General features: G+C 44.3%; 3 protein-coding genes across 6 annotated transcripts; all 3 read right to left on the reverse strand.

The window, feature by feature from the left end:
* Positions 1 to 1,176: 1,176 nt before the first annotated feature.
* On the reverse strand, positions 1,177 to 18,188 carry mical1 (microtubule associated monooxygenase, calponin and LIM domain containing 1). 4 transcript variants are annotated; one of them, XM_028409071.1, is made up of 24 exons: positions 18,040 to 18,188; positions 15,235 to 15,521; positions 14,382 to 14,589; positions 13,595 to 13,702; positions 13,389 to 13,484; positions 13,058 to 13,213; positions 12,442 to 12,542; positions 12,020 to 12,277; positions 11,396 to 11,511; positions 10,949 to 11,075; positions 9,896 to 9,971; positions 9,644 to 9,791; positions 8,243 to 8,433; positions 7,274 to 7,380; positions 6,945 to 7,007; positions 6,622 to 6,859; positions 6,233 to 6,300; positions 4,885 to 5,656; positions 4,641 to 4,762; positions 4,451 to 4,564; positions 3,071 to 3,164; positions 2,737 to 2,830; positions 2,445 to 2,518; positions 1,177 to 2,287 (listed from the first exon to the last, which is right to left on the reverse strand). In XM_028409071.1, exons 2-24 carry the CDS (start codon positions 15,490 to 15,492, stop codon positions 2,097 to 2,099), a joined length of 3,780 nt encoding a protein of 1,259 aa, XP_028264872.1. In that variant the 5' UTR covers positions 15,493 to 15,521; positions 18,040 to 18,188; the 3' UTR covers positions 1,177 to 2,096. The 4 variants fall into 4 exon arrangements, with proteins under 4 accessions (XP_028264872.1, XP_028264870.1, XP_028264873.1 ...); XM_028409069.1 differs by having other exon boundaries at positions 15,235 to 17,664; positions 18,040 to 18,179; XM_028409072.1 differs by having other exon boundaries at positions 15,235 to 15,565; positions 18,040 to 18,178.
* Positions 18,189 to 22,690: 4,502 nt separating this feature from the next.
* src (v-src avian sarcoma (Schmidt-Ruppin A-2) viral oncogene homolog) lies at positions 22,691 to 48,809 on the reverse strand. The gene is made up of 12 exons (XM_028409355.1): positions 48,489 to 48,809; positions 31,219 to 31,480; positions 31,039 to 31,138; positions 29,256 to 29,354; positions 28,315 to 28,418; positions 26,135 to 26,284; positions 25,902 to 26,057; positions 24,679 to 24,858; positions 24,486 to 24,562; positions 24,256 to 24,409; positions 24,025 to 24,156; positions 22,691 to 23,693 (listed from the first exon to the last, which is right to left on the reverse strand). Exons 2-12 carry the CDS (start codon positions 31,469 to 31,471, stop codon positions 23,485 to 23,487), a joined length of 1,614 nt encoding a protein of 537 aa, XP_028265156.1. The 5' UTR covers positions 31,472 to 31,480; positions 48,489 to 48,809; the 3' UTR covers positions 22,691 to 23,484.
* Positions 48,810 to 50,387: 1,578 nt separating this feature from the next.
* Positions 50,388 to 64,605, reverse strand: kcng1 (potassium voltage-gated channel, subfamily G, member 1). Its single transcript, XM_028410342.1, has 4 exons — positions 64,487 to 64,605; positions 63,604 to 63,754; positions 53,957 to 54,772; positions 50,388 to 51,551 (listed from the first exon to the last, which is right to left on the reverse strand). The coding sequence occupies exons 3-4, from the start codon at positions 54,725 to 54,727 to the stop codon at positions 50,772 to 50,774; spliced, it is 1,551 nt and encodes a 516-aa protein (XP_028266143.1). The 5' UTR covers positions 54,728 to 54,772; positions 63,604 to 63,754; positions 64,487 to 64,605; the 3' UTR covers positions 50,388 to 50,771.
* Between the last annotated feature and the right edge of the window lie 6,900 nt (positions 64,606 to 71,505).

A 71,505-nucleotide genomic window follows, 5' to 3' on the forward strand; every position in this document is an offset into this window, starting at 1 on the left:
GTGGCTGCGTTACAGTGCCACTACCACAATTTCATATTTTTTAGTAATAATGACAGTCACAAAAACACTAATTCGAGATATTTCATTAAATATTATCTTTCTCTGCCTGTAATTATTTTACAGTTTTAACTTGATTTACTCAGATATTGTTCAAGTAGTTCAGCATCAGGTGGTCCTGCACAAACCAAGGTGCCAAGACCAACAGAAAATAAATAAATAAAACCCTCAACCCATTAACCCATTAACACCTTTGGCTCCATAACCCACGAAACTCAGGGGGCCAGGACGCCCCCCCTTATACTTACAGTGGCATTCAAGAACTTCATCTCCAGGTTAGATTAGATTAACTTTATTAATCCCCGTGGGGAAATTGAGTTGTAGTAGCAGCATTTTAAAAGGATAAATACAATAAACACAGCAAAAGCTCTTATACACACACACACACACAGGGGAAGATAGAAGCATAAAAACAGTTAATTGACTGTTTGGGCGTCCAGTTTCCCAGCTGCTCCCCACTCATCAAAAGCGCTTCTTCCTCTTCTTCATTGTAGAGGGACTTGCTGTATATATTACTCATTAATTAATATCCCACAACATTCCCAGCGGAATGTTGTGGGTAGTTTAAATTTAAATGAAAAACGAATTAAAGCTTCTGTCCTGATCATGCAGGGGGACATTCTCCTATCGTGAGACTAATCAGAGAACCATGGTTATAGTCATAACCTCCAGTTTTAGGCAACATAAACTGAGGTGACTGAGGCACTAAATAAACAGAAATGTCATTATAAATAACTGATGATATAAGCTGTGACGCCTGTAATTCAGTGAATTACCTGTGTGTACAAACTTACCCAGGAGAGGTTTACATATAGCAGATTTCTTCTCATGACCTCCTGAAAAAACAATAAATGTTAAAGTTTCAAGTGCAACAAAGGCCCAAAGCGAAGGCCGGCCCACAAACTGCCGCACACACAGAGCATCACTCCAGCTCATGTCGATCTTTTATCACTGAAACAGATGGACGCATGAGCAACAGAACTGAAAGAGCAGAGGAGTCTGGGTCAGATAAATCTCATTTTCTTTTACATCATCAAACACGGTCAGAGACCACGTACACCCCAGTGAAGCAGCATTGAGTTTGTTACACCCACCACACCAAAAAAAGACGCAATGACATCAAAGTGCGTGATCTTTATTTGATATACTGTGAAGTGCTGTCCAGGTGGCACAAACTGGCAACAGGACAATGAATATATAAGGCTCCTTTTCACTAACGACGATGATGGCATTTATTAATAAATGAACCAGCCTGTTTTTCATTCACCCCAAGTCCCCTGTGTTCACCACCAAACAGAGAGGGAGAGAGAGAGCAGCCGGCTGTCAAAGGCCACCGGTGAACACTGTAACTCCGAGGACTGAGCGATCGACCCCTGAGATCCAACGTGCGACCAGGAGAAAAGTGAAGAGCAGGAAGTGCTACAAAATTCAGCAACATTCATAAATAGATTTAAAAAAAGAATTTTTCTAATATTTTAAATTCCTCTAAAGCTCAATTGTGTTTATATTCAGTAACCAAAGACTAAAGATAGAATTAGGACATGTGTTTGTGTACAGTAGCACCCGCTCCCTGTCCGTCTCTACGGCAGCAGGTTTCCTACCGCTGTAATCTTATGCTGCTTTGTCACGTTTCTGACACTAAACCAGGCCAAGTCCCAGGCTGGGCGATGATGATCTGCTGCGCGGTGGATGTTCAATAGAGCAGCAAACGCTACAGATCATTTTTACATGAAGGTCTGCTGCTACGACTGCTCCATCACAGCAGGCTGGGCTGGATGCATCAACATCATTAAAGTCCTCCAGGGCTTACGTCTCCCTTTAGGAGGGGGGGCGGATATTCATTCAGGTTCTGGCCAACAAGTCTCAACTTAATCCCGTTCTCTGAGGGACCACTTGTGGTTGGAGTGCACCTTCCACATCCTCTTTGGCTTTGCAAATTTAAGTTCCAAGTCTGACAGCAGCAGGTCTCACACACAGTAGATGTGAAAGCTTCGCCTGCACCGAGCGCACAGGTTCACGTCGAGGACGATAAAGCTTTTCTACCAATGGACCTGAGATCCTGCCTTGGAGTGCCGTTTGGCCTCCATGATGGAGAAAGCTTCTTGCTCTTCACTTATCTCCTTCTGCCTCTTCTCTTCTAGAAACGATACCAACGAGTCCCTCATCTCCACCACCTCCATCCTCTGTGAGAAGAGGCGCTCTTCCTCTGCCAGCTGCTCTGGAGTCTTGTCTGCGATGGACACAATGTTAGAGCATGCTTACATGTAAGCAATAATGCTACAAGCCATCCAGCATCTGACTGATGGAACAATGAGAGCCGGAGCAGCCCTGCACTGTATAAACGCTCTTTGTTTACGAGTGTTTCTGTGTGCCAGTCAATTACTCACCTTTCAGCTCTAACAGCTTCCGGAGCTCCAGCTCCAACGTGCTCTGCTTGTCTTCCAGTTCCAGCTGTCGAGACCTGCGACAACAACAAACATCAGCTGAGTCCAGTCAGCAGCACGTCGCCTCTAGGGTAGGTCAATGTGAGGGGACACAACAAGCAAAGCACACTGGCTGCTGATCCAGGGGGTGATAACAAACAGTCTGCCATGTCACTGGTACTCAGCACAGAAGCTGTATTGTGCTCCTGGTGAGACCGGACAGGCTGATTATGAAGAATGAGGGACGCAGACTTACGCCACCATGAGGTCAGACTCCTCCGAGACCAAAGCATTCTTCTCATGGACGAGCTGGATCCACTGTTCGATCATATCGGTGGAGCCGCTGTTGTCTGTAAGAGAAGACGTTTTTCTGAGGACATCTGAGGTTCAACGATTTATTTTCCATGTGAGCACCAGAACCCTCAGGCTAACATACATCATCATTAGAAGCTGAACTCAGCTGACTTAGAAATTGATCATTTCACAGTAAAGTCACTTCCTGCATGAAACAACAACACTTTTGTGCATGTGTTAAACAGAAAAAATAAAATGAAACTTGTTGCATGTTAAAAAAAACAGGCGGTTCTTACCAGCCTCTCCTCGCAGAGTTCGCTCCAGACCCCTGCCTTTCTCCTCCAGGTCCTTGAAGTCCACCTCGATCTCCTCCAGTCTCCTCTGGATGGACTGTGAGCCACAAACACAAGTACACTTACACACATTACGTAATACTGATTATAATTAACTGACTATGTGCTACTGGATGCTTGAATTTCTCACAGGATGAATAAAGTATCCATGTAACGGCGTTGCCACAGTAACTTGTGACACTGTGAGAGATGAAGGGTTTCTGGGGTGGAACACTGACTCTATACATAGATGGATAAGATGACATCATCTCCGCAAAAGTGAGGCCACAACATCTGGATCGCCCCCTGGTGGCTGGCTGCAGTAAAGGTCATAAACCCCACCTCCTCCATGTTAGTGGATGAAACAGAGACCCAAATAAAAACTAAACAGCACCCTCTAATAGGGTCCTTTCCCCCAGAGATGGTCAGTTTTTCTTCATGCCGACTTGTGTTCCAACACAGTTTTTTTCTTTTTTCAGAAATGTTTGTATTTAATTAGTTATTGTTGGCTAAAAAAGAGGAACTAACATTGTGGTCAGAAGCCAGTGGAGCAACCAAGCTACACCAATGTTGAGGGAGGGGTGTGCTTAATGTGGAAGTGGCTGGGTGTTTGGGTGGAACAGAAATGATGTGGTTTCACCTCTTGATCTCTACTGTGCATCCTCTATGGTAGCACTGTTAAGAGACAGACACTTTATGGAGCGGAGAGCTCTGCTAGCGGGGGAGAAGGAGGTGGACAGCCTGATGTGAGGCGAGGGTTTGGGACAGAACAAGGCACCATAGGTGAAATCTCCTCCTCTGCAGGTGCAGCAATCTCTGAAAAGCCCCCGTTTTTGTCACCTTTAGTTATTAACAAACAAAACCAGCGTGATGTTGGAGTTCCTGAAATGATGTAGTGTCGGTGCATAACGTGGCGTGTCCCAGTTTTGTGACTCTGGTTGGTTTAAGGTGCCTCGAACAGTCCGTGTGAATGGAGCTACAGTGAGCCGTTGCATGATTAGCTGCAGGCGACAGGCTGGAGCCTCACACTGGCCTTCTGTTGTGTGGAGGACTGCTCTGGCCCCGCGCAGCCTGCGGTGGCTCAAGGGCTTGATGGAAAAAGGCCAGGTTTTGGACTGACTTTGGCTTCTCTGCACACAGTTGTTTTTCACATTTCTGACAGAGTGCAACCAGTCTCCCTGTTACCATGGCAACCATCCAAATCAACCAAGGAACAAACACTACATTTCTACTCTTAAGTGGAATGTGTTGATAACGTTAACAACAATAAATATTAATGTACGTGTTTCATGCATCGGAGAAGCTGCCGGCCTATAAAATATGGATGAGTTTTCTAACGCCGACCTGAGCTTTGCGCAGACGCTGTAATTCGCTCATCTTGGCTTGTCGCTCCAGTGTCCTCATCTTCATCAGCTCCAGCTTCTGAGCCTCAGCGGGATCCAATGGCACCGCTTGAAACTAGAAGAAAAAAGACACGAACATGAGCACAGCATCATGTAAAATTAAAATAATCCCCACGCTTCCATCCTCTTACTTTTTCATCAAATATGTCGATGTCATCTTGTTCAAACATGTCGTTGTCGTCGTCATCGTCATCGTCATCATCTCCATCGGCGCCCTCCTCTGAGGCGCTGTGAATGTGTCTGAATGTGGTTTCTGTGGTAGAAGGAAGGAAGTGTTACCGTGAACCCAGACTGACTCTAAACTTTCACAAACAGCAAGAGCATCTCCCTACAACCATCATCCCAGATCAAAGAGGAGAAAAGTTTTCAGCTTACCCACTCTCCCTGGATGATTAATGAGGACACTGAGCCGGGTGTCTCTGCTGATCCGCGGGGAAGAGAGATTCCAGGGGGAAAACTTGGATCGTACTCTGGTCTGGCCACCCGGCAGCTCTTTCCTCTTGAAGCAGCGTCGATTCCTCTTCTCTCTAAAGTTACTGGCAGTGCTCCCGCTCCAGTAGCCCTCCTCTTCTTGTCCATCCAGACCCTCTGGTTTAGGAGGACCTCCTGCATTTGCAGAGGAAGAGGAGCAGGAGGAGGATCCACCTGGGGTCTCTGAGTCCGAGTCTGCGCTGAAGCTCTGAAGATTCACCAGCTGGTTTTTCTCCTCGTCGCTTAATTGAAGCTTTCGCAGTGTTTGTTTGGGGCGTGAGTCTGGTCCTGCTGTAGAGGCCTCTTTTAAAGCAGCTGGAGTTGAAGGTTTTTCTGGAGTGGATGGGTTAAACAGGTGGAGTGTACGAGGCTTTGCTACGGGGGGAGACATCTGAGGGCTGGGTGTGGTCTGCCGGGACAGGCGAGGCTTCGGGACGGGACAGGGTCTCTCATCTATGAGTTCGGCTATGTCGGTGTTAGGTGAAGGATCTGTGGGAGAGCTTGATGTATGGGGTTCCTGGGGGTCTTCTTTGGATTCGGGTAGATGCTGGTCCGATTCGCTTGATGGTGTCTGAGCAGAGGGGGCACAGTCAGGAGTATACTCCTCGTCTGATAGAGAATAATCATCACTGGAGAGCCCGTTCTCCTTTGTGCCTTTGGGACTTCCTTCGATATCCTAAACACAGAAACAGCAGGGAGGTCCAGAGTCAGAGTATTTCCTGGAAGGGGGTCAGCAGAACACCAGTCCAGAGAAGCTAAGCAGTGAACTGCTTAGAGAAGACCAGGGCTGAACTGTGCCGTTTGTCTGTAGTGCTTTTGTAATTATCAGGTGTTGCTGTTTAAACAGATGGTAGCTAAGCTAAGCTAAGCTTGCTAGCTCCTGCATCTTTGCGTCTCTGTTTTTGTCTTTCGAGCATCACAGAACTAAAACCCGAACACATGCTGAACCAACGTATCGTCTAATATTCTGTCCATCTTGTGAAGTGTATCTTTAAAGGTAGGGTAGGAGATTTTGAAAACTCAGTGAGAGTCAGCCTGATTTGGAAAGTAAACACACACGAACACGTTCGAACAAGACTCCAAAAAGAAGCAGCCCCAAACTCTCCCTCTAAAATAAATCATGATTCCACAGATGGATGTTTTGAAACAAACATTCTACATTCTGCAACCGAGCCACCACAGAAGGATGACGTGCCAGCAGATTGTGTAACGATAACAGCGAGCGGCAGAGCGCTTTACATCTGTGACCCACCTTACGAGGCGTTTCATCCCCGTTAACCAGCAGCAGCTCTTCAGAGTGCAGCTCACAGAAGAATCTCCCTGTGGGGACATGGCAGATAAAAACAAGTTGAAAAGTCAGAGACGTGTGCGTGTTGAAGTGCGAGAGGGGGGAAAAAAAACTTAAATTATATATAACAGTCAGAATGGGGAGCCTATTAAAAAAAGGGCCTCAGCACAAATAATTAATTATACAGACAAATAAAGAAGTGGTAGGAGGAAAGCTGGGAGAGAACACATCATACCACAGGTGTGATAGCTGTTGAAAGCACTTTCATGGAGGACGGCTCCATTAGCACACAAAGGCTGCTAGACAGAAATAAATATATATATATATGTATGTGTATATATGGGCGCTCTCACCTGTGCTCTGGTCAAAGGTGTATCCTCCGAGTCTGAGCGTGATGCCGCACTGATGGCAGGTGAAGCAGCTCCGGTGGAAAAACTTCCCCTCGGCGCTGATGCGCTCCAGCACGTACACCCTTTGGCGGCAGAAGTAACACTCCTCGCTGTTCGCCATTGACAAGGCATCGTCGGGCTCATGAGCAGGACTAGCAGGCGTCAGCAGGGTGAGTTCAGGTGATGCAGGAGGCACCGGTGTCTGACAGAATCATGGCAGAGTAAGCACCAACAAAGCAACACTGGAACACAATTTTCTGATTTGTACTGCTGAGTGTGAAACTCACACTGTCCTCATCTCCCATTGTCGTCTCCGGTTCTTTGGCTCGTTTCTCAGATGCCAGCTTTTCCTGCAGAGAAAATAAAAGAATACATCACAGGATCTGCTTTTTTTTTTTACAAAGAAAACATCGACTACAAATGTAGGAACCCCCGCTTCTCATGTAACCATGACACACAAAGACAAAGCAGACATGTGAGTCACCCGCTGGAGGACGACCCCCCTCCCACCCCTACTTCCTGCCCTGAACTCCAACTCTGTGTGTTTGAAAATACCTTAATCAGACATTTCTCTGTGTGCTGTGTAAACAGTGAACTCCAGCCACTGTGGGCGTACCTTGCGTCTTTGCAGAGAGTTGTGCTTCAGCTTGTTCAGGAAAAAGACAGCTGACTGTGTCTGGGAGAGCGTCAGAGGTTTGGACGATGGCAGGAAGCCTGCAGGTTCTGATGAGAGATGTCAAAGAGAGAGAGATTCAGTAAATCTGCACACACCTGGATGTTACCGATGGCCTACTTGCCGCTTTTCAGTAAAGCAGCTTAAAATATCCTGACTGTACAGCTTTCTAATTCTCTGTCAGAAACATAAACTAGCCTTCTTACTTGAATTTTCTGTATAGAATATATGTTTCAGCCATATAACAACTCTTCAGCTCCAGCCCTTTCATCATCCAGATACCTGAGACTGACAGCTCCCTCCTGCCTGCACATCAGTCAGCGGATCCCACGGCATCACAGACACAGAGAGCACACCCACTTCAGCTCATCCACTGCCACTGATCGCTTCACATTCACATCGCTCACAACCCCCCCCCCCCCACCCCCCTCTGTTAAAAATACCTCTGCTGCAAATGGCCGTGAAGTATATCCTCCTTCTGTGCAGAAATAGCAGAGCCCCCCCCACCCTCTGCTCCGGTCAGACCCCGATAAGCCAGCTCCACACCGTCACTGCTTGCTCTGCTGCTGCTGCTGGCTCAGTGCAGGAGAGCAGCACAACCAGTAGAGGCTGGCTCTGAGCAGAGCACTAGCCACTTAAGCCCAATGAATTGTGGGTAATGTGCTCTTAAAGAGACAGCACTGATTTGATCACTTGGCAGCGCTGAGCTTATATCAGTGGGAGGACACCTGACCCTTTTAAGGTGATGCTAATGCTGTGCAGTGTCTTAGCAACCAAGTTATGCAAGACTGGTGCTGCTGTCACTAATGGCCATGTTCAGGAATATATCAGCCTCATCAAACAGCACCACAAACAACACTTAATAAAAACACATTTACATACGGCCTCATTCATTTTAAGCCAAACCTTTACCTTTTGCAGGTGCAGTGAAAGCCTTCTGGATCTGGGTGAGGTAGAGGACCATGGACAACCTGTCAATCTGACCGCTGTTGGCCAGGTCGCTGGGGGACATGACAGGAGGGATGCCCAGCTCCTTCTCCAGGATGCTGAAGGCCATTTGGTTGTTGTGAACAATATTAGATGGATCCAGGGAGGACATGTCACTGAGGAAGGATGAAGATGATGAGTGAGGGATTTTACAGTAAAATGTGTGCATTACATTCCACACATACCACTTTCTCCCCCTTCCCTGACACCACCCCCCACCCCCTACCCCTACCACCATCCCCTCACCCCTACCACCACCCAAGATAGGAACTCTTTGTACCAGCCACTTTACCAAAGGAACTCTATGCACCAGTCACTTTTTACCCTGTCATGTCACACCAGTCTCATATAAGCTGCTATAACTTAAACTATTCCTGGACTGTTACATTATGCCAACTGCACTGACTTGCACCATTGCATCTTTTGCACTCTCATACCAGTCTCAATAAGCTGTTATAAGTTAAACCATTCCTGTTTACATTATGCCAACTGCACTGACTTGCACTATACATCTTTTGCACTCTTACTGCATTGTGCCTTCATTATGTGCCTTGTATTTTGTGTGTGCCTCATTGTAGGTACATTTTTTTACACTTTATATTTATCTTTAGTTTTTAGTTACATGTTATATGTTGCGGAGTGAAGAGTAACGCAATTTCGATTCTCTGTATGTTCAGCACTATAGCAGAGTTGACAATAAAGCTGACTTGACTTGACATTCAAATAAACACTATCAAACCACTGCACGAGGGCACCAATGTGCCTGCCATTGGGGTCACTTGTGCTCCCTCTAAAAATCTGCTCATCTGATGTAAAACCTTTCATCGGACTCCATACTTTAATGATGGATTTTGTGTACAAAGAGGAATCAAGATACTGCTATAAGGAGGAAGAGGAGGCTGCTACAGCAGAGAGAGTTCCTTCTGGATGAAGATGAACATACATTTGTAGGGCTACAAGGCAGCTTTGAGCCTAACAGGCAATTAAAACAAGCTCTCTCTGCTCTAAAGATGGTCAAAAGTCCCAATTTTAGCTTTGAAATATCACATACATTCTTCTGTCATTCACTGTGATAACAGAGAGAGATGAGAGGCAACAATAAATCTCTGTGCACACCACTACCAGAGTGTAGCTGGGTGCAAACATCACAATTAGCATAGCTGTGATAGCAAGATAAAAGCCGAGGCAGTGACATTGTGCCTACAAATGGAAACTAGTAAGAAGAAACTTCATCAGTCCCTGTGGAGTACATACTACAACATGAACATATTCTCTGAGGTTTGTGAACCACATGATGTCAGATAGAAACCAAGGAAAAGGACTCACATGAGGTGCGGTCTGAAGTGGTGGATCAGAGCACACAAAGCCAGCCCAGACCTCCAGGACTGGGTGAAGTCGTTCACTTTCACATTCTTGCACCCCACGGTGTGTTTCTGACACCATTTCAACAACTCTTCAAAACCGCTGATGGAATCTGAGACAGAAACACAGACATATTAATCAGACAGCTCTACAAGGTGGATTATGAAGGAGGTGACAGAAGCGGACCGTCCACAGAGGAGACAGAGGGCCACAGACCTTGACGCATGGGAGGCCGGTCCTTCTGCTTCTTACTGGATGGATGAGATTTATCAGCGTCGTACAGGTGCTGCACCTGAGTTGAGAGATTAGTGTTACTGGATGTTGTTTACTGTAAGCTATTAAAGGCTGTTAATTATCAGACTAGAGTAGAATCACTCACACAACAAGCACCTTCTGTGCATTGGTCACTCACTGTGGCTCATTGTTCACTGTTATATAAAGACCTGCACCTCCATGTAAACAGCAAAATCAAGGCTACAAGTAGAGAGAACTCACACTATGGGCATGATGATAAGAAAAAAGACTAGAAAAGGGCATTTCCTGAAGAAAATGCAGGTTTGATTGCTGCAGCTGAATCGTTGCTTTGAATGCTGATGTGAAGGATTGCTCTGAACTGCTGGAGAATCAGAGCAGTTCAGAGCTTTGTATGCCTCTGTGTGTCAGCCTGTCACCATGGTAACAGCAGAGGAGACCTCAAACCCCACTCCAACTTTGAGAGCCTGACATGCGGAAACGATTCGGAATAAAAAAATTCTGAATACAACTTTGATAGAGCAGCATCTGATGAGCGTTTTAGGACTAAATGGAGTCTGTAGCTTGAAATATGTAGGAGGAGATACATTTGGCAGATGACCCTCGTTGAAAACGAGGGTCATTTAACCATGTTAAAAATGACGCCGAAATTGCTTAATATTTAAAAAACTATAATTTTTTGAAAAAAAACTTGAAGCTGATCTGGAATGTCCTCTGTGAGATGAACATTTTGATAGTTGAATGGCTGAAATCGATGTATGCTGGAGATACGCTGTGGCAAAAAAAGGTACGGAAGAATAAAAAAGACGAAGAAAGAGGGTGAAGAACAACTTGATTGCCTAGCAACGGCAATCTAACTAATTATAAGGACCTTGGAAGTATTCAGGTACAGCAGTGAAACCTGTCAGGAAGTAGCGCCTGCACGGCTGTTATCTGCGCTGCTGAATAACCTTCATGACGATTACAAGGCTTCTGATTTAAGTCTCTGCTGGGAAAATAAAGGATAAGGGCGCTGACCTGGTTGGGCTGGATGGAGGAGACGTTGACGCTCTGGTACCGTGTTTTGGGGTTGATGCTGTAACCAGCATAGTTCTTGCTGGTGTTTTCTGGTGTGGTCTGGGACAGGAGCTGGTAGATGCTTTCTCTGCACAGTTCGGAGAACAATAAAATAAGATCAATCAATATTATTCATTATTTATTTATCAATATTATTCACAAATTTATTCATTTTTTTTGCATAATCACAACATCCATCCATCACGCTAATTATATCTCCGGATGCATATATCTCCGAGCATGCCGATGAGCTCTAGCTCCTAAACAATAAGATGTTCTGCTTGGTGTAGGAGCTGCAGTTTTAACTGAACCAGCCTCTTAATAAACAGTCTGCACAGGTGGGAATGAATCAGGCAGGAAATGAGACACCTCATCAGAATAAATATGAAATGTGTGAAATGTACTCACCGCTCAGCCAGCACCTTTAGATGTGGGACCCCCATCCCCCAGCTCCTCACCATCCACGCTGTGTCGAAGGCAGCCAGGAAGCCGCGGGCAATGCCAGTACCCAGGGGCCAGAAAGGCTGCGGAGAGGAGAGCACAAGGAGTCACTGCGACACATCAGCAGTAAGCAGGAGCAGCAGTCAGTCTCTGGAGATGTCAGAAGAAATGGATGCCTGGCTTGTTTATTTATTTTTTTGGAAAGTAGAGTTCAGTAAAATTAAAAATTAAACAGACATGATCTCAAGTGAAAGTCTACAGACATGCTAGTGGCTCTGAAAGCTGCTTTGAGATGAAGGTTGGTTCAGGCTGCAGGAGTTTTATCCCCTGATTTACCCCCTCAGACAATCAGAGGAGAATTCTAGTCTCAGCAGGTTCATGAGGCGTTTGCAGATTCAGATTTAAAGGCTTTAAATTGTTAGTGAGAGCATCAGAATCAAATGAAACGTTTTGTTCCATGTGTTTCCGGAGCTCTCTCAGCTTCTGTAGTCTAAGATCAGGTGGAAGATGATGTGTGAAGTTTGTCCCTCACCACTTGATTTAACCACAGACCACAAAGTGAGGGACAATGACCACATTCCGCCCCCGTACCTCCACCAGGCAGTCTCCAACAAGCGCCACCAACAGCTTCTTTCCCCTCCTCTCCCGGACCAGCGAGGCGTTCTCAGCCCGGTGCATGCAGGTGAAGTCGAACATGGCCACGTCCGGCTGTCCGGCGTGATTCTGAGCAAACTGGAGGTCGGGCAGTTTTGCTCCTGTGGAGAAGAAGGCGGCGTCGTGGGCGTAGCGGCACAGAGCCTGGTGGTCCACGTTTGCAGGAGCCAGCAGCTGTTCTGCATCAGCGTAGTCCTGCAGGGCACAGAGCAGGGCACAGTGTGACAGGTCTTCACTTGGTTTTAACAGAGACAGAGGGGACGACTGGCAGCTTGTTTCTCATGCACCTGCTGCAAGCCTGTTTCTTTGCTGGCCAGTGTTGGCAGCTCATCCTCTTGTAATGGATGTGTTGTTCTCACCTGTTTAATGACCCCCTTCTTCAGCAAGCTCTTCTTCTTGGCAGTCATGACAAAGTAGTGGGTGTCGTCTTTGTAGTAAACAATATTCTCTAAATCAATACCTGGAAAGGAAAACAAAAAAAGAGAGAGGAGAGGCAGACAGTGAGCCTCCAGCATGTTTTCCTTAGCTTGGTTTAACTGGTTTTAAGATGGGAGCTCATCCTGGACTGGAGTAGATTAGAAAGCCGCTGTGATCTGGGTAAACACAATTACAAAGGTCACTGTAAAGTTTCACAGCGATACGGGTGGGGGAGGAAAGGGTGTGTGTTTCATAATGTGTCACAGGAAATTAGAAAGAAATTGGAACACAGATGAGCGGCGGTGCTGCTCACACTTCTGACGCCCGACAGTGTGAAGTTCATTTTGTGCCTTCAGGGCTGCGTTCTGAATAAAAGTACTCATGTTGTTATTAGAAATGTCACAGGCCACTGAGTCTCCTTTATAATTCATGTTCTCACTCACAGTGCAAGCTGGGGAAGGAAATCTGCTGCATCCTTTTTTTCTTGTTTAAATTTTTTAAACATTACACTAACACACAGTCGTCAGTCTTCCATCCAGCTGAGCTGTGGATCCTTACCCGTCTCAGTGAGCAGATCCTGAAAGAACTTCTGGTTATAGATGCGGGCGACGCCGCTGATCTCCGCCACGTGGGCCTCAGCAGCTGTGTTTCTGTTGATGAAGTTGGCCGTGATGCCGATGGCCAGTTTCCCTCTCAGCTCCTTGTGCTTAAAGCCTGAGAGTTTGGGAAAGAAAAAGAAAAAGAGGGAACTAAGCGGCGCTGGTGACAATTCACTTGAAAAAGAAGCTGAGGGCCGTTTGCAACAGCAACACCTTGCAAAACAAGTTCGCAGCTCCATATTGCAACAGCAGGAACGGACGATTCAAGTATGTACGAGTGTTTGTCTCACCATCGGGGACAAACCTGCCTCCTCCAGCAGAGATGAAGACGTCAAACTGGAAGGCAGCAGCGGGGTGAGAGCGAGGCTGCAGTTTGGCCGTCCAACCTGCAGGACAGGCGTCCAGCTTTTACATTTCACACAGATACACACGCATAAACAAAAATAATAACAACACGTCTGACAGCGCGGCTGCTGCTGCTGCTGGTTGTGAGTACCATTTTCTCCCGAGGGCTCCATCAGGCCCTGGAACTCCACTCCGGTGTGCACCTCCACCCCGAGGAGAAGTGACACTTTCAATAGCACCAGCTGCAGCTGACGGATGCCTAAGGACACACACACACGCATATTTTAATGGCAATATCTGTGTGTGAGAGATTAAATACCACACATGCAAATGGAGGAAGGGCTACAAGTAAAGATTATTTTCCTATTTCATTAATCCGTCATCATTATTTTAAGTTTTTTTTAAAAAAGCACTCCTCACCGAAGTGCTTGTTGTGTTATATAAGCTGCTGCTTATGATCATGTCATCATGAGTGCATACAGCAGTTAAACATCAGCATCATCAGTAATGGTTCATCGTATTTTTTACACAACAGGGAGGACACATCGTACAGATCCTGAATGAACACAGCTTGTGAGCTTTATGAGATTTTGCAGAACATATGAGACGTCCTACAACAATAACCTTGGTGTTTCGAAACCCATCTCTGCATGCAAGTCACTCGTGTGCAGCTGACTCATCCATGTGCATGCAACCATGCAACGACCAGGGGGACACTTGTGCACAGGCAAGCAGCCCCTACGTGCCCAATCACCTCTGATTTGTACATTTCTATATTTTTAAAAAACAAATGGTGCAAACAGTGTTTTCCCCAAAGCCTCCTTTCTTTTTCCAGACTCATACAGACATAGAAACGACCATAATCAAACGCCTTCAAAGGTCTTCTCAGCTGCATTGTGTTGTGTTCTCTGTGTAAAACAGTCGTCTCAGATACTCACTGATGTGATCCAGGGAGCCGCAGCAGAATTTGCCGTAGAACTTCTTGGCTCCTAGCCCGCGGAGGTCGCAGATGGTGAAGGGCCACAGGTGGAGAACATTGTTCCTGGAAAAGGACTCTCTCTTCTCCAACACCACCACCTGAGCCCCCAGCAGGGACAGCTCGATGGCCGTTCTCAGCCCACATGGTCCGGCACCCAACACCAGACACTACGAGAGAGGAGAACAGAAGCTGGCATGAGGAGACCTGTGCAGAACCACATGACCATTCCCGCTTTATTCCAATCTAAACACATGTGCTGCATGACAGGGACGACCTTCACAACTACATTTAATCCGACTGGAGTTTCTCTCCATTTAAACCGAAGCTCGAGCATCGACTGTGTTTACATGCACATCAGTATCCAGTTTGCATGTCTCAACCTGGATTGCTGGTATTTTTCATGGAACAGAATCCAGGTGAACATCTGTCAACAGCTGGTTGTTTTGCAATAGAAAACAAGCAGAAACCTGAAGGAGGCGTTTCCATGGTTACCCAGGTTACTCACATGCACATAAACACGCTCATTTACTGGAACATAATTTTAATGATCAGATTATTATCCTTATTATTTAATTCATTATCCCGCACGTGCCACAAAAAAAATGTCATCATACTGCTGGTAGGAGGTGGCCCAGGCACGTCTGGAGGTGTTTCCGTTTCAGTTTCCTCAACACCAATAATTAATGAATAAACAGGAGAGATTTGAGAATGAAAGATGTAAAATAATTTAGCAAAAAAAATCAACCATCCAGGGGACAAAGTCGTCACAAATGTTTGAAAAGACTCACAGTTACAGCAGACTCCCTGCTCACCTTGTTTTTGCTGCAGGCCTTTCCTTGCTGATAATCTGCGTGAGAAGCTCTTTTGTCCAGCTTGGTCCACAAAGCTTTGGCCTTCCAGTAGTTCAGTCTCTCCTTTAACTTGCTGTAGAAGCTCCTGAATTCTTTGGGATCGATGTCCAGCTGCCGGCACAGCTCTGCAAAGTGATGCTTCACATCCTTACAGGTCTGAGCCTGGATGAAGTGGTCGAACGTATCGTGCGAAGGGTTGACGGGATCCTGGCTCGCCATGATCGAGTAGAAGGTCCGGTCCGGTCACTCTGGTGGAGAGCGGAGGTTATATCACAGCTTCAGCTCCTTCTACCTGGAATTAAGTGAGCTGCTGGTACAGGTTTACTGTAAACCCTCAAAGGGAGGGTTACAGAGTACTTGTTGTCTTTGTTGTTAACATTTATAGAGGTGGTCCTGTCTGCCATCTCCACGGGAACTCCCCTCCACATGGCCTCCTAATTACAGTGCATACATGTAAACACTGTGGACTAGCTGTCACCTGGTTGGCTGAGTCACTACTGACTTCCTCCTTGTGGTTTTGTGGCTCTTTCTGTCGTTTCTTTTTCCTCTCCGCCCACAGATGATGTGTCATTTTCACACACCGCCTCAGGCCGCTTCATTAGTTTCGGCAGACACACAGCTCAATGGAAATATGTGGCTCAAACACACAATGAGAATATGAGCTCAGTATCATCTTAGACCAAAGGTCTGTGCTAAAACCTAAGATCAAAAAAAAATCTCACGTTCACTGATAACTCGCTGCGTCATATCAATATGACACAACCTCAAAAGAAACTGATGAATCACCTGTAAAAGTTTGATTACACTCCTGTGGGGAATCTCCACACAGCAGTCATGCTACACTGTTCGTACGCTGAGTTTCTCTGTGTGTTCAGACGACAGCTGGACCGTGAATGGATGAGGAAAATTATTGATGATGTGCTTTAAGCTTAGAGCTAAAACTCATTTAACGCTAATAATGTATTGATTATATATCAGAACCGACTCGTTCTTATGGGTGAGATAATTTTGCACATATCATTCAAGCATTTTGCTAATGGATGCTGATTGGTTAGTCCAGATAAGGACTGACGGCGACAGGAGTTTTAGGCCATGCTAGTTCTTTTTCTGATTTAAAGATTTCATCTGATATCTGTAGATTTGAGTTGGAGTGGAGCAGTGTTGTAGGCGTGCCTGTGAACGACACCGGCATTGTTTCAGATTGACGGTTATGATCAGTGCGATAAGGTTTGTGCAGAGTGAAACTACAGAGTGTGCAGAGAGGCAGCTCCACACCTCAGATATATATCCCTCTGAGGGCCACAGTTCATAAAACTCCAGTAAAACCTCATCAGTGAGCATTAGGCTCTCAGATGTTGCTGTAAATATTTGCTTAAGTAGACACAAATCCAAATCTTTGAGACACTTTGAAGCCGTGTGTAGAGTCAACATCCTCCTCACACACGGTTTAAAGCAGCATCACTGTGGCACCCATTTGCCGCATTTCGACACTCTTCTTGTGGCATCATGGCAGACACACACACACACACACTACAGTAGCTGCGCAGTGTATCAGCTGTGGCTGTCGTTTCCTGTCATGTCTCAGTTTCTGCTGTAACGTTTACCCCGAGACAAACGCCCCGCTCTGCTGCACATTCTGCAGCTTCTGCCCTCCACCTGGGACACCGCAGGCTATAATTACATTCATGGACCACAGCAGCATGTGTGTGCACGACTCTGCCTGCGTGTAGCTGCACCGCACACTCACTATTACCTCCAGTGTTCCTGGTATATTGTTTTTTTAACCCGTGATAATAGCTGAAACGACAGGGAAACAAACATGACAAGAGGCCAAAACTCCTCCGTGCTTCTCTTCTTTCTGTTTGGCTTCAACTTCAAAGGGCTCAGATAAGGTGAAAAAGAAGCCCTCTGCTGTGTTGGCAGAGCTACCTTTGCTCTGAAATAATCTGTATTCATGCCAAATCTGGGTAAAAGTCTTTTATCGTGCTACAGAGGAAGAAAAAAAACGGTGCAGACCAATGTGACACAACTAAAAATAACTCCTCTTTTGTCCAATTCTCAAGAAGCCTGCTGTATTTATACACTTTAAAGCGTGTGCTACGGTAAATATAGTCCTGTGACAGTGATACACACACACACACACAGTCAGAGTCATCCTCACCATCTGACTTTTGTTAAGCAATTCAGAGAAAGAGATGGGTTTCAGCAGGAATTCAGTGGACAGGATCAGACAGAAACTACCGGGCTTTAAAGGTGAGTTGACCTGGTTTTCCTCGCAGCTCTGGACTGGACTGAAGTGGATTACAGTGGATTGACCCGCCTTATTACACGTGTAAGCTGCTGGCAGCGCCCTGAGTTATCAGGATGTTGGATCAAACACTGATCTGCAGGCTGGCAGGGACAGAAAGACAGGAAGGAAAACAGAGGCACACACACACAGAGACACAGAGATAGAGACACACAGAGACACACACACACAAACAGACAGACACAGAGACACACACACACAGAAACACACACACACACTCACACACAGAGACACACACACACACACACACAGAGACACACTCACACACACACAGACACACAGACACACACTGAGGCATTTCAACTTTCACTCTCTCCAAATAATTAGAGGAAGGTGCAGCCCTGAGGGAGCTCCGTGTTGCCAGGAGCAGCTGAGGAGGCACCGACAGCTCTTTAAATCTCACAACACACACTCGGAGAACACAAACAAACAAACACACCGACAGTAAGTTGCTTTACCCGCTCCGGAGTCCCGCTGCTCCTGGGGGTCGGGGTGTCGGTTCTCGCCCCCCCCACACACACCGCGTCCACCTCTTTTGTTTACAGGTAAAGAGCGCGAGCTAGCTCACCTGCGCCTCGCGCTCACGCTGCATTGGAGTGCTGGAGACTCTTCCGGGACTTTCTGATTTTACGTGAGCGCCCCACTGCACGTGACGTGAAGGTGCGCATCATTGTGTGTGTGTGTGTGTGTGTGTGTGTGTGTGTGTGTGTGTTCCATCAGTTACAATGAATGATCACATATCTGTATACTACTAATACTATTAATAACAGAAAACAAACATTCGATATAATCAATAGTGGCTCCATTACATGTAAAAAAACCAACACCCTCCATAATGAGGCCTCACAAAGCCACACACACACACACACACACACACACACACATAATTAAAAATAAGATTCACCGCAGCTGACAGCATGGCTGCCCACACTGTGCCCCTCATCTGTGAATACATCTGCTCTTATTTTGAAAAGTAAAACCAGCTTCCTGCTTTAAATCAGATGGACAGGTTGGAGCAGGGTCAATAAAATGTCAGACAGTGTTTTTCCATCCGGATTAATTTTTGGTGTGTGTGTGTGTGTGTGTGTGTCTGTGTGTGTGTGTGTGGCCCTCCCTTCTTGATAGAGGCTGTTATGTATTAACGAGGATCCTGCTTTGTGTTTTTACTCACATCGTGTAAACTGGAAACTCCAGAGTTACTCAGCGTTTACTGGCATCACGGAAGAAGACACTCAACAGACTCATTAGTGTTAGTTTCACTTTACTTCCTGATCTTATTTTAATTGGGTCAGTCCTAATTGTAATGGTGTTTTTTTCTAGTGTGTCTAACTTCTGTCTTTATTTGGTTCTATTTTTTTACAAAGTATCTCAAATAAAACAAATTCTTCTTCATGTATTTGATCTCTTCTCAAACTGTTTTTCGCTGTGTTTCTATTTCCTTACATTACATTACATTCAGTCTCTTGACTGTATGCGGGGTTAAATGATGCTGCAGCCATGTGTGGGAAACATCGCCTAAACCTTCACACCCTTGCTGAGTTTTATTCTTTTGACCGAAATAGAAACTAAAACATGAATTATCACCTACGTCGCAGGTTTACTGGGACTCAGAGCACCAACTACTTCTGTTAAGATGGAGCAAGAGCAAATATGTTGAGCAATATACAAATTTTATTCAAATTTGAGCAATATTCAGTAGGACTTAACAGAGTTATTTGTGTGAAAATTCCCATTGAGTACAGTAGAAAAGATTATATATATATATATTTATATTTATATTTAGGAATATCACCCATGTAAAAATATCTGCATAGCCAGAAAGGAGGACCCAGAGAACCCCCCCCCCTTACAGAAAAGGCTGCGTATATGAATGTTCGCATGCACTTCTTCTTGCTTATTAACATCCAATGAGGCAGCAGGAACAGAGGAGGAGGGCAGCAGACAGCAGGTCACTGTGGCATCATCCTTTATGAAGAGGACGGCGGGGTGAGAACAGAAAGGTTTCTCAGCCTCTGGAGCAGCACTGAGTCGTTTGGAGGATCATCACAGACGTAAACATGAATGAAGAAGTGGTGACACAGCTGCAGGAAACCTGACTCGGTGCCATGTCTGTCCGTCCGTCATATTAATAATGTACAACCAAAGTTTCACAGAAAAGAACGTGCACAAAAAACATATTTGTCAAGAAAAGAAGTGTTTCTGTAAAATATATATATTCATTTCATATCATCACTGTTAACCCATAAAAGTACCATGAACAAGTTTGGACACTGATGCTGAACGCAACATAAACAACTGGGTTATTTTAAAAGGAATAAATTATAAAGATGATTATATATATATATATATACACAAAATATTAGAATTAAGGATATTTACAGTTAAGATGCCAATTTTTTTTGCTCTACAGGCTGCTCATGTAATGATGGAAGAGCCATTTTTAGTCTGCCCCCTACAGGCCAAAAGGAGGCAAAGCACAGTGTAGCTGTTCACAGAGAACAGAGTATCTCCAGTGTATGTTTGAGCTCACAGACTGAGCACCAACTACACTCAACAAAAATATAAACGCAACACTTTTGTTTTTGCTCCCATGTTTCATGAGATGGACTTGAAGATCTAAACTTCATTCCAGATACACAATATTACCATTCCTCTCAAACATTGTTCACAAATCTGTCTAAATGTGTGATAGTGAGCACTTCTGCTTTGCTGAGATAATCCATCCCACCTCACAGGTGTGCCACATCAAGATGCTGATCTGACATCATGATTAGTGCACAGGTGTACCTCAAACTGCCCACAATAAAAGGCCACCCTGAAATGTGCATTTTGTTTCTGCTTTATTGGCGGTCTGGGGACTCAGAACCAGTCAGTATCTGGTGTGACCACCATTTGCCTCATGCAGTGCAATACATCTTCTTCGCATAGAGTTTATCAGATTGTCTATTGTGGCCTGTGGAATGTTGGTCCACTCCTCTTCAATGGCTGTGCGAAGTTGCTGGATATTAGTGGGAACTGGTGCACGCTGTCGTATACGCCGGTCAAGCACATCCCAAACATGTTCAATGGGTGACATGTCCGGTGAGTATGCTGGCCATGCAAGAACTGGGACATTTTCAGCTTCCAAGAATTGTGTACAGATCCTTGCAACATGGGGCCGTGCATTATCTTGCTGAAACATGAGGTGATGTTCATGGATGTATGGCACAACAATGGGCCTCAGGATCTCATCACGGTATCTCTGTGCATTCAAAATGCCATCAATAAAATGCACCTGTGTTCTTCGTCCATAACAGATGCCTGCCCATACCATGACCCCACCACCACCATGGGCCACTCGATCCACAACATTGACATCAGCAAAGCGCTCACCCACACAACGCCACACACGCTGTCTGCCATCTGCCCTGAACAATGTAAACCGAGATTCATCCGTGAAGAGAACACCTCTCCAACGTGCTAGACGCCATCGAATGTGAGCATTTGCCCACTCAAGTCTGTTACGGCGACGATCTGGAGTCAGGTTAAGACCCCGATGAGGACGACGAGCATGCAGTTGAGCTTCCCTGAGACGGTTTCTGACAGTTTGTGCAGAAATTGTTTGGTTATGCAAACCAATTGTTTCAGCAGCTGTCTGAGTGGCTGGTCTCAGACGATCTCGGAGGTGAACCTGCTGGATGTGGAGGTCCTGGGCTGGTGTGGTTACTCGTGGTCTGCGGTTGTGAGGCCGGTTGGATGTACTGCCATATTCTCTGAAACGCCTTTGGAGACGGCTTATGGTGGAGAAATGAACATTCAATGCACGAGCAACAGATCTGGTTGACATTCCTGCTGTCAGCATGCCAATTGCACGCTCCCTCAATGCTTGTGGCATCTGTGGCATTTTGCTGTGAGACAAAACTGCACATTTCAGGGTGGCCTTTTATTGTGGGCAGTTTGAGGTACACCTGTGCACTAATCATGATGTCAGATCAGCATCTTGATGTGGCACACCTGTGAGGTGGGATGGATTATCTCAGCAAAGCAGAAGTGCTCACTATCACACATTTAGACAGATTTGTGAACAATGTTTGAGAGGAATGGTAATATTGTGTATCTGGAATGAAGTTTAGATCTTCAAGTCCATCTCATGAAACATGGGAGCAAAAACAAAAGTGTTGCGTTTATATTTTTGTTGAGTGTAGTTAAAGACCAGCTGATTAAAAAACATTAAAGTAAGTCAGAAATGAAAGATACAGAAGAATATTAGAATGCCTGTATAATAAAATAACAGACGTGTGACTGTTGGATGCCTGACCTGAATTTTCACGTTTTGAATCAGAATGCTGATCATTCTATTCTCAGTTTGCCGACATATACTTTTTTTCACAATGAAACCTTATTCCCTGCTCAAAATCATGACTTCTCCTCCCCGGGATATTTTGTTTTTCAGATTTCTGGCCTTTGATTATAGCCATTAAAAGTTTCATAACTATGACTATAATCCTGGGGAGGTGACCCAGGGGGAGTCTCTCTCTCTGCTGGCCTGGGAATGCCTCGGGATTCCCCCGGAAGAGCTGGAAGAAGTGTCCTGTGAGAGGGAAGTCTGGGGGTCTCTGCTTGGACTGCTGCCCCCGCAACCCGGCTCCAGATAAGCAGTTAAAAAATAGATGGATGGATGGACGATAATCAAAGGTCAGAAATCTGAGAAAGCCCACAGTTTGAAACTGTTTTCCTTGGATGTCAGACTTTGTTTGTTGACTGAATCTTGACTGAGGGAGAAAAAAGTCAGATTAAAGTGTGAAATCTGAAAAAACAACATTTTGAGTTAGGGTTAGGTACTAAGAACTGTTTTAACAGATTTCTGAAGTCAGAATTTAACCTTTTTCTTTCTGATCATTTCAGCTTTTATACATTCCTGTAAATTCTGAGAAAAGTCAGAATTGTGAAAACCCTCACAGCCCCAATACATTTGTTTTTCCTCCGAAAAGGAAAATGAACCTCACTTGATTTGAATTAGCTCATTAAATCTGTGCTGGTTGTGTACACAGGTGCTGGAGCTCCGAACAGAGACCGTCCTTTCAGAAGCCTCATCGTAAGAAAAGTATTAAAAACACTTTTACACAGTAGGAGAGTACAAAAGAGATTCATTGGCACAAAAAATCCATACAGCAGAATTGGTGTCTTCTCCATCCTGAGATGATCAGTAGCATTTTGTTTTCTAAAGAGAAAAGTCCCAACTAGAAAATAAAGACGGTCTCTGCCTGCTCTCCTCTTTGTGTTTAGCTGTATGTAGGTCACAGCGATCAGTAATTGGTAAAAGAGACAACAACACACTCTGAAGGGAGGGGATGGTCTCATAGAAAACTCTTACAGCAGTCAGAAAATCAGCCTCACGGCTGCACGGGGGTGCATGGGTACAAAACAGAAAACATTCCCATTCAAAAGTTTTCCAGCTCATCCAGGTCTGAATAACAAAATAAAGAAAATATGCAGACAAATGTCTGTAGGTTGCTTCTTATGTGAAGAAATGGAAGACCAAGTGTAAAAATAGACGTCCTGCGGTGTAGAGGTGTTCTCAGCAGGACATGCTTGTAGTTATTGGTTACTCTCTGGACTCTCTGTGGGGGCTGATGGTCTGCTGACACTCATGTTGGTTCTGGCATGAGGGCAGTCAGGTGACAGGAAGAATGCATGGAGAATGTAGCTTAGGTAGCATCGACGTAACACAGGGAAGGTGGAGAAACCTGTTTAGGTCTAACAAGTTGTACAATAATCAGCCGTCCGTCAGAACGAGGCTCAGAGAGACTTTGGAAGGACTGGATTTTGCTGATTGGTTTGACGTCCCAGTGATTGTCCCCAGATTCATGTCAAACATAACCCTCGCGCACACAAGTCCAGTCTGTGCATGTACACAGCAGCCGTTACAGGTTCTCTCCCGGCTGGTACTGAGGCTCTGTGGAGGTGAAGTAGTCCTCCAGGAAGCCCTGCAGGTACTCAAAGGTGGGCCTCTCCTCAGGCTCTTTTCTCCAGCAGGTCAGCATCAGCTCGTGAAGGGAGTCGGGGCACTCAGCCGGACACGGCATCCGATAGCCACGCTCCACCTGGTCTAACACCTCCCGGTTCACCATACCTGGGAGGAGGCAAAAGACAGATACACAACGTGACCAAAAGTAAATGGACGCCATGTGCAGTTTTAGCAGGTCTATAAAGGTGGTAATGTTGATGCTGCAGTCTACTATATGATTGGACTGATTGTCTATGATTAATAAATCAATGTATTTGGACAATTTACAGACAAGCCAGTGAAAAATACTTAAAGAAAAGATGATTTGCCACATTTCCATCAGACTTTACAAATGAAAACCAGAAAAATAGAGGCAAGCAAACATGTGCTGGCTTCCTGTCCGCATACTTTTGTCCATATACGGATGCACAGATAAGATAAGATAAAATCAACCTGCCTGGATAGGGCACCCGGCCTTTAGTGGCCAGTTCCGTCAGCAGGATCCCAAACGACCAGACATCAGATTTAATGGTGAAGCGGCCGTACAGGGCGGCCTCAGGAGCCGTCCACTTAATGGGGAACTTGGCTCCTGTAAAAAGATGAGTTTCCCGTTTAGTTAAAGTTAGATCTGCTGCTCAGGCTGAGACAAAGACAGCCAGCTGCATACATTCACTTTTTCCTTTCTTACCTTGCCTGGCAGTATATTCATTATCCTCAATGAGGCGAGCTAGACCAAAATCAGCCACTTTGCAGACCAGGTTATCTCCCACCAGGATGTTTGCAGCTCTCAGGTCTCTGTGCACATAGTTCATCCTCTCAACGTAAGCCATGCCCGAGGCAATCTGAGAGAGAGGGCTGACGTTAGTTTCACTGAAGAAAAGCAGCAAAGAGTGAAGCAAGCTGGTAATCAGTGCTGACCTGTGAGGCCATGTCCACCAGCTGAGGGAGGCGGAGCATCTTTCCCATGTCCCCTTTCAGGAAGTCCAGTAAGCTGCCTGTTAGCATGGACGCACAATGCAGGTTGTTTCTTAACTGTCAGCACAATTCTGATTATTTTAAGAAATTCAGGCAGTATAAATGTTTGAGTAGAAGGTGAGAACTTCTGCCCGACCTTGCCCCATGTATTCAGTGACGATGTAGATGGGCTCCTCAGACACCACAGCGTACAGCTGAACCAGCTTCTCATGTCTCAGCTTCTTCATGACCTGAGCCTCCTGCAGGAAGGCCTCCGGGGACATGGTGCCGGGCTTCAGCGTCTTGATCGCCACCCGTGTCGTCCCGTTCCATGTTCCTGAGGAAAGGCAGACTCAGTATCACATCAGAAACATCTTATCATACACACTTTAACATGTTTCATTGTCTTCAGACACTGAATCACTCAGGACCAGTGTTAATTTTGTTGACGAATCATTTTCGTCATAGTTTTCGTTAACGACCTTTTTTTGCTGATAAAAATGAGACGATAACTAAATAAAAACGCACGGTGCCAAAAACGAAGACGAAATGGATTGACACTTTCATCAACGAATAAAAACGAGACGAAATTATTGATGGAGACGAGATCCAATCAGAGCAGATTTTGTTTGTGGAAGGGAGGGACGAATCAGGAGACGGCGGCAGAGAGCCAATCAGAAGTGCTCTCTCTGCGTGAGGACGTTACCCCGCGATGCTGGAAGAAGGCGTCCTCATGCATGGTAACACAACACAGGAGAAGAACAGACACACGGACACGTTTAATTTCAAGACAATCAAGACGGTTTACAAACCGTGCGGAGCGACTATCAGCGGTAAAAACACAACAAACGTGAAGCGACATTTGCAGACGAGTCATCTTAACTTCCGCTCAAAGATACACGTGACAAAATCTATAAATGAAGACCCCGCTGCTGATGGTTTTACAGCATGTGACTGTTTCTAAGTTGTCACTGAAGTGTTCTGCTGTAGTTATGGAGGATTCATGAGGAAGGTCATGACTGAACAGTGTGTTCAGGGAGAGCAGCTCACTGTTCACTGGTTTTTATGAAAATATCATAGCAATAAAATAAAGAGGTGTTTGTTTCAAATTACACAAGTTAAAGCTGAGCCTGTTTTTATTGCACAATCAAACCTTAAATATTTCATGAAAAATATATATCATAGAATTTTAGTCGACTAAATCCACGGCAGATTTAGTCGACTAAAATTATTTGATATTTAGTCGACTAAAACTAGACTAAAACTTTAAAAATGTTGATGACTAAAACGTGACTAAAATCAAATGACATTTTAGTCACAAGACTAAAATAAAAACTAAATCCGAAATTGCTGCCAAAATGAACACTGCTCAGGACTTACCCATCCAGACCTCACCGAAGCAGCCCTGCCCGAGCTTGAGGTCAAGACGGAGGGACTCTCTCGGGATCTCCCAGGCATCCTTGGATAAGCCCTGAGTCTGAGGCTTCAGTACGGGACAGACGTCTGATAGACTGTGACACAGTCCATCAGCGTGCTCTGAGGAGGGGGAGACAGCGGTCAGTAGATCACACAAGAGGGACAAAGAATTATAAAGTGAGTCTGCATTTTCTCACTGCGGTAGTGATTGACGAGCTGCTGCAGGGTGCTGAACTGGGTGCGTGATGTGATGTAGAAGCCTCCGCTGTCCAGCTTCCTGATCTTGTAGTGCTTCACATTCAGCCCTTTGGTGTTGTCATAGTCCAGAACAGACAGACAGTAGGCACCTGGGAGAAATCAGCACAACACAGCTGAAGTAGATTCATGCATTTTACCTTTAATTCAACAAAAGTAAGAAAAAAATTAAGTGACAACACCAATATCCTCCTCCTGTCCTCAACCTCACCACAGCCTTCCACTTCATCAAAAACAACATCCTGGCTGCTGCATAGCAATAAAATCCTGGATACAAACCAACTTCCTGTTGACGATCGGTCTCAAATCACTCACAAAACTCCACCTCCACCCTGTCGCCGTCACCACATATCCAAAACCCGACGGCGTCATCTGACCTTTGAGCAGCACATCGGCCTCTTCACCGACACCACTTTTATTCACCTAAAGAACGTCGCCCGTCTCTGCCCTTCACTCATCATCACTGCAGCTGAAACTCATCCACGCTTCCATCACTGCACGAATTGATTACTGCAACAGCATCATCATCCAAAGTCCGCAATAAACCCGGCTGCCTGCCTCGGCACCCACTCCTGCACCCATGACCACATCTCCCTAATGATCCAAAACCTCTACTGGCTTCCTGTTGCCCAACACATACAGTTCATCTCCTCACTCACAAAGCACTCTAATAATCAGGCTTCCTCTTACCTCACAGACCTGCAAGACCGGCCACTGAACCCTGAGAGCACTCTGCATTGCTGCTCACACCTCCTGGAACTCTATCCAAACACAACTGTGACTGTAAAGACTTGGACTCTTTAAAAATAATGCTTTTTACCTCTAGTTGGCGTCATTTTTTTTATTTTTAATCTACAAACAGAGTGTTTCAAAGTGTCTTTTTATTATGAAGTGACAGGACGATGAGCTCATCGCACCACCAGAGGGCGGTGTCAGTCAACTGACAGAAGCAGTGTGAATCATAGACGCCCCAGGCGACGCCTCCCCCCCCTATCTCTTTATGTTTGAACTGGGCGATACGGCCTGGGGTTGTAGAGCCCTCAGCCTCAGCCCCGCACTGACCTAATTCTGTCCTGTTCACCCACTCAGTACTTCCTCACTGATTCTGCTCACCAGTCCTCTCACTTTCTGCTCATCCCACTGCACCTTGACCCCCTTTTTTTTAATATCTATTCAGGTCTTATAGACGTATCCTAAAATATAAATCTGAGCCTGCCGGGACTGTAATGATGCAGCTGCCTATCAGAAGCATCTGCAGGCTGAATCCCACAGGCGGCACATCCAGCCTTTTCCTATGCGGCTGTTCTGTTTCTCCTCTGTACCCACGCTGCCACACGACTGGCACGGCACAGCGGGCGTTCAGCGAACAGCAGGAAAACATGTCTGACTGCTACAGAGAATTTGCTTTCTTCTCCTCGGTGCCTTTTCTGTGACGTATCACAGAACTCAGGCTGAGTTTAATAATAAGATGAACCATCCTGGAAAATTCTACAAAAGCATAAGATCACAGAAACGAACGTGGGGTAACATTTCCAGGGATAAAATTAAAATATCAAACTTGAAAAACATAATTTTTCTCTGTCACTTTAAGTGTCATTGGGCTGCTGTTTGCCAAAAGTCACACCGCTCCCTTTAGACATACTTCTTATATTTGATCAGGCTGGTTATCATATGAAATTTGACCTGAAACATTTGAGTTTGAGGAATATTGACACGCTTTCTCAACACAGGCTACAGTAAACGCCCAATTAAACAATGAGAAAGCTATTGTGTACTGAGAGACACAAAAACAAACAATGCTAGCTATCTTTCCAAAACAGATCACCATCAGTGTGGCTGCTTCTTTGTTAAAAAAGAAGAAGGGTGACTGCAGACAGAGAAGTTACCTCACTGCTCTTAGACAGTAGGTCATGTAGATATTATATTTACACTGCCGAAATGATAGATTATTATGGTTGAACTGTATTTTTGTAACTATTTCTAGACGAAAACCTGAAGCTAGTCAGTTTGTCCACAGGTTTCGTTTTATTTAAATCGCAGACTGGTCTTGGACTTTTTCTCCAGATGTCCTGCTCATGAGTGTAGCTATCATATGGACCAGGAGTCCAAAGTGAATCATTACCTTTGGTGGTCTCACTCTCTCTCACCAGAAAAGTCCCCCTCCTGTTCTCCAGGTTTAGCAGCAGCCTCTCTGAATCGCGGCGTGTGATTTTTCCAAAGTACCACCTGCAGAGGTCAAGAGAAAAACCAGCACAGAGGAGAAGATTGGTGAGAAGCAGGAGACGTACTGTACGCCTGTGTGGAGAAAAGGGCGTGGTTTTCTTTATTCATGCCTACAGAGCAGCAGCAGCGGCTTACCTGGACTCCAGAGTCAGTATGAGATGACTGGAGGAGCAGGAGGCAAAGGTGAGAAATGGAGTTGTAACACAACGTTAGTTTGTGAGCTTTGTTGTGAGCAAGCAGGTTAGAATGTGAGCAGGAATGCACTGTCGTCACTGAAAGGACCAGGATGTAGAACGCAGCAGATACTTGTGACTTTTAATTGATTTTGTCCTTAAATACCTTATAAATGCTGCAGTGAGCAGGGCCTCCTCTGAGCTTTTGTGTTGGCTGCAATCTGCAACCTCACCATTAGATGTCACTCAAGCCCACATACTGGTCCTTTAAAACAAACGTTTGACAATCTGACTTTTTTTTTGCTTTTTGCTAAGAGATGATACCACTCATAGGTGTCTGAGAGGATCAGTTAGCTTAGCTTAAAGGCTGGAAACTCAGGTGATCAGCTGATCACCACCAGGTGTGTTGCCATTGTTGGGTGACGGTGGACAACTGCGACCTCATCATGTCATTAAGATGTTTTTGCAAGCAGAAACTCTAGTAGGAAAACAACTTTCAACACCTCTCAGCATGAAGCAAATTTGCCAAAATGTCAAACTAGCTGTTTGAAAAGTAATTTTAAATTCATATAAAGTAAAAAGATTGAAAAGTGAATGCTTCTGTGCACTTGGTGAAAGGCAGATAAAAGAGACACACAGCAAGAGGAAGAAAAAAAATGGGCTTTACTCTTCTGCCTGGATGGAGTCAGATGGAGCCACATAATTGCTGGGGATGTAACCGCTCTCTCCGGTGGTCAGGGAGCGCGCCAGCCACCAGTCGCCCTCTCTGCACAGATGAAACGACAACACACAGCGTTAACCACGGCTCATCACACATTCACAACACAGAATGTAACTCCCCGGGCTGTTTATCAAGTGTCTCAGAGTAGAAATCCATTTTTGGTAACCACAACAATTTGAGTCATTCCTGCAGAGATTGAGCTCTTGGCTCACGGAGAAGCTTGATAAATATGAGCTGGATTTCTCTACTGTTAAAAGATATTTAGAAGTTACGTAATTATACAAACATGCATAAATGTGGGTCAGATGGGAGCTGAGGATGCTACACTTAATGTGGGGGCTGCTGCAGCTTCGCAGCACCGTATTCACAGGCAGAACTTAGAGCCAAGGGATGCTTTGTTTACAATCATTGCCTCCGTTTGACCCCACATGATTGCAGTGCTGTGAAGCTGTGAACCAGCTCCTCCTGACTACTGAAGGATTTTGGGGGCAAGGGCCGAGTTATGTGGTTGTTGCCGTTCTACTGAAGTGGTTTTACAGGGATTCACAGTTTACGCTCCAGGTGATACCAAACTCACACAGGCAGACAAACAATGCATTCATATACAATCCAGAGAAGCTTCACAAACCTGCAGTTCACCTTCCTCCTGTAAAAATGTGATGGTTTATGATGGGAAAGAGAGAGATGTGGAGGGGAAAGGGTTAAAAAGATACAGAGAGCACACTGTGAGCAGCACAGCAGAGTACACAGACAGCATCACAGTGCAAATGATGAATCTTTTTAACAGACTACAAAAATTAGCTAGAAATTGTAATGGAAATCAAACTTTTTGATTGTCTTTGAATGCATCATGTGTGACATCTGGCTTTGTTGAATAATATAACCAAATATAAGCTGAAATTTGATCTGAACGAAAACAAAAATAAACCGATTTGACAATAAGATTCTGTTAAAAAAACAAAAAATTCTGCATGTCTCCCTGCAGTTAGGAAGAATTCATTTGAATTAGTCATGTCCAACAGTCACATGACAAAAATTCAGTGAGTTTTTGGCTGATCTGCAGCCTTTATAGCACTGATTTCAATGTATTTAAATGTTTGTGTAGTGAAAAAAAATAATCAACTTTATCTTCTTTCATTTGTTGCTTTTACGATTAAACAAAATTATCATAACAAAAAGAGTGGGGAGGTAACTGACACTAACAGAGAACACGCCTGTCTGACACCTACTTCGACTCTGATAATCTACACAGAGAGTCGGGTTGATGGACTCTGGGTGTACTTGACCCAGCAATGATCCAGGTCTTTGGCTTAAGGGGCCAGATGCAGCGATAATCCACTATTGTTCTGAACCCACGCGTTCTAGGTCAGCGGTTTGTTGGTGGGTCGGCAGCACTGGGGGTGCAGCACCACTGTATATGGTTCACTGCACCTCTATTGATTCATAGAGCAGGCCCATACTTTGAAAACAAGCATGATGACTCCTCCGCCCTCCTCCACCCTCCTCCTCCTCAAACAGGTTAGGAGTGCATTAACTAAGTGTAGAAAATGGGTCTGACTCTGAGTCGACTTCTCATTCTGATGATCAGCTTTGTGAGTGGAGCAAAAGTTGTGTGAAAAAATGTGTCACATGACTATAATTCAAGCTCTACTGAAGGAAAGCCTGTTTCTATGGTTACAGAAGTTTGACATGCATTTTGGAGTGAAAAGAGTGTGAGTGTTATCCTTACGTATTGTTTACTATCTGAAGGCGTTCGCCCTTCCTGAAAGACAGATCTGAGGCCGTTCGAGACTCGTAGTCGTACAACGCCACGAAAGTTGTAACGCCTCCTGTTAGAACACAAAGATTTAATAATCAAACAACCGAACACACAGCTACACAACATGATCTCATAGAAGGAGTGTCTCACCTGCTAGTGTGATTCTGTTTGGAGAGAGGACACTGTTGTTGTCCACGCCTCCAAACAGGGCCAGTTCTGCATTATTGGCCATTGGCTGATTGCCGCTGAGACCTCCATCCATGGTGGGGCTGCGGTTGGGTGTTAGGGACTGCTGAGTGGAGTTGTGGTGGTGACCGCCGGCTCCTCCCCCAGAGCTGAGGTTGCCATCGAGGCTGCGAGTTCGCTGGCCGGCATCCTTGGGCTTACTCTTGGATCCCCCCATAGCCGAAGCCTGTGATGCATTCAAGGACAGAAACATGTGTGAGACGCAGATTTCAAGGCACAGCATCACGGTACACCGAACCAATCATTTGGCATCAAATGGAATTTCTTAGGTAATTTTCTTAGAATAAATTCTCTGGAAAAATTCCTCTGTCTGCCATGAGGCTGGATACAGAAACCCGAGACGGCCTGGAGAGCACCGTTAAACCCACAGAGACACAGTGTCATGCAGGCCACATGAAGCAAAACTTCCCCACGGACAGCGGAGCAGCTGCCACTCTTTGGTTTCAACACAAATATGAGATCCACTTCACTTCAGTCCACTGCCACCAGCAGAAACACACACACACACACACACACACACACACACACACACACACACACACACACACAGAGCACATGTCAGACATGCACATGTATCAGATGCTACACAACCAGACATGCTGCAGCACTTTGTTGTATTGCAAACTCTCTTTTCACACACAGTACACATACTTAAACATTTTTCCAAATGTTCATATATAATGTGGTAGAAGAGTTGACTAAAAATATTGTGGTGTGACTGAAAGTTAAATTAGCATCTACCTTGTTGATAACGATGTATAATAATAATATGGCCCCATTAAATAATAAATATTAGTATTATTATGTATTATATTTATAAATATAATAAATAAATATAATAAATATATTTATTAATAAATATTCAACACCTGCTCAGTTGTCATAAAATTATCAATAAAGACCAAAACATTAGACTCACTTTTGGAGGCAGCCTCTAGAGGCCACAGGAGGAACTGCAGGTTTCGACACAGTAAAGGCTGCAGGAAGTTTGAACTTCTTATTTTTCAGTATTTCCAATAAGGTCAGATAAGCAGTGCAGTAGGTGATGAGTCAAAAGGTGTTGCAAGAAAAAACAGACTGAAGGTTAAGAGGGCATCTTTGGATTACTTTTAAATAATTACCCAAGCTTCCCCCGCCCACTCAACGTACAGAGTAGCTCTAATTACTGCTTAGTGCAGTGAAATCATTACACTAAGCCCAGTATAATTCAGGGACTAAATCTGCTGCTATCACAGATAGATATAGCCACGGGGGGTCAGCTAGGAAATGCTAATTTACAGCAAACACTTAGGAGCCCTCCTAATAAACAGATGAGGGTTAAGAGTGCACGTATGTCAAACTAGTCAGACCTCTGCTGGCATCCTCTGCATGTTATTTAGCAGCATACCCAACACATATATGAAGTCTGATCATCTGAGGCAGAGTGATGAATGAATGAAGTGACATATGGTGGAAAATGTCGGGTTAAAACAGGACCTCCGTTCACAAAGCAGGCAAATTAGAGAAGCTGTCACTGGTTCATGTCGGTCATTTTAAAGGCTTCCTCTGCCAGGAGAAGGGATGCAGAGGAGAATCCTATAGATGTGCTGTAGGTGCACATGCGAGCTCATCCAGAGAAGCAGTGATGCATATAAATATTAAAAGAGACAGAAAATGACAGCAGGAGGAATGAACAGAGCAGAGACGGAGGGGAGGGGGAGCTACAGTAACGTGGGGGGTTGATTTTTTGGTTGGGGGAGGAGGAAATGATAAAGGGGGTCAATGGTGCCGGCCGCTCAATATATATGTCCGTCTCCCTCTGGGTATGTCTGAATAAAGGGGGTCGCATCCCAGCAAGTGTATAAGTGTGTAGGGTGTGCAGGTTAACACACACATAAGAGAGCAGACACAAAGATGACGGGTGGCTCTGGGAGCTGCTCTTTGTGTGTTTTGTGCTCTCCCCGAGCGGACTGGCTGCATGGTTAATAAGCCGTTTGAAGGCCGCCCTTACAGACAACGCTTTAATGAGCTCACTCAGATGGCGCTTAAATAACACATTCTGTGGACAGATCATTGGTAAATAGTATGAATAATGATAAAAAAATGCTTTTAGGATTCAAAAGCAGCTGCGCTCATCATGATGCCGACCCCTAAAAAAACTCCCTGGGAAGGAGGTCTGAACCGAGTAAACATCAAACACAACATTAAAGGCTCTCAGGTCTGTCTGTGCCGCACAAAGACATCTTTTGTCAGCTCACAGCGGGCGTCTGGAAGGAGACACAGACTGCTGCCACATCCTTCCTCACAGCCACGCAGGAAATCAAGAAAGTCATGAAGTTAAACAAGAAGTGTAACCACATCGCTGTGTGTGTGTATTATTATCTGCAGCAGTTAATGGTAACAAGAGTCTCAATCGTGGCCTAATAGAGATGAGGAACCATAATGAGCACCAACAGTCTGAGCTGCATGAAAAACCCTCCGGCGAGACAGCGGGGGGTGTGGCCGTGTGGGAGGGGGATTTTGCTTAATTATGCATAAGATCTGGCAATGAATCCCAAATCCTCCAGGTCTCCTGAGCCGTCGGTAAATGGGAATAGTCTTTTAATATTGCTGCTGGGGTTGCCCCGCCCCTCCTCTCACACACACAGGATGCTGCCTATTCCTGTTTTGCTTTCTTTTCATTTCATGTGAAACAATTACAACATCTGAGTGGTATTCTTTCAGCGCAATAATGGAAAGGTTGTGGTGTCATTCACACATTAACAGGCTTCACCGAGCGAGTCTTTGTCAGGATTATGACCCGCGCAGCCTTTGTAATGAACTCTATAATGTTTTGGATTTTTTTTTTAAAAGCTGCTTTCATCTTTTGGAAAGGATCAAACAGTCACGAGCATCAAAATTGAAGAAGCTTTGCTTCAGATGTTCTGTACGCAGCCTTAATGAGAGTTTTCCCAGCGCGAAGCTGAAGCAAACTCAAAGTAATACTGAGAGGGAGACGACCAAACTCTGCTGTGTGAAGTAGCAAGTCAGGGCTTGCATGTTGCCAGCCAGCTGTATGCAGCTACAGTAGACCCCTTCACCGCTGCCTGACAGCGCCGGAGGCTCGAACACAGGCATGCTTTGACTGAAGACAAGTGTTTGACGCCTCAGTGAAGAAGCTAAAGGTCAGAGTTGAGCTGCTGTCCCTCTCCACTGTGTATCTGTAACTAGCATCAGCTGGAGAGGGCTCTGTGCTGAGTACTGACATGAGAGCAGCATTTTGTTTACAGCTAGTTTCATGCATTGATGGCCATGTGATTTCATTATCATGCCTGAGGTTAAAGAACTTGACTAGATCATGAACTCATTTGCAATAGACCTCAAAATTTCATTCGATGCATACAAGCTATTCGGGTTTTTGTGCTGGAGTTTGCTTTTTTTATGCAATAACCAAACACTGTGACGTTACCCTCACGTTTCCTGAAGAGTATTTTTGATGCTCCAACATCTGTGGCTGAAAAATAAAGCAAAAGTACGTAAAAACAAAGCTGCAGTTCTTTAAGTGGCCACTTGAGGCTGTCAAGGCCTATAAAACTCCATGTGTAAGTGTCTGACAGATTTTTGCATTAAGAAAAACTACATTTTTGCTCACAAATGGGAAAAAATTCTTCAAATAAATTTACTATTAAAGGTAGGGCAGGAGATTATGAAAACTTATGAAGTGAGAGTCAGCCAGATTTAAAGTAAACACACGCCCCTTTCTCTCGGAGCTCACCCTGAAGCCACGCCTCCAATCACATGGACATCACCTGAAGACGAGCTGCGGTCTGTGGCTTCGGCCATCATGCACGTACCTCTCTGGTGCACAGAGCAGGAAGAGAGTGACAACCAGCCAATACTCCTACAGGGTCCACCCGGAGGATTGATGATGTTTTTATGTTTTATAGCTTCAGATGATTCATATTCTTCGTTTTAATGAGAAACTGCCGAACTAATCGGTTGATATCGGACTGTAAAGAGAAGTTACACTGATTTAACAAAAAGTGCATCAGAGTGAAATCTCCTACCCGATCTTTAAGGTGCAATAGCGCCACCTACCATATCTGGCACATTTACTAGACACCCTGGTTTAACCCTCCCAAAACGGAACTGTTGCCGGCGACAGAAACTGACATGCGCGCTGTTCAAACTACCGTAGCTCTAGTTATGTTCTCACTATTGAAAAAATCTCAACATATTCTAAAAGATGAGAAAAGGCTCTGTGAAGCGCTATTACAGTAATTACGGTAATGACCTACATGCATGTGTGCCAGGGGCAGGAGTTTTGTGGAGCGTAGGAGAGTTGATTGAAACAGTTTTGAGTTTAAGTTTTGTAACCTCAAAAGTCTTGTTGCTGCACATTAATAGTTGTTTATTTGTTTATTGTTATTGTTTGTTGTTTATTATAGTTTGAAAATTTTAAAACAAAATAAAATATTTTTATTTATGCAACCGATTTAAAGGTAAAAACCAAACATTTAATATTTATAAATCTCCTTTCTACTCCCTGATTTGTGTGCTTCAGTGAAGACGAGTGTCAAAGATTAATTTCTGATAAGACAAGAAAACAAAGTGAAAATACACGACCTTGAACGCTGCCGCCGTACCGGACACATCCCCGCCCCACACACAGAATTAACATTGAGTCTCCACAGGCCTCCTCTGTAAGTCCTCTTAAGCGATCTGAGTGAACACCAGCTGCCAAACTGCAGTAAAGATATCATCCATTTTGTTGCATTTGCATAAGCAGACATCAAACATTTAACATGTGCATGCATGTGCGCTGCGTTCACGTGTGCTGCGGAGAGCATGAACTCAAGTGGACGGGCTGTACAAAATCAGAGCAGTGCAAACAAACTCACACTTGACCACAGAGGTGTTCCACTGTAACAGCTGGTAAACGTCAGTTGTGTTATTTGAATAGAAAGTGAACGGCAAGCGTCCACAGGGACAGGAAGTACGCAAGCGTATGTGATCCCGGTGTTGGCCGAGCTGCATGTATTCCTTCATCTTAATGCTCGCTATGTAATCACGACAGCAGTCGTGTGTGTGTGTGTGTGGGGGGGGGGGGGGCACTCCTGCGTCAGCAGCCGCCAATTCGAGCATAATCCAACCCTGCTTGTTCTGTCCAGATTATCAACATCTAACATCCTAATCTTATTCACCAAACGCTGATGGATGACATTCCATCTGGGGCCTGCAACCACGGCAGGGCAGGACAGACCAGTCAAACCACTGCTGCTCCTGCTGCTCTCCTGTTCTGTCTCAACAGATCCATGTGCTGTGGGAAAACACCCCACAGAGCACAGAGAACCGGTGGATTATCTCAGGAACAGGTGGGCTGGTTCCTGGTTCTGAACAAACGCTGTCATATCTCGTCTTTCTCTTCCCCTTCAACAAACATGAACAGAGGAAATGGCTCCTCGTTTGTACACCCACTGCACAGGTTTGTCCACACTTCCTGTTTTGTAACCCATTAAGGGTCCATCATTACCAAGAGAGAAAAACAAAACACAGACAGAGACGTCCCGCCTGGTCTGGAAAGCTGCTTCAACCTGAAGGTAAACACACGCCTCCGACGGCAGGACTTTGCTGAGTCCTGGATAAAATGTGTACCGACCCCCACACTGTGCTCCTGTCACGGACAGACACAGGGATGGGGAGGTGGTGAAGTCAATATTTACCACTCCATACACACACACACACACAGCCCAGCTGTTGCCATGGAGGCGATTCCAAGCATTCCACAAACCAACAAACTGCACAGATGTAGGATAGTTGCACCCAGATTTTTCTGGGCCAAAACACTCAGAGAGGGAACGCTGCATGCCTATCTGATGAAGAAAAAGACGAGATTAGCTCCGGCTCTCTAAATTATGTGGGATAAGTGTCGCTTCCTGAACGCTTTTGGGAGAGCGAGATAGAGCAAGCGTGAGACAGTGACACAGAGAAAGAGAAAGAATGAAAGAGAGAGAGAGAGACAGAGAGAAGGTGAGATCACCTGAAGACATTCTTTCCATTGTGGTGTTTGCAGTTCTACCACAGGATGATTCCCATAAAAACACCATGTTTACCCATTTTCTCAGCCTCTCGGGAGCCTGCAGTGCTTTGGCTTCTATAATAGGATCAGAGGCTGTGAGCCCTTATCCCCTTTCACTGTATGAAAGTGTGTGTGTTTGTGTGTTCAGATCACCTTTTGTTTGCCAAACGCCTCGGCTAACCTGGCCTTAAAATCACATGACATCTCTAGGCTGGTGGAGCCGAGCAGCTGGCCGCTCTCTCTTAAACCCCGTGCTTACTGAGGAATTTTTTTTGTCCACTTCCAAACAACAAACACTGCTGGCAGCCGCTGCAGGTTCGTGGATTTTCTGTTATCCCCTGTTCCTAATCTGAGTATGACATATATCAAATTATTTTGGGATTGGAGCTCAATAAGAAAATATCTGGGCCATTTTAGATGCAGAGCAGAGAGCGAGGAGACCTACTTGCTACAGTATATGAACAGTTTCAGAAATGTGTTAACTTAAGATGAGCTTCACTTTACTGTCTGTTCTGCTATTAGCTTAGCATGAAGACTCACACAGCTAACGAGGGCAGACGCAAAGGCAGCAAAATCTGCTTAAAGCTACAGTGCAGAGTGTTGATCTCCCCCTACTGGTGGTGAAGGTCAAAAAATGAACACTGTGGAGGTGTGTATGCAGGTTCACTCATAACACTGTCTGCTGCTCAGCGTATGAGCTAAGCTAATTTAGCTTTGGCCAACTAGAGTGATGCTAAAACCAGGCTGGCTTTATGCTTGCCTGGTGCTACCTCTAATTTGAGTATAATGTGTGGCCACAGTGTGTGACACAGTCACACCTCTGGTCCACTATGCTCCACCTTGTTGTCCATATTGGGAGCTACGTGCTGCTAAGGTCCTCCGCTGCTCATCAGAAAACCCCCAGAGAACCTCCGTCATGGAATATTCCTCCATCTTCACAGGCCACATCCCAGAGGTGGTTGCCTGAGAAGCAGTTTGGCTTTTCTACGTTGGAGGGTTCAGAGTAAGGAGAAGTGACACATTGATGCTGCTTCCTTTCAGTTTGTAAAATATTTAAAGGAAGTAGGCTATGTGTAAATAATTATCTTGGATTATTGTTGAAATTTCTGAAGCATCACATACTTTTTTTATTTTATTTTTCACGGTATGAAACTGCTGCAGCTGATTTGATGTCACCACAGACACCAACATTAGAGCTCTGACTGCAAAATATACCTACCGCTGATAGGCTTGATTGACATTATACACACTCTTCTGGCTTTTGGAATTAAGAAAGTCCACACTGCAGGTTTAACAATTAACACATTTTGTGGGCTCAATCTACGTAGAAATTAAGGTTTTCTCAGAAAATGACATGATGCACTGACTGATAAATGATTGTCTTTGTGTTTGTACTCAAATGGACAGTGCTAAGCTAACAGAAAGTACTTTGTGACTGCTGGTCCACAGAACACACAGGAAACAGTCCTCTCCTGATATGAGCTTCATTATGTTGAAGCCCTCAGATTCACCTCTGTGAGGCCAGCAGCACTGTGATTAAAACTGAAGAAGAAGAAGACACACCACTGTAGGACTCATCTAAACTTGTTAAAAAATTCCCCTTCCACTGTGACACACAGAGCTCTGACCAGCCAAGTCATACAGAGAGTCAGAGCCTCAAACGTCATCAGCGTCTGCTCACCTGATTGAAGTGAAACTAGACTGGGTGTGACGGGCACCAGCTCAGACAGAGGACTTTACTGCAGTTAGCTCATCGGCTTAGTTGCAAAACAAGCCGAAACATTTCCAGCATGTTGACCAACACATTAGTCAGTTTACAGCTTTAACACAATCACAAAGGAGCGACCCTCCTGCTCTGCTGTCCAGCCTCGGGTCGCTCAGCTGTTCCTGTGTCACAGCTCCTGAACAACCATGAGGCATTCATGGCATGCTCAGTATAACGTGTCTGCTGTGGAGAGACTGGAGGTTTTATTACTGTATTGGTGAAACCACTAAGGATGTGTTGCTCGTGGGATGCAGCCCAGCCTCAGCTATGTATCGTTTTCCCCTCTCTCTCTGCTGCTTCTGCTCTCATCTAAATATGGTCATTGTGTGAAGTGAAACTGATGAGCTGTGGTCATGTGATCAAACATGAAGCGGAGGAGAGAGGGAGAGCGAGAGAGAGAGAGAGAGAGAGAGAGAGAGGAGAAGAAAAAAGATAATCCTCATGGGTTTTGACCCCCACCAACCAACCCCCCATCTTAACTCTCTTCCCCCTGTTCTTTCAGCAATCCGCCTCTCTGTGAGGAAATAAAGGGTTTCTAGTTCCTCTGATGTGTCAGCCACGTGTCGTGTGAGGTGGGGAGAGAGACACTGTGCCCCCCCTCCCTAAAAAAAAGACGTAAAGATGCAGGATCAAAAAGCACTTCAGATCTTCTGCAGCATCACACGGGCCTGCGGTTCAGATACAGCTATATGTCGCCTACAGTGAACTCTGGCACACTGATAGCAAACCCTTAAACTCAGCCCTTCTCATCACATTTCAAAGAGGCTGCATTTGCTCTGCTCCGTTCCACAGAGACTCCCATGTGCCTCATGCTTCAGTAAGCTGGGGCTTTTCTTGGGCTTCTACCGTTTAACTTCTCAACTGCACAGCCAGCCAGTAAAGCCTGCTGCTCTGAAATCTCTGGCCTAATCCCTCCTCAGGGAATATACGTATAAAATAGAAATACATCTGCACTCATATATGAATATCTCAACACTAAACATAGCTGTGTAAACATGCTATGAGAGAGCGAGCCAGGTGTGTGCTGTGTGGCATTCCCAGGTCTGTTGCAGTGCAGCAGTGTGACTGAGCTCAGTCATGGCTGAGGAATGCGGCATTGAGAACAAGGCGAGTTTGAACTGCTCTCCTCACTCACACAGCCCAAAGCAGGAATGTATGGGGAGCAGGTAGAGACAGTGTTCGCCCGGGATCCTCGCATCAGAAGCACTGGCTGCCCCCGAGCCACACATGCCACACAACCCTGAAAACATTCCCTCTGTTTCACCAAGAACGCACTTGTTGTTCACCTGTTATCAACACAGAATCAGATGCATACCTAGAGTTTCCTTTCTGGGGTTTTATATCTTTAAAAAAGTCTCTTATTCTATGTTTCTATAGCAGCTGAGGCTGAACTCACCACACAAAGATCACAGCACTGGAGACCTGCTTCCTTAGAGATAGACAAATAAAACAAGACCCAGAAACATTAAAATATTAAAATGTACCCATGTCACGCTTCATCATCAAAACATAACTGCTCCCTGCCATGACATTTCCATAACAGATTGGAAGGCGAGGCCCCCAACACTAAAGTGATTTCCTCCAACCCTTTTAAACCACTCCTTTGTTCCCAAGGCCCTGATTTCAATATTCAAATGTAACTCAGTGGGGTGGTGAGCAAAACACTGGCGGCGAGGCAATCAGTAGAGAGCAGAGAGTCTGAGGCGTGGTCGCAGATTACAGACGATACAGACCCGTCAGTTCCCTGAACCGGCCCCCTTGCTGAGAAAGAGGAAGATGACCCCGGTCTGTATCTCATCCAGACTCACGTCAGGGCAGACAGGGGTGAAAGCCGAGGTCATGACCCAGGAAAAACAGATCCTGCACTTCCTGTAGCCTATGTCAGTGACTGCCAGCACTGACAGGTTACTGGCAAAGGTCTGCTGGAGTCTTAGACCCTGTTCACACTGGGGAAATCAATCCAGCTAGAGCGGGATTTGGGCCATATCTGGATATATATTCTGATAGTTTTGTTCTGAGTGTGAACACTGCGAATCCGGCTATATCCAGCTTGATTTCAATCCACCTCATGGAGGTGGATCTAGCCGGATTGGCTCAAATGTGGCTCAGGTCTGAACGCAAATGCAGATAGCAAATCCGTCTAGCAACATGCTACTTCCGGTTAGTGATGCGCTACGTCCGGTTCATGACGCATGCGCACACGCTGTCCTACCGCGGCCTGAACGGACTCTAAGGTTTAAACATCAACAACTGTTGACCAAGTCGAATGGTTTTAAGCTCATTTTTAAATGAAGACAAGAAGAATAAAGTGATTTTTAATAAAAATATCCCAACTTTGATTAAATTTTCCTGATGTCAGGCAGGGTTTTGGTGTTCACAGGGTTAAAATTACACTTGTCAGTCCAGATCTTTAAAATGTTTAGCTTTGTTTAGTCTTTACAAAGGGGAAGTTGGTAGGCCCTTGACACAGTCCTGCTATGAGGGGGAGCATGGAATCAGAAGGTCATGTTGAGTATCCACATCCCTCTAAGGTAAGTTTTACTCAGGGAACTCCACACGAATATGTTCCTGTTCTCTGGTATCTTCGGATTATAAGATTTGCCTGAATCTGACAGTACATGATCTTCATTAAAAACTCCCATGTCAACACACACAGACGGCAGTGATTCTCAGAGGATGGAGAGCCTCACGTTTTAAGGCGGGAGGGGAGAGAGCAGCATGTGCTCTTCCCAGCATCTCATCATCCTGACCATGCCCGCACAGCTGCGCCTACACAAAGCCACACACACAGAGGCATCTCTCTAAATGCCAAAGACGCTTTTCCTGTCACAAGAAGTGTGCAGGGAGCGATGGGAATGCGTGTGTGAGAGTGATCGCTTTTCCACAGAGGCTAACAGTGGGTGGATTGAGTGGGGATGCGTGGCCTGTGTCACCCTGGCCTATTCCCAGAGCAGAGGGACAGGAAGTGGCCAGGGATCCTGGGAGGATACAAGCCCTCCTCTGTTGAGGCTGTATCAAACCACTATCTGATACTTCATTCAAATGGCCAGCAAGCACAGGCCCTTCTGACCGAGAGCTCGGGGAGACATGTTGGTCCTGCATCCTTATCTTGTCCTTATCCTTATCTTATCAGTGTGTGTGTATATGAGGGGTGACTGATAAGTGTCGGGATAACAGAAATCTTCAGGTCCGAGAAAATAGACATCAGCCTTTGTGCCTCTGTGTCATGCTCTTATCATCCAGAAGGGGCATGGTGTTGTCACTACTGGAGGGAGCAGAGAGGAGGGCTGGGAAGATGACCCCCTGTCCTGAGAGGCTGGTCACTGTCACCACAAAAGAGACGACTGACAAGACACATGGCAGGATCTGGCAGTACAGTGGCACAGAGCTGGGTTTTCCCCTTCAGGTTCCAAGTGACAAAGCTGTCAGCTCACTGGGCCTCCAACTCTTTAGAGTTGAAGTCAACAGATGTCAGCAGACAATTTCCGAGGTGGATCCTGACAGATTTCTGCAGTAGTTTCTAACCAGGGATGAGACTTAGGTCCACAAAAAAACAACCAAAATCCTAGGTTTGCATCCCGGTGATGGTCTGTGTGCTGCTGGTGGAAATGGGTCACACTCACTGCACTGATCTATGAGACAGCTACAGGAGGAAATCAACAAGATTCCGACTACACTGAAAAAATTTTTTTTTGGCCCTGTAATTATTACTTCAATTATATATTTAATTCTACAAAGAAATAAGAATTTATTGCTTTTACTTTAAAATAGCAGTTTTTGATGTGATTTACTTGGTGATTGTTTGTAATTATGTGTACTCAGTTTTGTATGTAAATTTAATTCTTCAATCCAAGTAATATTCACTAAAGAACTTAAATGGTTTAGTTGCTAGATGTTTCTAAGTAAAGTGTAATGGGGTGAACTGAGTGAACCTGGCAACCTTCCCTGCACTTGGAGCATGACGTCAGAGCCCCTCCCCACATTTGAATCTTCCCGTCAAACAGTCCAGAGAAGCTACAGTTGAAAGAGGGCGGCGGACTTCATTGAATACATTTGGTAAGTTCATGGATATGGAATCATAGAGGTAAGTTTTAAGCAAAACTTCTGTACTTTCTGTGGCTCATTGTTTCTGCACTGAGAGCAGCGGCGCTAGCTAATAGCATGTATTTTCCTGCTAGCTAACTTTGCCAGCAGAGGCACGTCCTTTTGTGCTGAGAGGCCCGGTTAACATGAGGTTGTTGTTTTTATCAGCGCTGGATATGTTCATGAGGCTGCTGGCTAGAAGGAGTGACTTGCATATGGTATATAATGTGACATGATAAGCGTTTTAGAGAAAAGCTGTGTGCCTTGCACCGCTGCCTCCTCTCCTCCACCCTTCATGGGCCACACCTGTCAAGTCCAAGTCACTCTAATGCTGCGTTGCCTTGAGTCGCGCACTTCACATAACAGAATACAGTTGTAGACTTCCCCATATAGCGTTCTGTTTACATGTGTATGTACTGTTTTGTGTTGTTGTCTGCAATAAATGTTCTTCTTGTGTTTAACAGCATCAGGTTGAAGGCAGAAGGGAAATAAATATCTGTTGCTTGGTGGAGAATCTTGGACAGAGTGGAGAGGAGCTGAAGGCTATCAGGCATGTGATGGTCACCATGACCATATGGAGATGATCTTCTGGCAACTAGTAATTGTCTTGTGCTAATATAAAATAAAAATCTAATTGTGGATTATGTGTTTTCACAGGATGTCAGCCAAGAAGCAGTGACAGAGGACTGCAGGAATCACATCATGAAGATCACTGTCATCCATCCATCATGGCACAGAAAACCAACAATACAGGTGTTATTATTGGACAGATGATTTGGTGTTTTTACTGTTCATAAATTTAGAATTAAGTCAGATGACTACGTTTTTATGTTTGTGGTTATAATAATATGTACATATTTTAAATATATAGGTGTCAAATAAAAACATGTATTTCAAACATCCCCTTGCAGCAAATGTTTTGGTAAATATTAAATTATTAAATTCATATTAGGTAGTGTATTATATAATATTAAATATTAAGTTTTCTTAAGTAAATGTCACTCCAAATTTATTTCAGTGTACAAGTCCACCATCATCCAGCAACTATCCACCTGGCCTGACCTCTTCTCTATGATAAAGGGGGTCAGAGGGTTAGAGTTAGGGTTACCCTAACCCTTTGAAGTGAGTTACTTTGGTCCACTTCAACAATAAAGGGGTCAGTATGTTCAGTGACTGCTGGACTAGGTGTGCAGGTCATAAACTTCTTAATCGATCATCCACAAAGGTAGGGTAGGAGATTTTGAAAACTCAGTGAGAGTCAGCCAGATTTCAAAAGTAAACACACGCCCCTTTCTCTCGGAGCTCACCCTGAAGCCACGCCTCCAATCACATGGACGGCATCACCTGAAGACGAGCTGCGGTCTGTGACTTCGGCCATCATGCACGTACCTCTCTGGTGCACAGAGCAGGAAGAGAGTGACAACCAGCCAATACTCCTACAGGGTCCACCTGGAGGATTGGCTGATGTTTTTATGTTTTATAGCTTCAGATGATTCATATTCTTCGTTTTAAAGAGAAACTGCCGAACTAATCGGTTGCTATCGGATTGTAAAGAGAAGTTACACTAATTTAACAAAAAGAGCATCAGAATGAAATCTCCTACCCGACCTTTAAGCATGGGCTACAAAGGAGAATTTACACAGAAGCTTCTGGGTCATGGCCAATCCACTGTAAAGACAGTCAACGCTGACGTAAAACTAGGCCACTGATGCACGGAGCTGAAGCAGGATGTGAGTGAGAGAACAGGTGGCACGGGCATTCCCATACTGTATGCCCTTGAATGTATCTGGGCACTAATTAGCACCAAATGTGGGCCAGAGCAACAGAAGTTTAGTATCTGCAACATGAAAAATCCAAAAGCTTTTGTCAGCGGGATACCGTCACAAATCTCATGCCCTGCTTTCTCATACACAATCCTTTCCTCTCTCTCTCCCTTCACAGTGAATCACACGCTGGCACACTGTAGATGGGTTGTAGCTGGCATCAGAGAAGTGTTTTGTTTGTTAAGTACTCCAAAGCCAAAGGGGAGTAGTGTCTTTCAACAAAGCAGAGACACTTCCACTACAACCACCACTACTACTCCAGGCCCAGCTGATTTACATTCATGCTCTGCCCTACAATTTCCTTTTTTACTTCTCTTCCTCTGGCCAAGAGGCTTCTTCGTCTTTGTATAATATCATAAACAATTAAAATTATGTCCTCAGAGCTCAATGCCAATTAATCCTCATCTGACCTAAAGGAAAGTGGGACACTCGCTAGATCAAATGATGAACTCAGCAAACCGCCAGCTAGAGTGGAGTCTGTTTAATACCACTGCTCGGCTCGCTTCAGTGCAGTTAAAGGCAGAGGCAAATACACACATCAGCATCAAAATGCCTGCCTGAGAAACAGTCTCCCTCTGTGGACCACCCTAAAACCCTTCCATCGCTCTGAATAGGTGCACAAAGGCCATTTTCTCTGAAAGTGGAAGCGACTTGTCTTAAAGCAGCCGATTCTGCCGAGGAGGAAACAAGCGGCTCATTGATGCCAGGCTCAGTGTATCACCCTGACAGACAGACCGCTCCACTATGAGAGGGAACAAAGGGGCCAGTCCGCAGACACGTTGCCAATTAGGAGGAATTTTCGGCCTCAGGAGCCACTTTTCCAGCACTCTCATTGCAGCTGACATAAACATCCACGGCTTTCACTAGAAGGCATTCATGGGATTCCAAGGAGCATTAGGTCCCCTCTGCAGGGCCTGAAATCTGTCAGGAAACACAATGCCCCAACTCGCACCACTCTGAGAGAAACTTCCTACTCACTGCTGGGAAAATATCGATACACTTGCAATATTTTGTACAGACATCCCTGTAATCAGAACTGATGAAGCTGCTTGGATGAGCAGCGAAACGTCTTCAAGAAAACTCCAGTCCAGACGCATTGCTTCAATCTGCTCTACATATGATGACCTGGATGACTGAGAATCTTCATCAACATCCCTGTAATCATTTATTTTTTGGCCCTTATCACAGGATGACCATAACTTTACTCATTCGGGCTGTTTCCTCTAACAGATTGATGTGCGTTCTGACATAATTATGACTTTATGAAGATGAAGAGATGGGAGTGGTGAACTTTAACATGATATTGTCACATCTAGATGAGCAGCAAACAAAGCTTTGAGATACTGGCTGTTTACAGACTGTCACTTAAAAACAGTTTTGGTGAAGATTTAAGTTGTTATCATGACAAATCTTAGAGAGATTAAAGATTAGAATTAAACGGTTTCAAGAAAAGGGCGCCGTAAAATTACATTAACAATTCACACAGACTACTGCATAGGAATGCAGATAGTGGCGCCACAAGCATCATTAGCATGATGCAATGTGATCACATTTGTTGTTGCATATATAAACCATAATTATGTGTAACACTACAGTTAAAATGGCAAGCTTAAGGCCTGTCACAACAGGGTGCTAAGCTGCTACACGCTAATGCTAAGCTAAGTTTACTGGCTAGTGGGCTTGGTTTGCAGGTGGTGGCTAACATTAAAGGTCGGGTAGGAGATTCTGAAAACTCAGTGAGAGTCAGCCAGATTTCAAAGTAAACACACGCCCCTTTCTCTCGGAGCTCACCCTGAAGCCACGCCTCCAATCACATGGACGCGCATCACCTGAAGACGAGCTGCGGTCTGTGACTTCGGCCATCATGCACGTACCTCTCTGGTGCACAGAGCAGGAAGAGAGTGACAACCAGCCAATACTCCTACAGGGTCCACCCGGAGGATTGATGATGTTTTTATGTTTTATAGCTTCAGATGATTCATATTCTTCGTTTTAAAGAGAAACTGCCAAACTAATCGGTTGCTATCGGATTGTAAAGAGAAGTTACACTAATTTAACAAAAAGTGCATCAGAATGAAATCTCCTACCCGACCTTTTAATCAACTACACTTTTAAAGCAATACTCAGCACGAGTCCCCATTCACCTTTACTGAAGTGGACTCACAACAAGCTGCTGAGTTAACATCTATGTTTGAGGAACATATGCACATCAAAGTCACTGCTGTCACTGTCTGTCATGCTACCTGCTTCAGATGCAGCTAGCATGACAGACAGAAGTGTTGACGTTTGGCTCGGCCTGCAGCAGATAAAGGTGTTCACAAACCGACAGGCAGGGCTTCATCCCCAGCATCATGTTTGCACGTCACTGATTCAGCACTATTAGATCCATTGGATATAATGTTTTCTCCCATGTGCTGCCAAACAGCCTAATTCCTTCAGGACAAATACAAAAAAAATAAAAAATCCCACAGGCAAAATCTGTGGAGGATTAGTGTAATGCAGCACCGATCATCAAAAGTAATAGCAACTCTATTCCGTAGAGTTAGAACAATACTGGTGTCTGAGGGGAATACAAAGGATTACAGTGCGAGCGAATAAACAAGCAGAGAGTTTCTGTACAATATTTAGGTTGATCATAAAGCACACACACACACACATAGGAGCAGCAGGTTTAAGTGTGAGTGTGTGTGTGTGTGTGTGTGTGTGTGTGTCAGAGCTCAACTGTCATGACAGTAAACAAATATCTCTCCCACTCACACACACAGACCGTGACGTCCTCCGAGACACCGATGTTTAAGTGTCTGACAGAAAATCTCGTCTAGACGAAGGTTTAATTTTCTACATGTGACCTGTGTGTGCACTGTATACAGTCACCGTGTTAAGACACAAACAAGTGCATGCATATGTTTGAAGGGCACGGCTCTCCTCATTACTTTTCTTTTTTCTATTATTAGTTGCCACCACATTAGTGAGTGGAGCCATGTTAAGTGGGAGAGACTAATCCTCAGCATGTGACGGGCGTGTTGCTGAGGTGTGGGGGAATTCAATGCTGACACCAAGGTTTTTGGGGGGCACCAGGTTATGATACTGATTTAATCAGCCGATATTCTTCATAATATACAAACATGGGGCTAATAGCTACCTGGATAAAGCATGAACCACGAGTAACAAGTTGGATAATTATCTACTTTTTCACAACATAGTTAACAACCCAGGCCAGAGTCTCAGTCTGAATCCAGCCTGCACGTCATGGATGGTGGTGATGAACATGGAGGTCCACATGTCAAAGGCTCCCTGAACATAAAAAACAATCAATGCCCTGTTTCCCAAACAACAACACTGAAGTCTCACATGCCAGCAGTGATGCCCCCCCTCATTCATGTTTCATGAGCCTCTGTCTGGCCGTCTGTCTGTCTGTCATGACTCAATTTCCACACACTGAAAGGAACAAGTTGAGGCCACTCACCCTGACGCGCAGGCTGCTGGATACTTGGCGTCGTCTCTCTTCTGTCGACCGGACAGGCTGCTCAGCATCGAACCATGAATAAACTGATCAGAGACACTGAAAGCGCGCAGATCCTGAAACTGGGGCTTGGAGAGGAGTCAGCAGCAGCAGCAGCAGCTGGGAGCGTCGGTGCCAAAATGTGCGACAGAGACGCGGAGAGGAATCCCATTCAGCTGGACCTGCGGCCCGATGAGGTCAACATGTTTCACGACGTTTCACCCACACATGAAATCAAGACCTGGACGTGTGCACGCAGACCCTGCTGGTACCCTACTGTACGCAGGAACAGTAAATCCGGACCAAAACACTGGGATGTGCTGTGAGGCAGGCAGGGGGCGGAGACTCCGGGGCTTCTCCAGCACCAGGATTGGTTGGATTGTTTTACGCATATTGAGCTCTGATTTGGTTGAATGGCGTGTCACACCAGAAGCCACTCCTCACCTGAGGGCGCAGGACGAGCCTCTGATTCATGGAAGTTTTATTATGTATTTAAAATTCAAATGAAAGAGTAGAGTGACCTCCAGCTGCATAAAGAAAGAAGAAAACATAAATAAATAAAACTCCCTAATGTTATTGATCCGAGGACGTTATTATAATAACGACTTTATTTAATGGTTAAAAAAAAAATCAAACATCAGTAACCTCATTCTCTTTATTGTCACGATGCTGCCACCTGCTGTTCAAACGAGGTAGCACATTTTGAATACACAAAGTGAAAAAGCACTTATTTGTAGCCAAAATGTCTGGATGTTTCTAAAAACATTTTAAATCCATGTTATAAAACTATATTTACTGTTCTTTGCTGCCCTTACACGCTCACTGAGATCTTTTTTTTAAGAGGCATCAGCACATCTGAAATATACAGGATGCCTCCATGCCTCCTGGCCTGGATGAACTCTTGTACCTTTCTTGTATATTTCATATGTATAAATCAATATGCAAAGTACATGTTAGACAGGAGTTGGATAAAAGTGGTGCAGAAAGTTTTAAAGTTTGTTCTGAAATGGATTAAACCCCAGATACATTAGTTAAAATACCTACAGAGATGTAGAGTACAGTACAGGGAGCGGTACAGGTCTTACTCTTGGTCTCAGCTGGCCCGGGAACAATCTGAGAGTCCACCAGTGGGAGGTGAAGACAGGGAGGCCTGGGTGTCTCTCTGCCCCCCATGCTGATACCACAACCCCGAACCAGCAGATAGAAGCCACCATGTTATAGCATCTGCTACAACTACTGTTGCTGCTAGTGCACCTGTGCAGTCTGTATGTTTTGCATGTGAAATATTAATATGCAAAGTACAAACTGTACAAACTGTAGTTGTGGTGTTAGAACCCCAACCCCAACCCCACCCACTCAAAGGTCATGACCACAATCATTTAAAACACAATTTTCTAATAGAGCTTCTGGAAGCATTCAATTATTATTATTATTATTATTATTATTATTATTATTATTATTATTATTATTATTATTATTATTATTATTATTAATAATAATAATAATAATAATAATAAAGAAGCTGAACTTACTCCTACAAACTTCTTCCTCTTATTTTTATAATTATGTGAAAAGTTGAGTCCGAACAAGTGACAGCAGAACAACAACATGCACAAAAACCCATTAAATCCACTTTAAAGAGAGAAATCATTTATAAACAGCTATGCACAGCAACTGCAGGCATTACAAGCACATTAATGCCTAAACGTATTTCAAAAATTGCATATGGAACCTAGAAGAAGGGCAATTACCACACCATAATTAGTATGTATAATACTGGCTGAGCCAGAGGAAGCCAACGTCATTCAATCATCCAGAACAATATTTTTTTTTTTTTTTAGCTTGGAAAGACATTTCATCTCCACTTTGGGAATGAAACAAAAGCAAACAGCATCTTCTATTTAGTGACACTGGGGGGACTCAGAGGGGCACACAGGCGACAACAAATCCATTAAAATGACAAAAAGACAAAACAGAATTTTATCATTGTTTAAAAAAAGATATGTGTCGTTTCAACACTTCAGGATTGTTTTTGACATTTTAATCTCTTGTGTTGAAATTGTTTTCCCTCCTTTCTGTGTATCTTTGATTACACTGCTACACAGCAAGCTGCTTTTCTGGGAGGAAAATAAAGCCCCTCTCTCCTTCTCTTCTTTAACACCCAGGGTGGACCCTGACACTGATACTGCCTCTGTCTTTGACTATATACACATCCTGTTTGAGTGTCTCGTGCCGCTCTTGTCAGTCTCAGTCGTCCATGTCCCTGGTGTCAGATGAGCCTATGGGGAAGAGCATGTCGCTCTCTAAGGAGAGGTTGCTGCCCAGGCCAGCCATGCGGCTCCGCAGCAGAAAGTGAGTCCTCCTCTGCAGGAGCCTCTGCTGCTCCTGCTTCAGCTCCACGTAGGACCGCGAGAAGGTGTGGAAGATGGACGTGACGGGGAAGGCCATCAGAAGGATCCCGCTGAGGATGCTGCTCAGAGCCACCACCTGACCCGGGATGCTCCTCGGCACCATGTCCCCATATCCCACGGTTGTCATGGTGATGACAGCCCACCAATAAGTAGCAGGGATGCTGGTGAACTCCTGCGTAGTGGCCATTTCATTCTCAATCAAGTACAGCAAAGGGGAGTACAGTGCGATGGCCACACAGAGGAAAAGGAGAAGCAGTCCGAACTCCCGCGTGCAGCGGCGTGCCGTCAGGCCCAGAGTCTGCAGGCCCAGAGAGTGGCGAGCTAATCGCATCACGTAGAGTATGCGCAGGGCTCTCAGGATGCGCAGCACCAGCCCCACTTTGTCCAAGTAGGTGCTGCCGGAGCCCAGGCGCTTCTCCCCTTTGGAGGTGCTGTCCACCAGCAGGGTGATGTAGTACGGCAGGATGGCCACCACGTCGATCAGGTTCAGGGGCTGTCTGAGGAAGGTCAGCTTGCTGCGGTCCTGGATGAAGCGCAGGGTGAACTCCAGGGAGAACCAGGCGACACACACAGTCTCCACGATGAAGATGTTGTAGCACATCTGGGAACATGTGCCCTGTTAAAAAAAGAACGCAAAGTGTTGGTATTGGCACGTCACTAGAGGGCGCCACTGCAGTGTGCTATCTGCTGCTGAACCATCACTGCACCCAGCAAAAGAAGAACAGAATGGCATTTGAGGAATGCATTTATAACAAGTGCTATTAATACATCTGATCTTATACAATGCTCATTATTCATAAGATGTTTTGGTGTATCCCTGACGCAGAAAGGATGCTGATTCAGTGCGCGCCTGCTTTTATATTTTACAGCAGACACTGTGTTAGCGGAGCACTTTGAACACAGGTAATAATATCATTATGAAACACACTCCCACAGTGGAGGACATGTTTTGAGTAAACCAACTGTAAACCAGCAGTGAACCTGTCAGACAGGAACACCTTTAATGCGACACTTCAGGCTGCTGGAATGAGCACTTTTAATTAAACAGCTTAATACTGAGAACACTGAAAAGTGTGAACACACAGCAAGAGTGTCAGCACAAATACAGCATGGAACAGTCATTATTATTTGTATTGTCTTCACCAGAGATCAGTGTGAGTATGCAAAAAGTATTGGTATTGTTTAACCATTTGAAAATCTAAAATCAATTACCTCATTTAAAAATTCATTAAAAATGAACCATTTTTATTAAAAATATTCTGTACAAAACAAATAATTCTGGAGTCCTTGATGCAACCAGGAAGCCATGACTGACTCACTGGTCATGTGACAAAAATCCATTGATCTGCCAGCTTTCTACAGTGAAAGACTGCTTTGTGGGAGTTGTAAAAATGCAATTAATTGAATATTTATAACATGTGGAGCTCCTATTTTATTTTCCCAAGACTGGAAACAGCTGTGGGCACTGCTGTTCATTTCCAATTCATTTGTTAATAATCCTTTGTCCTTTATGTATTTATTAGTGCATTAGTTTTATTGGAAGATGACATAACAAAAGCCTGAGCTGTTTCTACAGCAGTTGTTGCACTGTCGTGTATTTGATGCAGTGTAAGGCATTTTCTGAAATCAGATTGAGTTCTTTCCCCGCCACTTTGCAGCTCAAAGCTTTGTATGACTGAGTGAAAAACTTACTCAATCTGAAACTTCTGTAAGCTGCATAAAAACAATAAAAACCTGTTTGGTTTTAAACACCCCACCCACCCACCACACTTACAGTAAAAACTATTTCAAGCAAAGCTGCTTTCTGTTACTTTCAATTTCTCTGAAAAGAAGAATCATGATTTGATTGTGTGTGTGTGTGTGTGTGTGTCACATATTGCATTTTCCTTTGATTTCACTGAAGAGGCCAGGGTGCTAATTATGGTTGTGATTGAAGTCAGACATTATAATGGAAGCCGCTCATGAAAAGCACACACGGAGACGTCTTCCAATATTTTTTCTTCTAATCTGGAAAAACAACTGGTGCACAGTGAGGCCGTCTCAGCAGCCTCCACTCTCCGACTGTGAGGAGGTTTTAACTGACGGCAGAGACGTGCCATTATTAGCCCGGCTGCTTTTTAAATGAACACGTACAACGTACCTTTTTATTTGAATATAGCTTAATGAAAACATGCCCTAAGGTAGGCATTGTTTTGCCTTCATTAAAAGTGGCATCCAATGACGTGCAGGCAGCCTTATGCATCTACCTGAGATCAAATCTACTGCTTTAATGCAGTACAGCTCAATCCTCAGCTAATTCAGCTAAATCATATAATAAAAAGAACTAATTTGCAAACATCAATGAAGTAGATCAAAGCCCTGTCACTCAGGAGGTGTGTTGCTACATTAGCCAGTCATTTATTCACATTAACAGGCACACTAATATTAGCTAGTGTTGCTCACTGAGGCTGCTTCCTGTCACCTAAGATCAATGTCATATGATATCATATGATAAGGAGTGTGTAGGTTGTGTGATCATGGCCTACTTTGATTCTGTTTTTGCATAGCCAGCAGCAGCTTTATGACAAAAATGAGTTAGCTTAGACAATTCTACAGGCTACAGGTTTCAATGTTCATTGCCTCCTACAGATTTAGTGTTTGAGGTTATTGACAAATTATTTTAATATTTAGTTTGGTGATTATGACAGAATTGTGCCTTCATTCTTTTTATCTTAGTCTGGCCCTCCTCACAAGGTGAGTAGAGGAGGTGAGGAAGACACTCAGGGACAGAGAGGAGCTGATGAAACAGCTGTCAGCCCCTTTCAGCTCTTTACAAAAACATCTCAATCCTCCTCAGTTTTAGAAATCGAGACATCTTTCTATATGCTGTGCTGAGACTGGTTAATGGGTCTGAGGAGGGAGGATGGAGTACTGAGCAGAACCTAAGGACCTGCCTCTGGCCTCCTGAAAGTGTGGGGCATCAAAAACAGGAAATGAAGTGTCTTTATACATATGGAACCTGAAGTGAACCCCTCTACTCACTGCCTCCTCCTCTTCCCTCATGGCAGGCATGGTGCTGATGGACAGGTTGATGGCAGTGATGGTGACAAACAGCACTGACAAACAGGCGAAGATCTTCCCTGGAAGGCCTGAGTGAGGCCTCTCCACCATGTCTCTCAGCTTGCCCATACAGCGACTCAGCCTGGACTCTGCTGTGTGCTCCCTCTGCCCGCTGTCTGAATCCAGCAGATCCTCCAGAAACTCCTCCTCCTCTTCCTCTGCTCTCTCCATCGCTTCAAACTCCTCCATGCGCTGCAGCAGACGTCGGCGACAGCACCACTCCAGGTTCTCCTCAGGAACCCCCCAGTACAGCAGCTCCTCCCTGAAGGACAGGGCGCACATCTCCCGGAGGGACCGCAGCTTACCTGCCCGCAGGAAGGTCAGGATGGTACGGAAAGCACAGGGGCTGCGGTCAAAGAAGAACTCATTGTGCGTCACATCATAGTCATCACAGATCCGCATGATCTCGTCAAAGCTGCTGCAGAGGTGCAGCTGGCCCAGGCGGGACAGGGGGAAGTCCTCTAAGGTGGTCCAAGGCAGCTGGTAACGCAGGCCGCCCACATTGATGATGGCGTGGAGTTTCCGGGCACTGGACAGGGGTGCGCTGAGCTCAGGGGCAGCCTGCGCCCTCTTGTAGAAGGCCCCCTTGCGAGCCTCCTCCTCTTGTTGGGGCAGAGGGTTGAAGGAGTTGTCAGAGGCACAGCTCAGGGCGCTGTAGTCATAGTCGGAGCCATCACCCGCCAGCAGGGTCATCTTTACTGGTCCGCTCACATCCTCTGCTCAACCTCCCATCAGCACCTTCAGAGGGAAAACACAGAGCAGACTCTGAGCCGGGTGATATTTCACAAACTCAGACAATTTTTGCCCTTGAATTAATTTTTTATAAAGGTTTGAGCCTCAGACGCAGCTTTCATTAACTATGAACTGCCTGAGGAGTTTATGAGACACAACTAATCTAAAACATCATGTTGTATGAATATTTTCTCAGTTTTATTAGTTAATCCACTGTTGTATTGGTGCACTTTTTGTCTATAAGCATGAAAAAATGCCTTGCAGTCACAGTATCGGAGCAAAGATTAAAATAGACTCTAGGTTAAAGCTGCATTAAGCAAATTGAGGCCACTAGGGGGCAGGGTTTAACCAAAACAAACCCAAAGAAACACAGCTTTGATGAAGAGACCACTTGTAGCTTCGTTTAATTCGATCAAATAATTGTAATTGTAATATACTGAGCTGCTTAGCTAGGGGGACACCTAGGCCAGGGGTCGGCAACCTGCGGCTCCGGAGCCGCATGAGGTTCTTTCATCCCTCTGTTGTGGCTCCCAGGCCCAAATGGCTCTTTTTTTTTTGTAACTTTTTCTTTATTAGTGTTTTGCATATATAGACAATGAACAATGAGAACACCATGGGTCATATTTACAGTCAAGAGATTCTGTTACACATACATCCTGGCCTTACATCATGTTACTTGTGGCACATACACGGTCCATTTTTCCCAGCGTTCAGTACACTTCTCCAACTCAAGTCGTAAGACAAAGGTAAGTCTTTCCATACAATAAATGTCACTAATGATCCTGTGCCACTGATCCAATGTTGGAGGGTCTAATTATAACCATTTTCTAGTTATGGCTTTTCTGCTACTTGCCAAAAGTATCTTCAAAAGATATATTGTTGAATGAGTTTTAGAGGATTGCATAACGCAATATATCCTTGAGATCAGATTGTTATTATCTTTATTTTGGTATGCATCCTGTAATATAGAGATCAGATTATATTCGTTCCCTTCACTGGTTTGTAATTTTTTATTATAATAGTCTCTGGCTTGCAGGTACCTATGGAAATCCTGCTTCTCCAGTCCAAATGTGTCTGAGATTAACCCATAGCTCTGGAATTTGCCATTCGAGATGAGGGAACAAAAGGATGTGATTCCTTTCCTGGCCCATCGTTTAAAACCTTTGTTCAAACTAGCAGGTTCAAATTCCGGGTCACATGGCACCCAATTCAAGACCCTAGCTTGTTTCTCTAGCTGTAACTTCCTCAAAACCTTGAACCATATTTTTAAAGTGAATAATGTCCATTGGTTTAAACTGTTGTAATATCTTTCAGCTTGGCCTTTATTGCCTATTAAAGTCTGTATTGGGATGTTTATCTGTGTGATTTCTAGAGATTTCCATTTGGATTCATAGTTTGGAGCACACCAACATACTAAAGGTTTCAATTGTGCTGCATAATAATAATCCTGTAGACATGGTACAGCTCTGCCTCCCTTTCTCCCTCCCTTGCCTCCCTTCTCTCTGTTCTGGAGTGTCCTGAACTGGACCCTGGGTCTTCTGTTGTTCCAAATAAACCTTGAAATCCAGACGTTCCACTCATCAAATTGTTTTTGAGGGACCTCCAAGGGCAGTGATTGAAAGAGATAAAGAAGCCGTGGCAACAAGTTCATTTTAATTATTTCTATTCTATTACTCATATCTAGTGGGAGGAGGGTCCATCTAGAAATGTCAGATTTGATTTCTTTATTAATAAGGCCATAATTATTTTCAAAAAGTTTTGACATATCTTTACATAAATTTATTCCTAAATATTTTAGTTTGGACGAGTCCCATTTAAAATTATATTTCTCCTTTATATCCGGGTGAGGTGTATAATTAAATATGAGGGTTTGTGTTTTTTGGATATTTAACTTGTATCCAGAGTATGAGTTATATTCTCCCAGTAGGGACATCAATTTAGGAATACTAGAGTCAGGATTTGTGATCATCCACAAACATACAAGACTTATGTTCCTCTCCTCTAATCATAATCCCCTTTATTTTGGATTCCTCCCTAATTGCTTGGGCCAGGGGTTCAATAAATAACGCAAATAAAGATGGACTCAGGGGACATCCCTGGCGTGTCCCTCTTTCTAAATGAATAGTTCGTGACAAGTGACCGTTAACTCTAATCCTAGCTGTTGGAGAAAAGTAAAACGCTCTTATACAGTTAATAAAGCCTTCCCTAAATCCAAATCTTGCATGTACCCTATATAGATATTCCCAACCAACCGAATCAAATGCCTTTTCGGCGTCCAAGCTGATCAAAATTGCACTGAGATCTTCTGATATAATATGACCCAACAACTGTAATGTTCTCCTTACATTATCATGTGTCTGTCTATTTAATACAAAACCTGTTTGATCAAGATCTACCAACTCTGGGACGATGGCCTCCAGTCTCTTAGACAGAATTGAAGCAAATATTTTGTAATCTACGTTTAAGACTGATATTGGTCTATATGAGCTGCATTCCTTTTTATCTTTTCCTTCCTTCGGGATAATAGAAATAACTGCTTCTTTCCATGATTGGGGGGTTTCCCCCATCCTCAGTGTATGATTAAAACATTTAAGCAGCACAGGTATAATTTGATCTTTAAATGCTTTATACCATTCGGACGGGTATCCGTCTGAAGCCTTATTAGCTTTCAATCTTGAAATCGCCTTATTCAGGTCTTCTGCTGATATCTCAGCCATAATTTCTTTATTCTGTACTTCTCCTATAGAGGGCAGATCTAATGATCTTAAAAAGTTCTCCATTGTTGTAAAGTTTGTCATGGTCGGTTGGGTATATGTCTTTATAATATAATTCAAAAGCCCTTTGAATATCCTTTGGTTCACTACAAAGTTCTTGAGTCTTGGGATTCTTAATCTGATAAATTGTGTTCTTTCCCTGTTGTTTTCGTGTCCTCCAAGAAAGTAATTTCATTGCTCTAGGACCCGTTTCATAGTATCTTTAGTAAATTTAAGTTGTCTTTCAATTTCCTCTTCATATATACCATTTATATCTTGTTTGATTTTATTCAGTCTAGTCAATATCTGAGGATGTTTTTGTTAAGCGTGTCTAATTTCTAATAACTTAATTTCCTCTTGTAGTTCAAGGAGTCTCCTCTGTTTCTCCTTTTTCCGAAAAGCTGTAAGGGCAATAATTTTCCCGCAAATAACCGCCTTTGCCGCGTCCCACAGAGTATTTGGAGACACCTCCCCATTATCATTATTTTGTAAATATGATTCAAACTCCTGCTGAATTTGCTTCCATACCGTTTTGTCATTTAAAATATTTGTATTAAGTCTCCATAATGTATTTCTCCGTTGATTAGTCAAATGCAGGGTTAGATACACTCCAGCATGGTCAGACACGTCCCTAATCCCTATTGTACAATCCCTAACTCTATGCCAGTCTGATTTATACATGAATAGGTAATCAATTCGTGAATAAGCTACATGGCTCGGAGAGTAATAAGTGAACTTTTTTTCTCCTGTATGACCATCCCTCCACACATCAATTAAGTTCAATTCTGCAAGCATCTTCCTGACTAAAGTGGCGTTTGGGCTTTTCTTTTGGCGTTGATTAGACGTATCCAGCTTAGGTTGAAGATGAACATTAAAATCACCCCCACAGATCAAAATTCCCCGTGTTGCCAGGACTATCAATTCAAATATTTTCTTAAAAAAACTTTTTTTGCTCCCTGGGGGGGGCATACACATCGAATAATGTCACTTCTTCGTTGTCTAGTTTGCCCTTTACCAAAACAAATCTTCCTTCCTTGTCTTTCACTTCTGAAATAAACTCAAAATTAGCAGCATTAGAAACTAATATAGCCACACCCCTTCTACGACCTGATTTATGAGATGAGTAATAGGTATTTTGAAAGCCAAACTTTTTAAGTTTTTCGTGTTCTAAGGAGGACAGATGAGTCTCGCCAAAAAACTACCTGTAGCTTCTCTCGTTTCATTTTGGCTAAAATTTGACTCCTTTTAATAGGACTGTGCAGCCTGTTAACATTTAGCGTAACTATCTTATATACCTGATGATGCATATGTATTTTTCCACCTCAATACTCTCGTATGACATTACCCATGTTAACTCGAACAAGAACAAGAAACAACAGAACCAACAAACAAACAAAGACTCCCAAGTCCAAAGTTCAAATAGAAACTTAAATTGAGAGGGACTCCTCGCATCCGTTGAGGGCCTCTCTTCAGTATCAAAAAAGATACACCGCGCCAGTAGCATTCTTTTCAAGTCAGTTTCTCCATAACCGGTATAATGTTCCATTTTATCAGGCTCAATATAACAAAAATACAATCTCTTTGTTGGTAAGCCGGCAAACAGTTCAAAAAACAAGTATAGCCTTCCAAGACACAGGCACTTTTGGGGGAGGAAATTAAATTCTTTAGTAGATTAGTTATCATCCAAATGGCTCTTTTAATGCTAAAGGTTGCCGACCCCTGAGCTAGGCTGTGTGTAGCAATAGGACAGACTCTTCACTCATTTATTGGCTGCTAATGCAGCAAAACAGGTCCAAGCCATGATGATACCACCACCATGCTTTGAAAACTGGACCCATATATGCAACCTCTAACTGACTGACTGTTTTATTGAGTCCAAATAATGAAAGGCACACATTTCCATTGAATTTGTTTGCTTGGGTTCTCTTTGTCTACTTTAAGGACTTGATGATGTTTTGATTAATATTTATGCAGAGAGATGGAAAATTCTAAAATGTTCACAAACTGAGCTGCAGTGAGTGACACGTTATGTTGAGCTGAGCTCATCATCGTCTCATGTCTTGATCCAAAATTAAACATGACAGCGGCATCAATCTTCTCACCTCATTAAGGCAGAAGAGCACGTCAGACCACAGATGAGACAAAGGACAGGAACGATTTTACTGTTAAGACATAAACATCTATTAAATCAATCTTCTCTCTGCATAGATCTACTATTTGCATCACACAAACATCAGATCTCTTCCATCTTCTCAGCAGTTTGAAAACACTATTCATGCATGGTTTAGCACGGTCACTGATAAAGATACAGCCGCCGGCATCAAGGGATAACGATTTCACCCCCTGCAGTGTGCATGAACATCTGTTACCCACAGCAGCTGGGGAATTCTAAACAACAGCCTGATGTTACACTGACACTGTGGTTAGATAATTCACTGATGTAACAGATACTGAAGGTGTTTGTTCTCCACTATTAGATAAAAAACTCTTCCTGTACGTCCATATTTCTGCAGTTCAAATGTTAGTATATCAGTGAGGACCTCGTGGCATGTGTCCAAATGAATTTAATCAATTACAGTAATTTAGTGGGGAGGCAGAAATTAAAATGTCAGTGCCTGGATTTGTTGCACAGCCAATTGTGGGTCAGGAAGAAGGCCTTGGCTTCTAAAACGGGGATGTGAACGTGTCGACTGAACGGTTATTAGGCACCTGCACTGTCAGCCTCTCTGAGCCGCTGATTACAGTCGGCTACATGTTCCACCCATGAAATTAGACCCAACGAGCCTCAGCACCCTGCCTGGATGGATGCTTCACATGTGGAGGAAGAACCTCGAGGTCAGCTGGGATGTTTGTCCATCAGATCCACACTGACACTGAACCAAAACACAAGAATGAAAACCTTTCTGTAGAATCCCTCTTTTTTTTTTGCTGCTTCTCACATCCTCCCTCTATGCAGTGGAGGTTATCGATACGCCTACAAATGCCTCGCCGGTGTGGATGCACACAAGCCCACGCCGCTCTCCTACCAGATTAAATCACACTTAACCCCTTGAGGCTGTTCGATTTCTCAGTTTGCCTTTAAAAGCCATTGTGCTTTTGCCTCTTCACTGTCACAGGAGCATTTTTTAAACTCTTGTTGTGTATTTCTCTCTCTCTTTGTTGTGCCTTCCTTTGGGAGGGGGATGAAGTCTATCTCGGAAAGGAGAGATGAAACACTGGAAAGACAGCGAAGGCTGTTCTCCCCACCAGATCGGCTGAGGTCTGGCCTCTCTCGGTGCCAGCGTTATCACAGCTAAGCCACAGGGCATGTTCTCCAGATTGCCTGGTGAGTCACTGGGTTGGGAGTCTGTGTTGCCTGACTGCATTGTGCATGCATTTCCCTCAGTGCCATCCTAAAGAGCCTTTGGAAAGTCTCGTCCATCAGTAGTGGCTGATTCTAGTAACTGACAGACTGACGCAAATTCTTTCTTTCAGACATAATCGTGTGCGTCTGTTTCGGACCGATGAACATGTGCATCCTACAAAGACACATGAATTGTTCATTTATCACTGATTTACAGCTGCGTATTAGAGGAAGTCTGAGTTGACCAATCTGTCACTGAATGAAGGATTTGCAATTCAGCTTGACTCATTGTGTGAAATACAAACACATGTTGATTTAATGAGAATTTCTGATGAAGATCTGCTCCTCCGAGCCAGTACAACAGACCTTTATCTTCACAGCGTTCAGAGGACACGTCGAGATGTCACCTGAAGATGGAGTCCTATCATGTCCTCTCAGGCTTAATGGCCATTCAGACCACACAATGACCCCTTTATTCTCCCAACAACCTCTTCTCTTCCTATTCCCTTAACAGCTCACTGTTCTCTAATGGACTATAAGAGGGTGGTGTTTCCAGAAATGGACCACAAGTGCTGCCAAGACCCAGCTGTATCTGGTTAAACACTGAAACAGTCAGGCACGCCAGGAGCGGTCCTTCCCCTGAAGACCTTTTTCAAGCAGAAATAGTTACAAAAATGTGTTATTTTTTAAATTATTATCATCATTATTTTGGTAGTAGGCACTATTAATGCGTACTGGCAGAAGGCTCCGGGGCATTAACTATCTCCGTCTGTGGCTGACCGCAGTGTGCTGCTGTGGAGATAAAACTGCAATAACGAGCGATGTTAGCGCTAATGGCTGTTTTTATTTTTCATTCTGTTAAGTGATTGACATCAGCTGCATCTGCTGAACAGTGAACCTGCACATCAGATGGCGATCGTATCCATCACTGTAATAATGTGTTCACCTAACCTTGGTTTGAGACAGTGACATACTCCAGCTACAGTGTATCTGGTTCACACTGGGGTGCACAGCTGAACCTGAACATTGGTGTTCAGGCACTTTTTTTTGATGCTATGGACGCTTTCTTGGATTTCCAGTCGACCCCAAAAAGCAAACAGTCCCTCTAAAACTTGAATGTCGCTCTGATGTCGGCCAAATAACATCCTAAAACCTCAAAGCCTCCTGTGGCGGTCCTGTGGCAGACAATAAACACATCCAAACCCCTTTGAAATCTATTGTTCACATCGAAAACTGGCATTAAAGTTTTACTTTTAGCTACATAATATGACCCTGACACCCTGACCATGTGTCTGCATGAGGCAATATCAGAATATCTACATTCCTAAAAAACATGTTTACATGTGCAAACCATCCCATACAATCACTAGGATATCAGTGTGCAAGTATGTTTTCCATCAAGCATCTCATCGCAAAGAGCTAATGAGAAGCATCACACCTCTGTCATTTTCTGCCTACAGTTTGTTTCCCAGCCTGCCCTCTGCCTGTCCCTTCTCCTAAAGCACTCTATCCCCCCCAGACAGGGTCAGCAGATCCCCACATTTCTGCCCCGCCGCTCCACGTTCATGCCTCAGCAGCACTCCTCATCTTCCTCAGCAAACAACATGCAGTCAGCACCTCAGCGTCACGGACATCACTCACATTCATCCCAGGTATTTTTCCTGCTGAGTGGATGATTGCACACTCTCACCATTTATGTGAGTGCTCGTCTAACTTGATTATATAAAGATTGCATAACATTAAGTCCTCTGCATTGTCTGTGGGCATTAACCAATCCACGCTCTTCATCTTCTGATGCCCTTTTCCTGCCAAGCTGCAATTATCTGACTTCCTAATGGCTCAGGGCTAAGTAAACCGTTTCTTTTTCACAAGAAGCCGGTCAAAGTGCCTCAGATGTGGGGTCATGTGTGCACACACAGGCGTCATAGTGCAGCCCTGACTGTCTGTCTGTCACTTTGGTCGGGGTGTTTCAAAGGATCTCAGCCCCCGGAGGCCCAGCGGAGGCTGAGGCGACAGAAGCTACAAGCAGCGGTCGATCAAAGATCAGCAAGGAAGAAAGACAAAAACAACTCACTCTTAACACTATTACACTGTGAGTAAAAAAAAGTACTTTAGCTGATGAGATGGAACAAATGGACCAGACAAAACAGCCACAGGGCTTTCTTTTCAGCTGGGCTGATGGATGTGGAGTGGGAAACAAGATACATCACTGGATGGTAAAATGTTTGGAGATGAAAACAGCTTTCCTGTCACAGGATGAGAACACATTAGTATCCTGATACCCTCATAGTCTTCTGTTTATGTGCAACATTCTGATCTCTGTCTGAGCCTGGATAGGCTGTTTGCCATGCACTAAACCAGACTACCGTAAAGACCCGAGCATCACCACACAGGTGCTGTTGTCTTGCTGGAGCACGGTTGATTTTGATACATTAATGTGCATAAGGGATAGAGGCGGCGGCCTCGGGTACCTGTTGCAGGTAGAGAGTCCGTCAGATCTGCGGACTCTCTAACCACAATGGCTTCAGCCAACTCTGTACATGTGTTATCCATGCAGGCAGATGTGCTTTCCTGGCACAAACGTGACCATCTGTTTCTGTTTCTGCAGTAGGTGAAAATCCACCTACTGCTCTTCATGCCAGGATGTGTTGTATTTTTGAGACTTTTGCACAGTGTAGATGATAACGTCGTCTGTCAGGAGTGAGTTTCAGAAACAGAGGAGTAAGCTTGATTCTACTTACACTTTCAAAGCACGTCCATCACTGTGTGTGCTGAGTCTAAAGATCCCTTTGTGTGCCCTCTGCTGCGTTGGGAACTAGTGTCGTCGGTGGGATTGTGACTCTTTGATCCGCTCCGATGACACTACCACCGAAACCTTTTATATAAAGACACCTGGGAATAACAGAATATAATTACTTTTTGCTGGCTGATCTTTGTGGAGGGGAATGAGCCTCTATTAGCTGTTAGAACAGGAAAAAGTCATTAGTTCATCTCATTATAGTTACAATTACCTGGAGGAGGAGGAAGAGGAGAGGATGATGTATTACACATCATATATCATTGATCCCAGGTCTTCGAGAGGCATTTGCATTGTGGACTCATAATTGCATTATAGCCCATAATCTAACATCAGTGTGGTCAACCATGTGCTGTGTTCACTGTGGAATCAGCGTGAGTCACTCTTTGAGGATGTGAAGTGGACTCAGAACTTTTAAAATTAGATTTTCTTTCTGCACGTGTCAGAGCAGGAGCACTGAATATCCCTCCACACTGAGATATCAGTTCATGTTTACAGATCATAACCCTGTAATGTAGCTACAGCCTGGCTGTTACCATGGTGTACATACAGACTATCCAGTATGCAAATCACTGTCATCTGTTGTAGACATATTGTAGACTCTCTTACAAGCGCAGCTGCAGCTTTCATTAGGTTTTACCCACTGATGTCAAATGTTTTGTTGTTGTTTTTTAATATAAAATAAATCTTTCAACTAAAATCCACCTAGGATCAGCTACAAGGTGAAGTTCCCACTGTTAAAAAAAGTGATGACAAGCGCAGCTTAGGACTAAGAGGTGTGTTTAACTCTACAGTAAGTTTTTAGAAAAAACAAGGAGAATACTCACCGTGCTCTGAGCAGCTGTTAGTTTGAAGAAGAAGAGAAGAGCGATGGACATGAAGGGAAAATAAAAAGTATGTTTCCAGCTTGTGCTGCTACCTCATGTGACTCCATCAATGCTCAGGCGCTCGGCTTGTGGAGTACGAGGAGGATATTAGATGATCATGAGCAACAGGCTGCCTCCCCTCCTTCTCTCTTTGCTTTACCCTCGCCTCTCTCTCTGTCTCTCTCTCTCTCTCTCTCAACTCCTTTCCTCCCCTCCCCTCTCCTTCCCTTCCTCCCCTTTCTTCCTCGAGCGCTGACATCAGTAGTGGGATGTGCCATTATGCCAAAAGCTTTTGAGAGAAATCCATGGCAACCACCATCTAGAGAGCAGTGCTTCCCCCTTCACCTTTAAATGAGAATAATCACTGTCGTTTGATAGATTCACATAGAGGTTTCTATTTGTCCGGCTTCCTTACTCTGCTGAAGGGGAGGGAGAGGAGAGGAGAGGCCCGACTGTAGGCTGGCTCAGACTCACCAGGGCGTCCAATTTTAGACAAGTGGTGGGAAATGCTATCATGAGGTATGATGATGAGGAGGAAGGCATGGCTCACACAGAGAACACAGAACAAACACTTTGAGATTTTCTCATATTTTTCATGATAATCATTCATGTGAAGCTGAAACTGACTGAAATCTGATTAAAATGCAAACCATGTGGCACGTCTGCTGGCCTGTGTTTGGGTCTATTATCCCTTTATTGATCTTCCTGAATGGAAACACACACACACACACATCTACACAAGACAAGTCAATCTCAGCACATTGTGTTCACTGCTGTTACAACCTATAAAAGGAGAAAAGTAAACGTGAATCATTTCTCTCTTTCTCTCTGTGTGTGTGTGTGTGTGTGTGTATAATTTTCTTCCCCACTCAGCACTGTATTGCTGGAGGGTAAAAAAAAAGAGTATCATTATTTTGTGTAGACCGTGTGCTGAGTGTGTGTTTTCAAAAAGAGATATTGGAAGGAACAGGAAGGGGTCAGGTGTAATTCCTGTGAGCTGGAGCAGAGACGCAGGGTGAAAATAGCATAATCTCCATATTTCCTATGTGAACAGGGACACAAATAGCCCAGCCTGGAAGTGTTTCAAATGTAAATGCTACAAGGAAGGAGCAGGAGAAATATGGTTGTAACAAACAAAGTTAAAGGCAGCGTGTCAATTTTGTTTACAGCTGAGCACACACAGCGCCGAGTCAACGCAGAGGACTGCACAATATCATGATTAACAAGCACTGATATGTCCCACAGGACAAAAGTGACTGTGGTGCCCGGGACGGGGCACAATGCTTTTAACGTCATCATTCAGCAGCTGCAATGTACGCTGGCTGAGAAAAAATAAAAACATCATCGACTTGAAAACACAACAGTGACGGACCCAGGGTGTTAAAAAGTACATCTCACTTCCATCCTCACAGGTCGTTAGAACATTCTAATTATCTCAGCCATCTTAGGTCATTGTGTTGACATGCTAATATTTGCTTATTAACAGCTACGCCTGATTGGAATTTAGTTTAACAGGTATTTAATCACAGCAACACACCCTCTCACACAAACTGCACATTTGGACGATACGTTTGGCAGCCTGATACACAGATGTGTGAGCATGTGTGGGGGGACAACTCAACTTATTATGGACAAATATTTTTGTATTGTACACATATATTGTATTTGTAAAGTGGCAAGAAACAAAATCTGTTTTGATCAATATTAATCACAAAAAAAGCCACATTTGGTCGATTGTACTCCCTCCATTGACAACACGCGGTAACAATTATGCTAACTGACATATGCATGTCTTACCACACATATGACAATGTGTTTACATTATATGATTGTATTGCCCAGTGCCCTCCAAACATGATTTAAGACTCTGAGGTTAAAGGCCCCTGACACTGCAATTTGGTGTGTTTTCCCTCACTGTTAACGTTTCGTTTTTATCAAGTTCACGGCTGGATATGGCATAAAAAAAAACGAGTGGTCAAGGTTAGGCATTAAAAACAGGGTAAACAATTATGCAGCAATCATCTTAAAACACAAAAATTCATCACAACACGTTTTATTGGGAAAACCGCTCCCAATGACAATGGCACAGTTCAGATTGAAGTTACCAAATTAAAGTTCTTAAAGGTCGGGTAGGAGATTTCATCCTGATGCACTTTGTTAAATTAGTGTAACTTCTCTTTACAATCCGATAGCAACCGATTAGTGCGGCAGTTTCTCTTTAAAACGAAGAATATGAATCATCTGAAGCTATAAAACATAAAAACATCAGCCAATCCTCCGGGTGGACCCTGTAGGAGTATTGGCTGGTTGTCACTCTCTTCCTGCTCTGTGCACCAGAGAGGTATGTGCATGATGGCCGAAGTCACAGACCGCAGCTCGTCTTCAGGTGATGTCCATGTGATTGGAGGCGTGGATTCAGGGTGAGCTCCGAGTGAAAGGGGCATGTGTTTACTTTGAAATCTGGCTGACTCTCACTGAGTTTTAAAATCTCCTACCCTACCTTTAACAGGTGGAGCATTAAGATCACTAAAGTTTCAACAATTTATCCTGAACAAAAGAGCACATCTGCGGAGACCTTGCTTTAAAATAACAACAAAAAAATAACAAAATAATCCGTCTCAGAATAAAAAATATGACAAAATCCATCATAAGCCAGCCTGAACTAAACCAGAAACCATCCTCAGTCACAGCCCAGGAGACTGAGTCTGCATGCAGATTTTGGCTTGACACTCGAGTGGGCAAGTTTACAGTTAGAGTGAGCTGCACAAACAAGAGGTCTAAAAATATTCAGGGATCACATCAGGATCAAATGCACCTTTGCTGTATTTGTAATTCATCATTAATAATCACTGAGTATTAGGATTCAGACGTGCAGCGTTTCCACACAAATCAGAGAGAAAACATTACAAAAGAAGGAGAAGTGGCTGTTCAAACTGGATGCTTAGTGCAGTCAGCACAGGCGGTGATTGTCCCTGCAGGTGTTTGCCTGCTGATTGTTTGATTGCTAATTGCTGATACCCATTTCAAGGATTGATACACTCTATGGTGCATCCTATCCTCCAAGCCATCTCTCTGTGTCTTACAGTTTATTAGAAAAAAAGCCAACTGTGCAGCCTTCAGGGAGGATTCTTTGATCCCTGCTGCTTAATAACCAAACGGATCTCAAAGGCACCTTTTCATCTTAAAGAAACTTCAGTCAGTCTCCATGATGAGAGCAGCAACACCTGAGGAGAAGTTTCAGACTCCACATGTGGTGCGTTTTTATGTTCTTGAAGAGTTCAATGGCATCTCTCTGTTTTATTGCTAATGCAAAACCATCATAAGAACATGGTAGCAGGTTCCTCCTATGCTAAGCTAATCTGATTTGAGTTTTCAATGCTGGAGAAATCTGTCAGGATCCACCTCACCGATGGTAGACTATGTCTTGAGTTGAACCTTGTAACAGTGTGACCCTTTCCCAGGCCACCATCACCTTTAGACCTCGCTGATCTGGAGACCCTTGCTGTGTCTATTGTCTAGATTCTTCTTTGGTTTCCGGCTGGGTATGTTGGAGCCAGGTCTCCATGATTACAAAATGCTACAGAAGACTCTTAAGATCCACCTCAGAAACTGTTCCAGTGAAGTGTTCCATCATGTGATGGATGTTGTTGGTGGTCTTCCATGACCAGGTCCCGCTTCCATGGTCTCTCTGCAGCCTGCCTTATCGCCATGCTAGAAGAAGTTACCCTAGTGCTGACACAACGTCCTCATGGTGCTCACTGTGTGTTGAGACTTAGCCTAACTCCCTTTTTGTACAGCTGTATTTCTGCACTACTGTTCAGCCGTCTTTACGTTCAGCTTGCTCCTAGTTGGTATCCTACATCCAATAAAGATTGATCTTTGGTTAAATGGTGGTTGAGCTAAAAAGCACTCAGATGGTAACTCTGACTAATTACTGTGCATAGCAGATACATTGTTCAATATGCACTTTGTGCTGAGACGATCCCAAAGGACGCTAACTCCTTTGGAGTTTTCCACTGATAATCAAGAGATGCTTGAGTCTTGACAGTCTGGGACCTGGTTTGACCGCAGTGTTCTATAAGGGAGGATAGGACTGTGGCACCACTCAGGGCAGGGTCACTCCCTGTTTGTAGGAATGGGCCAGTGACCACAATAAATGCTATGCAAGTGTTTCAAGAACTTAAAATTGATTTTCTTAAAAGCTTGTGGGACCACTGGTGATCATTTAAATGTAGTCATGGGCATTTTTACACTGAAATGGCTGCTGCTTGGCTCTCTGTGCTGTTTGAAGAGGAGAATATTTTGTGAACAAAAAAAGACATTTTGAAACTGACAAACAAGTGCTCTCACTCACACAACAGCTGCTGTTCCCTGTCATTGTCACCGAAATGGCTTTCTTTGTCATAGGCTGCTCTTGTGCACGCCTGATGCTGGGCATGCAGCAGTCCTGGTGACACTAATTTAAAAAAAAAAAGATCCTCTGCAGCAAGAGCTACACAAAGGCCTCTGAGCTAATGAGAATCGTTCTCATTAAACCCTTTGATTAGACGAGTTTTGACTAAATGGCAACGTATTCAGTTGTTCCCATTGTAATGCTCGGCGCATCCTGTGCAGACTCTGATAATGTACAGAGTTGAATGAGTGTAGGAGGGAATCATAACATCGATCATCTAATTTTCTCATTAGCTGGCAGGAAAAGTATGTTACTCTGGCAAGAGCTTGATGCAACAGCAGAGACATGAGGTACAACCTGTAGCAAAGATGCTACTGGACAATGTTTCAATGCTTCTCTAATGTTCAGTCGCTTTACTTAAAGATTCCAAAATTAAGACATGTTCTTTATTGCTTATTTGTGTATTGATCATAACATAATAAAACAACCTTCCTTGACTTTATCAGCTCAGACAGACATGGTTTAGGCCAGGGTAGCAAGAATTTAACAGCCGGCGGACTCGGCTCAGACCTTCTGTAGTCTGCATGGACACATAAATCTAATCATCAATCCATTTTTTAATCAGATTTGAGTCTCTTCAGGATGTGGTTGTAAAGCTGATCTTATTCATTAACGTGCGACATGAGTGAGGAAGGTTGTGTCAGAATCTATGTTGGTGTTTCACCTGTCTGCATGCTGTGAGTGCATCATACACTCAACAAAAATATAAACGCAACACTTTTGTTTTTGCTCCCATGTTCCAAATACACAATATTACCATTCCTCTCAAACATTGTTCACAAATCTGTCTAAATGTGTGATAGTGAGCACTTCTGCTTTGCTGAGATAATCCATCCCACCTCACAGGTGTGCCACATCAAGATGCTGATCTGACATCATGATTAGTGCACAGGTGTACCTCAAACTGCCCACAATAAAAGGCCACCCTGAAATGTGCAGTTTTGTCTCACAGCAAAATGCCACAGATGCCACAAGCATTGAGGGAGCGTGCAATTGGCATGCTGACAGCAGGAATGTCAACCAGATCTGTTGCTCGTGCATTGAATGTTCATTTCTCCACCATAAGCCGTCTCCAAAGGCGTTTCAGAGAATATGGCAATACATCCAACCGGCCTCACAACCGCAGACCACGAGTAACCACACCAGCCCAGGACCTCCACATCCAGCAGGTTCACCTCCGAGATCGTCTGAGACCAGCCACTCAGACAGCTGCTGAAACAATTGGTTTGCATAACCAAACAATTTCTGCACAAACTGTCAGAAACCGTCTCAGGGAAGCTCAACTGCATGCTCGTCGTCCTCATCGGGGTCTTAACCTGACTCCAGATCGTTGCCGTTGCCGATCGACAGAGTGGGCAAATGCTCACATTCGATGGCGTCTAGCACGTTGGAGAGGTGTTCTCTTCACGGATGAATCTCGGTTTACATTGTTCAGGGCAGATGGCAGACAGCGTGTGTGGCGTCGTGTGGGTGAGCGCTTTGCTGATGTCAATGTTGTGGATCGAGTGGCCCATGGTGGTGGTGGGGTCATGGTATGGGCAGGCATCTGTTATGGACGAAGAACACAGGTGCATTTTATTGATGGCATTTTGAATGCACAGAGATACCGTGATGAGATCCTGAGGCCCATTGTTGTGCCATACATCCATGAACATCACCTCATGTTTCAGCAAGATAATGCACGGCCCCATGTTGCAAGGATCTGTACACAATTCTTGGAAGCTGAAAATGTCCCAGTTCTTGCATGGCCAGCATACTCACCGGACATGTCACCCATTGAACATGTTTGGGATGTGCTTGACCGGCGTATACGACAGCGTGCACCAGTTCCCACTAATATCCAGCAACTTCGCACAGCCATTGAAGAGGAGTGGACCAACATCCCACCTCACACCTGTGAGGTGGGATGGATTATCTCAGCAAAGCAGAAGTGCTCACTATAACACATTTAGACAGATTTGTGAACAATGTTTGAGAGGAATGGTAATATTGTGTATCTGGAATGAAGTTTAGATCTTCAAGTCCATCTCATGAAACATGGGAGCAAAAACAAAAGTGTTGCGTTTATATTTTTGTTGAGTGTATGTTTTTGGTGATTTTAGTGGACTCTTATTTTTGATGCAATGCAATGATACTGCAAATGCAGTATGACAAAGGGAGTGACTGTTATATTTATGAACGAGTAAATATCTTTCATCCAAATTTGCCAGCTTGTTTAGCTTGCCTTGTACACTACACTATAAAAATGTCTCCACTGTTGACAGTATCATAGTGCATCTAAGCTGCTGCTTAATCCAAATACGGGCAAAGAGGTGGAGCCTGAGTGGAGCTGACCTAGAAGCTGTCAGTGTGAGTGAGCACTTGCCTGTCACTGCAAAAATCGTGTGTGTTAGGCGTGTTTATTTCTGATGTGAACCAGTGTGTAGCGCTGTGCAGTAATGCAGACTGTTTGATGCCTGAGGAGCAGCTGGAGATCATACAGGTGCAGCCAGAAAAGAAGTGTTGATGAGCGTAAAGGGGTGTGAAA

The sequence above is a fragment of the Parambassis ranga genome, chromosome 7, assembly GCF_900634625.1.
Source record: "Parambassis ranga chromosome 7, fParRan2.1, whole genome shotgun sequence".
Classification (NCBI taxonomy): Eukaryota; Metazoa; Chordata; class Actinopteri; family Ambassidae; genus Parambassis; species Parambassis ranga.

What these genes read in the sequence shown, in the direction of transcription:
- kcng1 (XM_028410342.1), bottom strand. Translation starts at nt 54,727, where the DNA reads ATGACCCTGCTGGCGGGTGATGGCTCCGACTATGACTACAGCGCCCTG. An exon ending in TGAGGGAAGAGGAGGAGGCA is followed by an intron (nt 51,552 to 53,956) that starts GTGAGTAGAGGG and finishes TTTTTTTAACAG; the next exon opens with GGCACATGTTCCCAGATGTG.
- src (XM_028409355.1), bottom strand. Translation starts at nt 31,471, where the DNA reads ATGGGGGGATCCAAGAGTAAGCCCAAGGATGCCGGCCAGCGAACTCGC. An exon ending in CTTCAGATAGTAAACAATAC is followed by an intron (nt 29,355 to 31,038) that starts GTAAGGATAACA and finishes TCATCTGTGCAG; the next exon opens with AGAGGGCGACTGGTGGCTGG. An exon ending in AGGCCGGGTGCCCTATCCAG is followed by an intron (nt 23,694 to 24,024) that starts GCAGGTTGATTT and finishes GCCTCCTCCCAG; the next exon opens with GTATGGTGAACCGGGAGGTG.
- mical1 (XM_028409071.1), bottom strand. Translation starts at nt 15,492, where the DNA reads ATGGCGAGCCAGGATCCCGTCAACCCTTCGCACGATACGTTCGACCAC. An exon ending in TTGGAGACTGCCTGGTGGAG is followed by an intron (nt 11,512 to 12,019) that starts GTACGGGGGCGG and finishes TCCTCTCCGCAG; the next exon opens with CCTTTCTGGCCCCTGGGTAC. An exon ending in AACTCTGCGAGGAGAGGCTG is followed by an intron (nt 2,831 to 3,070) that starts GTAAGAACCGCC and finishes CTTCTCTTACAG; the next exon opens with ACAACAGCGGCTCCACCGAT.